This window comes from Mustela lutreola, chromosome 15, assembly GCF_030435805.1.
Source record: "Mustela lutreola isolate mMusLut2 chromosome 15, mMusLut2.pri, whole genome shotgun sequence".
Lineage (NCBI taxonomy): Eukaryota > Metazoa > Chordata > Mammalia > Carnivora > Mustelidae > Mustela > Mustela lutreola.
In genome coordinates, this window is record NC_081304.1 from 18897583 (window position 1) to 18962871 (window position 65289).

The following is a 65289-nucleotide window of genomic DNA, read 5'->3' on the forward strand; positions in this document are numbered from 1 at the left end:
CGTTAGTACATATGTCTGCAAGCAGCAGTGAGCATCTTGGCCGAGAAGCCCCTGTCACCGTGCACGGAAGCCCCAAGATCTCCTTCTCGGGTTCCATCACCAGTGCCCGCTGATTTGCTCATCCTGGACTTGTAACCAGAATCCCACCTCCTCGCGCAAGCAGATGCCCTCCCCTCCTCGTGGCTTTCCAGTTTTCTCTCTTGCCTTCCAGAGGGTTGCCAACAAGGGACTTTCTTAGTCAGGATAATCAATGCTGAGCCTCGTGGAATTGGGACCAGTGAGATATCTTTAAAAGCCTTTTCTGCCTCTGCCATGGTCTGTGTGGGCCAAAGATAGAGACCTTGGGCCATTTGTTGTTGGGGTAACAAATGAACTTGGCCTGAGAAAGGGACTTGGTGGGGCTCAGCCCTTTGAGGGCTCAGAGCCATCGTTTTCTTTGTGATGCTGGTCCACAGTTTGTTTTTGAGAAAGCCCAAGAGGCCCAAGGAGGTAAAGATTACGAGCTGGAGCTCATTGTGATATCTGAAAACCGCAGCTGCCAGCACGTGGGAGGTGCTGGAGGGCAGGCTCGCCTTACACACCCCTCTCTCTAGGTCACCTGGGAGCACCAGAGCAATGTGGGAGTTTGCTGTGCCTGGGAAGTCTTTGGGGAGGGGTTGCAGTGAGCACACCCTGTTCCCTCCCCCTGGGCTGAGAGAAACGTGGGACCAGCCCTGCCCCAGTCTGTCCTCATTGGTTGGCATCAGGCAGAGGGGGCTTTAAAAAGGCAAACGTGTCCCAGGCTAGGGACCGGAGCCTGTGCTACTGCAAGGCAGGCTGCCCTCCTCCGGCTGGCACCATGCAGCTCTCTCTCGCTGTGTATCTCGTCTGCCTGCTGGTGCATGCGGCCTTCCGGGTGGTGGAGGGCCAGGGCTGGCGGGCCTTCAAAAACGATGCCACAGAGATCATCCCTGAGCTTGGCGAGTACCCCGAGCCCCCACCAGAGCTGGAGAACAACAAGACCATGAACCGGGCGGAGAACGGAGGGAGGCCCCCTCACCATCCCTTTGAGACCAAAGGTATGCATGGGGGTAGAGGAGAGCTTTTTTCCCACGAGGGGTGGCTCTCTGGAAGGTTCTAAAGCCTGGGGTAGACCTTCTGCCCCGTTGTCAGCACTAATGGAGGGACAGCCTTGCCTGGAGGCAGGGGGAGGGTGGCAAGCCAGCATAGCCTTGGTGTTCTAGCTCAGGAGGCATGAGGCTGGGGTGGGGGCGGCTGGCCACAGGAGCCTGGTGCAGGAAGGATGCTGAGGTGGTGAGAATATAACTCTGGGACTCAGAGCCTCCGAAGGCCGACAGTTTCCAAGATCCCCTCCTGAGAAGACAGGAGACGGGTCTGGCCGCTGGCATCCTTGGACGGGGAACCAGGCAAGGGAGCCCTCCCATCCGTGAGCACCTGCGGGAGGCAGATGCTCTACCCAGGTTGTACTTAAACCCTACCCTGGGGATCCACCGCAGGGGAGTCCCCGGAGGTGAGCCCCCAATTGGAAAGTGAAGAAACAAAAGCTCCAGATGTGAAGTAACTTGGTAGGGAGTAGAAGAGCTGAGATTTGACCCCAGTCTGATCCCATGCCAAGATAGCCCTGGTGGGAGACGTGGGGTGGGGTTGGGTGGGGGGAGTGCTGGGGACAGAGAGCCAGAACAAGTCCCCACAAAGCAATGGGAAGAGGACATTCCCGCCACCCCGAGTCTTCCCAGTGAGCTGGCCCTTGAAGGAACGGGAAGCTGTAGGCAGAGTCTGACCTGGGTAGCAGCTTGTCCAGGCCCTGGAGGGGAAGTAGCATCCTCTGTGAGGGCAGTGGATGCAGGTAACCCCATCTGTCCCCAGGTCCAAGCCTTGCCTCGTTACTAGGGAGGGGGCCTGACCCTTGTGACAAGGCAAGGGCTCTCGTGGAGGGCACATCTGGGCTTCTGGTCAGGTCTGCATGCAAAGCCTAGGGGGCCGTGTGCACAGCTGGCTGGAACCGCTGGGGGTGGGGCCGGAATGACACTTCTTGGGGAGGGCCTTACTGCCCTCCAGTCATTGTCTGGGTGGGAGAGGAGTCCACTGCCCAGGCCCCCTCATCTCATCTCTCCCTGCCCCACAGCCAGCTGGGAATGTGGGGCTCTGCCAAGGGGGCAGCCCCACCGGGGGCCTGAAGACTTGAAGGCCTCAAGACTCCAAAAGGGAGGGCAGGAGCATATCACCCCGCCACTCCCTCCCCCCACCACCACCCAGGCAAGGTTGATTAAGCTTAAGGGACTGCTTCCTGGGCTCTATGGGGTCCAAATACAAAATACCCACCTCCCTGGGCTCCCAGGAGAAGCCACAGGCCCCCAAGGAAGCTCAAAACAAAGTCACCTTCTATAGAAGTGCCTGATGTGGGGTACTATTCTTGGAAAGCCCAAAAGCTTCCTTCCCTTGGCAAACAGGCCACCCCCACACACTCCCCCTGCAGCCTGGGAGCAAGAGTGAGGGTGGAAAGCCAGCCCAGAAACCAGAAGGTCAGCCACTGAAGGAAGGCAGACCCACCTCTCCCCTGCTCCGCTGGTTCTCCGGGGCCTGGGGAGTGGAGGCCTGGCTTCTTGGCCTTCTCTCTGCTTTTGGTCCCAGGACTGTTTTTCATCCCCTTGGGTGTCAGACAGATGTTCATATGAGGACCAGCTGTTTAAAAAGCTCCCATCTGTCTAAGCCCACAGTAGGAGAGTTGATTAAGGTGACTTCGGGGGACCAAGCCAGACCTTAGAGCACAATCTTCCCCATCCCCCGTCCCCACCCCAACCCAGGAGCAAGGCTGGGCCACCATCAGAGATCCATTAAAATGGCACACAAAAAAGAGATGTGCCCAGCAGTATGCCTAGTACACAGCAGGTGCTTAATAAGTGTTTGCAGCAGCTGAACCTATAGGTTTTCAGACAGGGCTCCATCCCCTCTGATAGAGAAGTAACTGCAGTGAGAGGCAGCCCTGTGCCCCGCCCCCACCCCAACCTCCCACGTGGGTGCTCAGACACACAGCTTCCACCCTTATAGGAACCCAGAGGGGCTGGGGCCCCAAGAAAGCACAGTGAGGACACCCAACTCTGCCTTTCGGGCAAGGGCCTTTCCCTCTCTAGGCTTCCCGGTCCTCTGTGATGATGAGGGGGCTGGACAAACAGCCTTTGGCTCTTTTCAAGTCTAATGACTCCTCCCCACCTCCTCTTCCATCTCTCGCCTCCTCCGCAGCTGCCCTGATTTATTCCCTTCAATTAACCCCTACTCCTTTCTCCATCCCCTCACCAACTCTCCCAAGTGGCTGGAAAAAGAATTTAGGAGAAGCCAAGGCCATCATACAGAGGGTGTGGCTAGCACCTGCTCTGCCTAGACCAGGCACTCGGCGACACGATGTGACTTATAGAGGGAGAAAAAGACCCCCTTGGAGAAGAACACATAATAAAAGCCAGTACTTCCAGCTCTTACCGCATACTCACCGCGGCCCCTGCGTTATATACGCCATGGATTCACTCCCTAACTGCTCAGGACAAACCAATTTTACAGATAGGAAGCGCAGAGAGGTTAAATGACTTGCCCAAGATCACACAGCGTTGGAGCTGGTATTTGAACCCCAACAGACACTTGGCTCCAAAGTTTTAGGGGGAAAGGGTGGGCCAGAGGTCTTTGCACCAGCCCCAGAATACCTGGGCAAATGCAGCTGGAAAGTGGCAGGTTTGGAAAAGGCGGGTTGGACGGGGTGGGTGGCGTGCAGGAGGCCGCCTGGCCTGACGCAACCTCTCTCCGCAGACGCGTCCGAGTACAGCTGCCGCGAGCTGCATTTCACCCGCTTCGTGACGGACGGACCCTGCCGCAGCGCCAAGCCGGTCACCGAGCTGGTGTGCTCCGGCCAGTGCGGCCCCGCGCGCCTGCTGCCCAACGCCATCGGCCGCGGCAAGTGGTGGCGCCCGAGCGGGCCCGACTTCCGCTGCATCCCCGACCGCTACCGTGCGCAACGGGTGCAGCTGCTGTGCCCGGGGGATGCGGCGCCGCGCGCGCGCAAAGTGCGCCTGGTGGCCTCCTGCAAGTGCAAGCGCCTCACCCGCTTCCACAACCAGTCCGAGCTCAAGGACTTCGGGCCCGAGGCCGCGCGGCCGCAGAAGGGCCGAAAGCCGCGGCCCCGCGCCCGGGGCGCCAAAGCCAACCAGGCTGAGCTGGAGAACGCCTATTAGAGGCCGCCCGCCGCGCCGCGCTCCCCGACCCGCGCCCTAAGTCGGGCGCGGGAGTTTCTGCCCTCTGCGCGCGGTCTGTTTGCGTCTCCTTGTAAATGTCTGCAGCCCGGGGCAGGGGGCGGAGACCTTCCGGGCTCCGGCAGGAGGGAGCCCGGCCCTGCGGATCTCGGGGAGGGGGGCCAGCAGAGCCTCCCCACCCCCACTCCCCAGCGTCCCAGGGGGGTCCCGCAGGGCAGGGACAGCGCTGAGAGTCACACACACTGAGCCACGCAGCCCCGCCCACCGGGGCCGCCCACCTTTGCTGGTTCCACTTCAGAGGACGGCAGAAGAGCAGGGTTTCTATGGGAGCGGTGGGGAATGAGAGTCCGGGGACTGGTTAAGAAAGTTCGCTAAGATTCCTCCTCCACTCCTCTGCCCCTTCCTAAAGCCTTTAGTGCCTTGTTGTGCCAAGAACCCAGCACTGGGATCCGTAGATAGGATTTCCAGTCTGGACTCCGCCACTAACTCGCCGGATGACCTTGGACCGCACTCTTCCCTTTCTGTCCAGAGTCTGTCCTCAATTTCCTCTTTGGAAAATGAAGGTGGGCCTGGGATTTGTATCTCGAGGAATCTACTGTCACATGATTCCAAGGCCTTGGGTGCCGTTTGAATGGGCAAAGGAGAAAGAGGGGGGTTGGATTGGATTACTGCCGTGGTCATGGTCATGGCTGGAATTCAGAACTGTAATCCTCTGATCTGACAGCCAAACAAGGGTGGTGGGGGGAGTCTTTTTTAGGGCTGACAAGCTCCTGGAAGAAGCTCGTTCTTTCCAGCCTGGGCTCCCCAGATGTTTGCCTACCTCCAGCACTCCACCCCAAAGGATGCAGAAAAGATACCAGCAATTGGGGTAGAGAAGGAGAAGGTCCCAAGACTGGGGAGGGCTGGGGGAGACCGGCCAGGAATCAATCCCCTATTCCATCCCCCACCATGGCCATGTTTTAAAGTCACCTTCTGCAGAGAAGCTTGAAGTCCCAGGACCCTGGGCTTGCCAGGCCCAAGGAACAGCCAGCCCCCCCATTAAGACCAGCAGATCCCTTTGGAGGTGTCTCCTCCCGCCTAGCACTCACAGACGTGATTCTGTCTAGCAAGTAGCTTCTTACTACTGTTACCGGTGGTGGCGCATCTTACATTAAAATAATATTACTTGGGGAAAAATTACAAGTGCTGTACATATGCTGAAAAAACCCGCAAAGCCCGTTCGCTGTCATCCAAAAATCTTTCGGAAAGTCATTTCCAGACACCTCTTACTTTCTGTGTAGTTTTTCATTGTTTAAAAAAAATTTTTTTTTTTTTTAAAAACAGAAGCACAGACCATGTGAGAGCCTGCTGGGCTGGTTGCTTTTTGCAATCCTTTCATGTGGGATTTGTCCACAAGAATGAGAGTCGTGGTTCTTAAAGAGTTAAGTTACGTATTTATTTTCGCACTTAAGTTATTTATGCAAAAGTTTTTCTTGTAGAGAAATGACCATGTTAATATTGCTTTATGAAATACCAGTCTGTTCTCTCCGAATCCAGAGGCATTGTTAATAAAGACAATGAATCATTTCAGAGAGGATGTGGTCTCATTTTGTCAGCCACACACAGTCATTTCGTCAAAGTTAACATCCTTATCCTTCTGGTCACTAGGACTTCAACCTTGGAGGCACCTTTGACCGTGCCACGGGGGCCCTTGTGGCAATTATGTCCTCCCTTTGAAAAGTCATGTCTGTCCCTTCCTTTCCAAACCTAGACCTCATTCCTTCACCGCAACCATTGTCATAACTTCAGGTTGGTCTCCCTCAAGCAGCCTGCCCTCCACAGTCTTCCAGAAACACCGTTCTCATTGCGCCACACTCCTACTCACAATCCTTCCCTAGCTCCTCCTTGCCCAGGATTGAGTTCCGGCTTCTCAGCCTGACTCGAGAGGCTTTTCCCTGCTTGAGTCCCCTACCCCACCCCCGCCCAGCTCTACCAAACTTCCTTCTGACTCCCAAGTGGCCACACACCGCTGCTACACTCATCTCTGCTTTAGTTTACCCCCACGTCTGAAGGCCACCACAATGACTCCTTCTCGTTTTAGTTTTAGGGTCCATATTCCTTGCCACCTTTGAACCTGAACCTTCCAGGGATGTTGCAAACCCGGCTGAGCTCTCCTCAGATGCCCCAGGCCCTTTGTCCCTGCCATGACTTCGGTTTCTCATTCTATGATACTGGTTCACCGATCATGTGGCTCACCTAGCCAAGCCCTGCTTAGTGCTGAGAATGACACAAGCCACATACGACTCAGTTCCAGCTCCGTCAAGTGTTTTCCCAAGCACGAACTGTATGCCTCCCTGGTGAGAATGGAAGATCACAAGCAGGGACAACGGCTTGTCCTTCCCTCGGTCTTATGTCACCAAGGTGTCTCACAGTGCTGGACACTGCCTTACACACAAGAGCTACTCTTCAGTCACCACAGGGAGAGATGAATCAAAGCTTTGAATCCAGTCCAGCCCCTCTTGGGGTAACCCCACCCCAAAGCACCCCCCCCCCAGCCCCAAGGACTTTTCACTTTAACTCCCAATGATCCCTCCTCAATTCCTTATCATCACCAGCAAGTTTCTGATAGTGGGCAGTGGGTGTCTTTTCTCTAGACCCCGAGGACGCCCCAGCGAGAGCCTGCAGGGAATCCACGCACTGAGAGGAGTGTCTCAGAGCTGGGAGTGAGAATAGGTAAGAAATGGATACATGGTCCAGCCCCCAGATGCCCTGTGGTCCAGTGGATGGGGACACGGGCTCTGGAGCCAGGCTTGTGCTTGGGTCTAAGGCAACTGGGGCATCAAGGGGTTAAGCATTCGTCCACAGCCTGATGTGGGTTTCATTCCTGCTCAGACGCTCACTCAAGCCTCCCCAACCTGGTGGGCACATGGGCAAGTCATCAGGCCACATTGTACAGAGTGTTACGGGATCAAGCATAGGAGTAATCCACTTTGTGGTAGGAATGAGGGGAAACACTTCAGGAAGTTTTCACAGAGGTGGGTGCTGCTTAGAGGTTTGGCTGGTGGAGAAGGTGGCACAGGGTTCTGAGTGCGGGGTGTGGCCCGAGCAAAGGCACTGGGGCTGAAGATGCATGGCTGCGTTCGTGAGGGCATGAGACTTGATCCGCCACATTCCTCAACATGCACTGAGTCCTCACAGTGGGCCAGGCAGCATGGGGGGAAACTGGGAATCCCAAGCAATGCCCAATCCCAGGTACACCTAGGGTCTGCTTTCTGGGACCCCGAGACCCAGGAGGGATCAGCCCAGCCTATAATCCCATTACCACGAGGGGAAAAAAAAAAAACCCAAAGCCTAAATTGTAGGTCGGGCTAGGGGTTATTTATGGAAAGTTATATTCTACCTACATGGGGTCTATGAGCCTGGCGCCGATCAGAAACGGAACAGACAACAGGCTCAGCCGGGAGGGGTGGCGTTCTGCTGTGGGGAGCTCATGTTCTCGTGGCTCAGCCAGACGTGGGGTTTGTATTAATAGTCTTGAGAGTCAGACAGACGGAGGGGCAGAGGGAAACAGGTCTCTGTCTCTCTTACACACACACACACACACACACACACACACACACACTGCATCAGGCTCTCCCTATATACCAAGTACCAACCAGGCCACTTTTGCTTAAGGAGGTAGAGCAGAAGAAATTCGAAGAAACCACAGGGACCCAAATGTCCATGCCTGTCCTAAAGCGGGCAGGACTTGGGCCACCAGGGAGTGGGGGGAGCCCACACACCAAGCTCAGAGTCAATGCTGCTAGAAACTGGTGCCACCCGCCCACCTCCCACCTGTTCCCTGGCAGGGGCCTGCCCTCATTCCTGATCACTGGCTCTAGCTCTGGGACCTGCGTAAACTTTCCTGGTTCCCCCTCCCCTCCACCTCCACGTTCCTGGAGTGCATTCTCCCTTGTCCCAGGACAGGCGAAAACTCAGGCTTCCGGAAGCTCTGACCAGGGGTTGAAGTTCCTTTCATCACTAGAGTGGCAGGAAGCAGGGGGAATGTCACTCTTAATACACGCAACCAGGCACCCGATTTGTCCGGACACGGACACCTATTGGCCCATCGAAGTTATTAATAGCTCCCGCTTTTACTCTCAAAAATACCCTGTTCGATCAGTCAGTTACATGACTTTTCCAGCTGCAGATGTAAGAGATACAGCTCTCTGTGGAATGGCTGGGACTCAGGTGCTGGCCCTTTTGGGATGTCCCCTGCATGCCTCCTCCAGGGCTATTGTTCATCCTCCAGGTCTCAGCCAAGTATCCACTTCCCCTGACCAGCCAAACCATGCTTCATCTTTCCTGAGCAAGGCTCTGTTGCTCCAGAGAGCTCACCTTCATAGGGACGCAGGGATAGACTCATTCTTGTAAGTGTTCGATAAATCTTTCCCCTCACCCCGACTCTGAGACCCGGAGAAGCAGGGACTCTGGGTCTGTGGCCGCTCACCAGGGCACCCCCAGTACCCAGCATACAGTACGTGTCTAAGGCGCATTGTGGTTGCATCTGTGTTCAATGTATTCCGGATTTCTTCTGCTCTGGGGATTAGGTGGATGGAACCGACTTGGACACGTGGACGATGGTGGGAAGAGGAGGGGACTATCCGGCTTCTAGCAAAAGCAGTGGTTCGCCTGGGTCCTTGTAGGTTGGGTCTCTGAGGGTAAGACACAGCTCCTCCCCTCAGCAGTTTGTAATCTTGCTGGGGAGTCAGGTGGAAAATACCGCTGTGGAGTACGTGGTCATTTGGCACCAGAGAGGTAGAGACCTGAGGGGGAAGCGGGGCTTCTGGGGAGCCAGGTAGTGGTAGGGGTGGGGTCCGGCTGAGCTGAGCTTTGCAGACTGCCCGGGTGAGGAGGGGCAGGGAGGAGAGGCAGTGGAGGAAAAGAAGCAAGGGGGGTGCACACTTGGTGGGCTGGGGCGAGGCTGGCCTGGGACCCGGCACAGAGCTGGCTCTCCCGCTCCAAGTTTATTGCACAAAGAAGCAGAAGCCTGGAAGGAGAGAGAGGCGGGGGGGGGGGGGGGGGGGGCTGGGGTGGGGTCAGACACTGTCAATCGGGGCAGGGGGGAGGAGGCTTCCGGTAGCTCGAGGAGGGGGCTGAATCCCTACTAGGGCAGTGCTGACTCCTATGGAAAAAGCAAGAAGCTGGGTGCTGGGTGCTAAAGGATGACCCGAATGACCTTCTACCCTGTGACCTGGCAGCCCTGCCTTTGGTACAATCTCCCTTCCCCCTTCCCCCACTCTCCAGTTTCCCTACCATCTTCTGAGGTGCCCGAGCCTGGTGGTGGCAGTTGCAGGTGGGAGAGAGATACTCACAAGGGAGGGTAGGCCACAGACAGGAGGAGAGAATCCAGCGGATCTCACCAGCCCTACAGCTTCCTGAGGGCTGATCCTGCCAGCAGGCTTAAGATGGAGGCAGGAGAGATGGGGCCAGGAGAGGAAATTGGGGAAAGGAGAAGGTAGGCATGGAGAGGAAAAGAGGGGGTGCTCATTCATCCGTCCATCTGTATGGACAGAATGCCCGCTATGCGCCAGGCACCGCCCTAGGCTCTGGGCATATGGCTGTGATGAATGGGACTCGTGAAGTTCATGGTCTAGGACCGGCAGGGAGACATATGCTGAATAACAAAGAAAGGCACAGCGTAATCCCAAGAGTGAAAAGTTCTGGGGAAAAAAAAAAAATACAGCTGGTAAGCAGAGAGAGAGCGCTTTGGAGGTGGCCAGGCCAGGCCTCCATGAGGAGGCAGGACTTGAGCTGAGACCAAAATTCAGGGAGAGAGTGAGCCACAGAGGGACCTGGGGATGCATGGGCTAGAAAGCAGACAGCGAGTGCAAGGGCTCTGACAGTCTGTAGGGGGTGAAGAAGGGACACCGCTAATTGCCTTGGGTGCCTTTCAGGCGTCTCCAGGCTAAGGCTATTAACCCCTGATCTGGAAACCAGCATGATAATTATAATTATAGTGGGGGGGGGGGGTATGTGGCGTGTGTGTGTGTGTGTGTGTGTGTGTGTACAAAAGAGTGAGTCTCTCTTTGTATGTTCTCCTGGCTCTGTATATTAAAGATGAAGGGATGGTTCCCAGAGAAGAATGATTTGCATATTGTTCATTATGTAGCTATGGATGTCTTTGTTCTTCAAAAGCATGATAGGGGCACCTGGGTGGCTCAGCAGGTTAAGCCTCTGCCTTTGGCTCAGGTCATGATCTCAGGGTCCTGGGATGGAGCAGGGAGCCTGCTTCCCCTTCTCTTTCTCTGCTTGCCTCTCTGCCTACTTGTGATTTCTGTCAAATAAATTAATTAAAAAAAAAAAAGCATGATAGATTCGTTTAAGTGAGGCTGTGGGCATCCGGCAGATGTATTCCTTCTAGGAGACACCTAAGTCATGAAGTTTATACGTAACTGCAGAAAAGTCACAGTTTACTTTACTGGATGCCCACAAAATCCAGGCTGGGGAGGAAGCAAGGATTAGCTTGGCCCAGGAAAGTAGGAACATAAATGTATCGATTCTTCTTTCCTGGAAGGCACAGCTCTAGCCCAGACACATAAATGTATGTGGATACATAGACGTGTTTGTTGTATTCCCACTAGGTCAGGGGATGGAGATCTGAATGGTAAGTAGTTGCCTAAAAATGAATTCCTTCTGGAAAGATTCATTCTTACTTCTCTGAACTGTAAAAGAACATTCCCATCAAGTCCCAGAATGCACTGCAAACCCCTTTCTAGAAGGTTTGCTTTCATCCTGCTCCTCGGTTTTGCATATGCAGTCACATGTGTATACGTGCACACACACACGCATGTACACACACACTATCTCTACTCTGAGCATACGATGTCAAACGTTCCCAGGTATTCTAAGCGCCTCCTGTTTCTGCCCCCTTGGTTAGCAGGTGTCCAAGAACCAGTACTGGCATCCGGGGACTGTGAACCGTGCTTCACATCAGATCAGAATGATGGCCAGGTCTGGACAAGACCGAGCCCCACGTCTTCCAGAGACACCAGACAAGAGGCCAGAACTGCACATCAGCTCTGCCCGGAGGCTAGAAGTGGCCAGGGGTGGGGTGGAAATGTTTCCTTGTGCATTGTTCTTGGGGGTTCCTGGGATCTGACACCCAACTCTCCTCCAATCAGGAGAGCTGGCTGGAGGCAACAAGACTGGCTTAGGTCCCTTCTCAGTCACTCCCCTGTCCTCCACAGCACCACCAGATGGATCTTTGGTTTTTTAAAAAACAAAGTTCAAGTTTTTTTTAAATGCAGGGAATTCACTGTTTTAGCATTTTTGCTCCATTATTTCTTTTCTCGTAAAAAGCAAATAGATAAATTTCTCTTTGTGTTTCTCCCCTTCCTCATGCCTTTCCCTCACTCTTCAGAAGCAACAATCCATTTTTCTATACTTTTCTATACATATATTATTTATAACAATATATAGACATGTGGTTTTAAATTTTATACACATTTTACCATACCATACATATTCTAAAATTCACCGTTTTTTACTACCCAAAATCATGCTTTTAAAAAAGGATTTTATTTTTACTTATTTGAGAGAGAGCAAGAGGGAGAGATATCACAGAGGGAGAGGGAGAAGCAGACTCCCTGATGAACAGGGAGCCAGATTCGGAGCTTGATCCCAGGACCCTGGGATCATGACCTGTGCTGAAGGTAGGTACTTAACGGACTGAGCCCCCAGGCATCCCTCAAAATTATGCTTTTAAGATCTGGCCATGCTGGATCATTTTAAATATTGAGTCCTATTACATTGTATGATTACACCATGATTTGTTTATCCATTTTTCTACCTCTGGATGTTTATTATGTTTTCTGCTTTTTCACTGTCACCAACAATGCTGTAAAGAAGTTGCTTGCGTTAGTTTCCTAATATGATGTATGGTAGAGTTTTTTCAGAACAGAAAAGAGTGAGTGTTCTAATACAAAAATCTAATCATATCACTTCCCTGCTCAAGATTCCTCTTTGGCTCCCTATTACCTAAAGGATAAACTCTGAACACCATAGCTCACAGAGGTGTGATCTAGTTCCTGCCTACCTGTCCAGTCACACCGTCGACCACTGGCCTGTATAGCACTTCATTCCCTGCAATAGTGTATTTCTTTTAATTTCCAAAGAGCCCAAGGAGTTTTGAAGCCTCTGTGCTTTTGCACCTGCTGTTCATTCCATCTAGGACACCCTCCTTCCACTTCTCTGGCCTGGAAAGTCCTCTTCATTTTCAGGCCAAGTCAAATGCTGCTGTGCCAAGGGAATACTGCCTCATAGTGGCTGCCACACGGGCTGAACTTGGCTGCCTTCCCTCTGGATTGAGTCTTTTGAGTCTTTTGAGGGCAGGGCCCCAGCTTTTGCACATCTGTAGCCCCAGTGCCTTTGCACAGGCCACAGCAGTCAGTGCTCGGTAAATATCTGTTGAATTAACGGGCATTTGGTCGGTGAAGCATGCTTTGAGCAGCAGGAAGGAAAAGTCCAGCTTCCTTGGAGCTCGACAGCAAGCAAGAGCTCTGGAACAACTTTTCCAAAAGCTTTCCTTCCATCTGAGTCCCTCTGAGCTTTGTCTCATTGTTGCGGGGAACAGGGCCCCTCCCAAGAAACCAAGTCCCTGGCTGTTTACCTAGGTTGTTACCAAATGCCCAAATTACAGATATCTCTATCACTTGGCCAACAATTTGGTGTTGCGGTGTTAAGTTATTTCTACGTTTGAAGAAAACAGCTCAGCTCTGACTAAAGAAATAAATGATATCATTTTTCATTCAGGCAACCAGATTCCTTGGTACAAAAGGCTCCCTGGGGAGGAGTGCCGGGACAGTGTGGCTCCTCTGAGGCTATTTACATCTGTCAGCTTCTCTAATCTCTGGCCTTCCTTCCTCTGCCTGCTTCCTTCCCTTTACACAGGGGCCCGTGTTGAGCCCCGGACTTGCAAGGAGGGCGGTGAGCCACTGTCCTCACGTATGTGCTGGGGGTGGGTGGGGGTGAGGTTTTGGCCAGTGGCATTTGGGTTTTTTCTTTTTTCTTAGAAACCAGCCTCCATTTAAGATAATGACTCTCCCTTATTTGTAGGGACTTATTTTTCCCTGGTCAGCTTGGTGAAGAGAAGTTGAATTTAAAAGGGGGAACTTTTCTAAAACAGTTGCTAGACGGTGTGCAGGGCACCGAGGGGCGTCCTCTGGGTCACCTGTTGTAGGAGTCCGAGTGCCCCCTCTTCTCAGTGGACTCCAGAGCTTGCTATGACAGCGGGGTAGGGGGGATCAGGAGCAATGTCCTTGAAACCTGGGGTGACAAGGACCCCGAGGTACCATTTGGTCCTGACTTTGCTAAAACATCCCAAGCCCTGCACAGTGAGCCCCCACCTCCTCTTCAGCGGGTCTCCCACTGTCGGAGTCCCCAGCCCCCACCCAGCCCTAGCCCCCCTCCTCCCACACTGCCTCTTTTGCCATTCCTCGAAAGCACCATCCGAGACTCTTCCCACCACCTGGGACGCTCTGCCTGAATTCTCTGCCTTCCAACCTTGGCTCAGACGTTGCCTCTGACCTCTCCCCCTCGGAAACAGGACCCCGCTATTCTCTTTCCCAACGCTTCTCGTGATTTGTCACTTTGTATTAGTGTCACATCGCGTCTGCTTCTGCCGCCCCATCGAAAGCTCTGTCATCAAAAGAAGGCGGGGGCTGAGGGCCTTCTCCCCACGGTGTGCCCAGTGCTGAGGCCACGGAGCCCTGCACACAGCAAGTGCTCCATAAATGTTCACCAAGTTTGTGAACCAGCAAGGGGAAGCGGCCACCAGCCCTGCTACACGGTTAAGCCACCGGGGCAGGTGTCACTGAAATATCACGTCTGTTGGCCTACGTGGCTCCTTTCCTGGAGCAGGAGTGAGAGACCCGAGACCTGGAAAATTCTTTTGAACTTTTCAATCTCTTGTTCTTAGTCTCTTGGTGCATGAGATGCTTCCCTTCCCTCAATCACCGTATTCTCCCTTTTTTCTGATGATCATGCCTTCCCTAAAGACTTGATTCTACTAACGATACTGTTCACGCTGAAGCTTCTCTCTCAGGGCTGACCAGTTGGGCACCTGCAATCCTTCAGGGACTCTAGCCAGATGCCTGGGGTCCCCCATGACTCCTCCTGCCCCCCACAACCCCTGCATCCAATCCACCGACCACCATGTACGTACGTGATTTCTCCCTCCTACCAGCTGCCTAATGTTCCTCTAATCTCCTCATTTCTCTCCAGTGCGGCTCCCTGCTTCAGCCACATTGCCCTTGTCCTGGCTTCTGAGGTTTTCTGGCCTCTGGTCTCACCTCCTCCAAGCCAGTCTTCCCAAAGGAGCAGAATCTGATTCTGCTCCTCTGCTGCTTAACACTGTGGTCCCAGAATGGTGAGCCCTCACCTTGGCCAGGCCCTGGGGTAGACCTGATCAGACCTCCGGGCTTTCCTGCTCCTTCTCTTCCCGCTGCCTGGACACTTCCCAGGTGCCTCCCTGGGCCCCATTCAGTTCCCCGAAGCCCCAGCTGTCTCCTACCTCCCGTTCTTATGCCGCTCGCCCCTCACCTGAAAGTCTCTCCTGCCTCACCTGCTGCTCTCACCTCTGTTATGTCACTTCCTCCTGGAAGTGCCCTCTGAGCATCCCGCTCCCCGCAACAACCCCCCCCCCCCAGGGCTGCTAAATCCCAAGGATGGGGGCTGGCTGTCACAAACCCATAAAGCAGCCCCCATTGCCTGCTGTGTCTTCTGCTTTGAGTTTAGAGGCCCCTGGGGGGTCCCCAGATCTCAGAGTCTCTTGGGGACAAGGACGTGCCAGCTGGTTCAGGGTGTGGGGCCCTGACCAGGGAGCCTGGTCCAGAAGCCACTCAGCTTCTGTCCTCCAGTATGACCCGGGGAACTTTGTTAAAAATTCAGGTTCCCAGTCCTGGCCTCCCTGAGATTCTGGTTTGGTGGCTCTGGTGCGGAGCCCAGGAATCTGCATTTTTCTAACCAACCGCCTCGAGTGATTCTGACGCAGGCAGTCCACCATACCAGGTTGACTCTGACCAGCCCGAATCTGTTTTTTATAGTTTAAATTGGATTCTTTAATAGGAGAAACATCTGTTTCTTCTAACAGAAAAATCAGTGACATTTGCATCATTATTAACAATAATTACTGTCAAAATATCTGTAAGTCCCTATAGGTCATATGTTACTTTCACTTAAAGCCCTCAAGAGCTAGGGGATTTAAATGTTCCCACATTCCCTGAAGGGCTGAAGGCAGACCACCAGGGAGGAGGCCATGGGCATAAATGTAGAGGTGAGGTGTGGAGCCCTGCCAGGATCCTGGCCTGGGCACGGAGGCCCAGCAATGCCGTGACCCCGAGAAAGTCTCCTTGCCTTCCCAGGAATGCTGAGAAGAGCTAAGTGGGTGGTGGGTGGGCTCAGGCCCACGCATGGGGTGGCGTAGCAGCCCGTGCTCTGAGGACCTTCTGTGCGGGTCTCCAGAGCTGCTAGAGCAAGAAGCAGATTCCTTCCCCAGCACAGCAGTGAGGAAGACACTTTCCTGGAGGCCCTTTGGGCCTGACTGGCTGGGAAACTGGGCACGTGTGGGGTGGGCGTGACCCTCTTCAAGGCTGCTTCAGATGGACCTCGAAGGTACTGGAACTGGGACAGGAGCCAGAGCGAGCTGGCGTGCACACAGGCGGGCCTTGCCAGCTTCAACATCTGCCCCTAATCCCTGCCTGGTCCCCCACAGAAGGTGGCTCAGGGCCCCAGGAGAGGAAGAGAGAGAGAGAGAGAGAGAGAGAGACCCTGAGCCCTCCCAGGCCTTCTCAGCCATGTTGTGGATATTTGGCACGCCCTGGGCTTCTCCCAACGGGTCCGAGCGCTGCTGGATGAGATCGGGACTCAGTGATCCTTGATTTGTGCCATTATTTTATTTTAAAATACTGAGCACATAAACACAGCCACAATTCCACCCCTCCCAGTCAACACAAGCATGGCTTGCACTTAGGTGTAACTCTAGTCTTGCTTCCTCCGTGCGCATGTGTTGGAAATCCACAAAGTGATGCCTTATGCATAATAACAAAAGCATTTTTCTTTTTCTTTAATGTTTTATTTTATTTTTTTGACAGAGATCACAAGTAGGCAGAGAGGCAGAGAGAGAGGGGGGAAGCAGGCTCCCCACCGAGCAGAGAGCCCGACGCAGGGCTCGATCCCAGGACCCTGAGATCATGACCTGAGCTGAAGGCAGAGGCTTTAACCCACTGAGCCAACCAGGTGCTCCCAAAAGCATTTTTCATGTTGCTGCGGGGGCTTCCAAACCATTATTCCTAACAGCTTCCTGGGCCATTGAGCTGATGGGCCATGATTTACTTAAGGTTTGGCTGTGGTCTTCAGCCCATCTCCCCTTAGTGTGTTGTGTCCTATCCTAGGGCCAGGCCCCCACTCAGTGTACCCAGTCCTGTTCAAGCCCCAAGTCCTGGTGCTCTCAATCCTGTCCCTTCCTCCCTGACCTCTTCCTGAGTCCTCATGGCTGCAGACCTTGTGCTTTGTCTTCCGGTCTGAGGATCACACTCACCCCTCAGATCTCACAACTTAGAAGATGCCTTCTCAAAGACTGGAAAAACCTAATTTACCTACCATTTTTGAGACTCCTAAAATATCGTGCAATGAAGAGATGCCAAAAGAGGCTATAGAGATCACCAGATGTTTTAATATTTACATTGAACAGCCGGATGCTCTCATTAGACAATAGTGTGGCAAAATGAAACTCACAAGGAAAGGACCAATTCCTAAGACAGCTATCCAGGGGTACTAACACGATCAAGGCCAAGGGACAAATGTCCTCTTTGGGTCTTATCAGACTTACTGTCTAGCACGAAGCATGCAAAGAGAATGGTAGAAGGCTAAACGGGAGACCCATGAGAATATTAGATCTGGACCCCTGGCCCTCCAGACAACCCCTACCACCCACCCTACCCAATTAAAAAAAACAAAAACAAACAACGTAATCCAGAGTGCTTCTCTAGTACTGGCCCTTGGCCTTGGCCTGCCATCCTCAGATCTGATGCCTTGCTGCTTAGAGTACCTCCCTACCCCATCCCCGGCCCCTGGGATCCTACTCTGGTCATAGCCTTGACTGCACAAGAGGGCCTTTGAAACATCGGACGGTTTGAAATATTTTCATTATAAATGAATCATTATCATAAATATGGCTATCATAGTTGATCATGAACATGGTAGACGGGACTCTTTGGTCTCATCAGCTTCCTTCCCCTCTCTGTCCTCATCCTCACTGGACAGGGAGCCTTGGAACATCATAAATCATCAGGGCGGCACGTTGCAGATCCACCCTGACTAAGAAGCTGGCTACCATCCTGCGTCCCCCACGGAGAGGCTGGGGAGAATGCAAGGCATGTGGTTGTGCCAACGCGGATGTTGAGCATCTCTGCCCCAATTGATTTTTCTGTACTTACTATTATCTATTTTCCCAGGAGGAGGACAGTTCTGGGGTTCCCAACGGATATTGCCTGATTGCTTTCCAGAAGGTAGGTACCACTTTATAACCCCATGACCCCCACAGGCTGGGAGAGGGTGCCTTTCTGACGTATATTAATATGCAATAACTAAATATTTAATAGCAAGCAGAACGGAAAATCTCTCAGGCTGTGGGACAGCATACCGCTGCTGGAGAGAGAACCACCAGATGTTTAACCCCTGGGGCCACTTTGAATACATTTGCACAGGATTTAAGGGTCATTAGTAGATGTGGCTGCACTGAATCGATAAGTGAATACCACACAGGCTGTCTGCAGGTCTTAGAGCCGGGCCAGATGGGGTGTGGTTCTCAGAAACCCCCAAGGCCTTGACATTGTAGTGTGATGCTCCTGGCAGGAATCTCTGCTCTTCCCCATTCATGACTCCCTCCAGATCCAAATGCCAGGGGGACAAGCCTGATGGCTCTAGCTGGGTCAGCGGTGGGAGGGCAGGGCACCAGTGCCCCACCATGACCAGTAGCATCAGGATTGCATGGAACAGGAGAGAGGTTATTGCTCAAAGAACAACTAGGATGGAGGCAAGCTGCTAAAATGTTGGAGGTCATCCCATCGTAGGTGGGGTTGGCAAAGCATGGCCGCTTATTGGAACAATAGATTCTTGGGGCATAGGAATTGGGGTACCGAAAAAGTATTTTTTAAAAAGCTTCTACAGTGTTTTTTTTTTTTTTTAAAGCTTTTATGCTGGGTGGCTCAGTGCATTAACGACTCTGCCTTCAGCTCAGGTCATGATCCCAGGGTCCTGGGATCAAGCCCTGCATCAGGCTCTCTGCTCAGCAGGGAGCCTGCTTCCTCCTCTCTCTCTGTCTGCCTCTCTGCCTATTTGTGATCTCTGTCTGTCAAATAAATAAATAAAATCTTAAAAAATATAAAGAAAAATAAAAAGCTTCTACAAACCCATATATGTATGGTCAATTGATTTAGAAAAATTTTTAATTGTTGTAAGGCACACATCCCATATTATTCAACATCTTCACTATTTTTAAATGTACAGTTCAGTGGTATTAAGTGCATTCACAATGCTGTGCCATCAGACTCACTGTCCGTCTCCAGAACTCTTTTCATCTTGCAGACCAGAAACTCTTGATCTCTTAAACAATAACGTCCCATAACCCCATGCCTCTGGCCCCATCATTCTATTTCTGTCTCTGTAAATCAACTAGTCTAGGGAACTCACGTGAGTAGAATCCTACAGTATTTGTCCTTTTGTGGCTGGTTTATTTCACTTAATGCAATGTCCTCCAGGTACATGCATATCGCAGCTTGTGTGAGACTGCCCTTCCTTTTCAAGGCTGTGTAATAGTCCGTTATATACCACATTTTGTTCACCCATTCATCAGTCATTCATTTTGTTTATCTATTTATTTTGTTACCTATTCTGCAGATTGTCTTTTTAACTCTGTTCATTTGTTCATGTATCCAATGACTCGCTTAAGTTTTTAATCGTGATGTCATCCCATCTACCGATTTTCCTCTTTTTGTGTGTGTTTTGGGGTCGTACCCAAAAAAGTCATTGTCAAAGCCAGTCATGAAGCTTTTTCTCTGTGTTTTCTTCTATGAATTTTATCGTGGTACTTCTTACTAAACTATAGTTTAAGTCTTTGATCCATTTGGACTTCATCTTTGCATAAGGTTTAATGGAAGGGTTGAACTCCATTCTTTTGCATGTGGGTGTCCAGTTTTCCCAACACCATTTGTTGAAAGGACTGTTCTCTCATCATTGAATGGACCTGCTCCCTCATCAAAAATTGTTTGACCATATATATGAGATTTTATTTCTGGGTTCTCTATTCCATTGGTCTATATGTCTGACTTAAGCCAGTACGACATTGTTGGATTACTCACTTTATAGTAAGTTTGGAAATCAGAAAGAGTGAAACCTCCAACTTTGTTCTTCTTTCTCAAAATGATTTTGGCTATTCAAAATCTTTGGGGTGGTCCCTATGAATTTTAAGATGGATTGTTCTTTTTGGCACACACAAACACAGAACAGCTTTGGAGTTTTGATAGGGATTGCATTGAACTCGTAGATTTGCTTTGGGTAATATTACATCTTAATGATAGTAAGTCTTGTGATCGCTGAATACAGGATGTCTTTTTATTGGTGTCTTTAATTCCTTTCAGGGGTGTTTTGTAGTTTTCAGTGTATAGGTCTTTCACCTCCTTGGTTAAGTTTATTCCTAAGTATTCTATTCTTTTTTGAAAAGGGGTTCCAAGACCATTTCATGGGAAAAGAATAGTTTTTGCAACAATTGATGCTGGGACAACTAGAGAGCCACACGCAAAAGGATGAATTTGGAGCCTTCCTCATACCATATACAAAAATTAACTAGAAAATGGATCAAAGACCCAAATGTAAGAGTTAAAAGTACAGGGGCACATGGGTGATGCAGCTGGTTAAGCATCTGACTTCAGCTCAGGTCCTGATCTCAGGGTCCTGGGATCAAGCCCCCCCCATTGGGTCTCTTAGGCCCCGAACTCAGTGGGGAGTCTGCTTGTCCCTCTGCCCCTCCCCTTGCCCCCTCTGTGCTCTCTCTCTCAAATAAATAAATAAAATCTTTTTAAAAAAACAAAGAGTTGGACACCTGGGTGGCTCAGTGGTTAAGCGACTGCCTTCAGCTAAGTTCATGATCCTGGAGTCCCAGGATTGAGTCCTGCATCAGGCTCCCTGCTCAGTGGGGGTTCTGTTTCTCCCTCTGACCCTCCCCCTCCATGCTCTCTCTCTCTCATATAAATAAATAAAATCTTTTTAAAAATTTTTTAATTTTAAAAAGAGTTAAAAGTATAAAATTCTTAGAAGAAAGCATAGTTATATATCTCAACAACCTTGGATTACACAATGGTTTCTTAGATATGACACCAAAACACAAGCAAGAAAAGAAAAAATAGGTAAATTGTACTTCATCAAGTTAAAAAACTTCTGTGCATCGAAGAATGCTATCAGAGCACCTGGGTGGCTCAGTGGGTTAAGCCGCTGCCTTCGGCTCAAGTCATCATCTCAGGGTCCTGGGATCGAGTCCCGCATCGGGCTCTCTGCTCAGCAGGGAGCCTGCTTCTTCCTCTCTCTCTGCCTGCCTCTCTGCCTACTTGTGATTCTCTCTGTCAAATAAATAAATAAAATCTTAAAAAAAAAAAAAAAGAAGAATGCTATCAAGAAAGTGAAGAGAAAAACCACAAGGAAAATATTTGCAAATCATGTATTTTATAGGTTATCAAGAATATATAATAAACTTTGAAAATTCAACATTGAAAAGACAAATAACCCAGTATTAAGACGAGCGAAGAGTCTGAACAGATATTTTTCCAAAGAAGAGAAACAAATGGCCAGTAAGCACAAAAAAGGATGCCCGAAATCATGAAACATTATGGAAACACAAATCAAAACCACAGTGAGATACCATTTCACACATACTAGGATGGCTATCATCCAAAATTTAAACAAAGGAAAATAATAAGTGTTGTCAAGGCTATGGAGAAATCAGAACCCTCATACGTGGCTGGTGGGTATGCCAAATAGTGGGGCCACTGTGGAAAGTAGTTTGACAGCTCCTCAGATAGTTAGATACAGAGTCACTAGAGGACCCAGCAAGCCCATCCCTCCATATCCACCCAAGAGAACTGAAAAGATACGTTCATATAAAAACCTGTACACAAGTATTCATAGCAGCATTATTGATAGCCAAAAAGTAGAAACAACCCAGTGTCCATTTATTGAGAAATGGATGTCCAGAATATGGACTAATTCCATGCAATGGAACATTCTTCACTCATAACGTGAAAGGAAGTAAGAGACTCCTACAACATAGACAAACCTTGAAAACACGATGCTGAGTGAAAAAAGCCAGACTCAAAAGACCACGTACTGCAGGATTCCATTTATATGAAATGCCCAGACGAGGCAAATCCTTAGAGACAGAAGGTCGATCAGTTGTTGCCAGGGAATGTGGGACAGGGAATATACTAAAACCACTGAACTGTACACTTTAAAATGGTGAGTTTTGTGGTCTAGGAGTTATATCTTTGAGGGAGGGGGGCAGAGGGAGAGGGAGAGAAGCAGGCTCTGCTTTGAGCACCAGCTTATCTCAAGGCTCAATCTGATAACCCCAAGATCACGATCTGAGCTGAAATAAGAGTTGGTCACTTAACCAACTGAGCCAAGAGAGTGCCAAGAGAGGTGCCAAGAGAGACAGAGAGAGAGAGAGAATCATAAGCAGGCTCCATGCCCAACACACAGCCAAAAGCGGGGTTTGATCTCATAACCCTGAGATCATGACCCGAGCCGAAATCGTGAGTCAGACAACAGCCAACTGAGTTGAGTGCCTTGTAGATGAGTTATATCTTAATAAAATAAATTAAAAAATACAGAACCCACAATATCTTACATAATCTGGAACTTGGTCTCAGAATTACTCTGACTTGATGTATCCTCTGCATTGTATGTCGGAGATAATGGAGTGTCTGTTATCTGACATGGTTAGGATAATGGGTTCTCTAATACAGCAATCAGCCTATTGGATATGATAATGGTATAATTAATGACTAGACTTATGCACTAAGATGGGCATAGTGCTTCTGTAGAAGTCTATGGAAAGTTTCCTATGGGTTTTATACTTTACTTTTTTTTTTTAAGATTTTATTTATTTATTTATTTGACAGAGAGAAATCACAGTAGACAGAGAGGCAGGCAGAGAGAGAGAGAGAGAGAGAGGGAAGCAGGATTCCCGCTGAGCAGAGACCCGGATGAGTGATTCAATCCCAGGACCCTGAGATCATGACCTGAGCTGAAGGCAGAGGCTTAACCCACTGAGCCACCCAGGCGCCCCTATACTTTACTTTTGAGTCAAGTTCGGCCCTTGTATCAGTGTATATTAAATGTCAGTTAAGTTGGGGCACCTGGGTGGCTCAGTCAGTTGAGTGTCTGCCTTCAGCTGGGGACAGACATGATCTGCCTTCAAGATCCCAGGGTCCCAGGATCGAGCCCCAGGTTGGGCTCTCTGATTGGCAGCGAGTCTGCTTCTCCCTCTCTCTCTGTCTGCCGCTCCCCCTGCTTGGGCTCTCTCCCTCTCTCTCTGTCAAATAAATAAATAAAATCTGAGCCTGCTTCCTCCTCTCTCTCTGCCTGCCTCTCTGCCTACTTGTGATCTCTGTCAAATAAATAAATGAAATCTTTAAAATAAAAAAAAAACATACTGGCAACAGGTCTTTGGGGGAAAAAACGATATCTCTTTTCTTTTCCCAAAAGCGCCTGTTGTTAGTTAGATGAGACCTTTGAATGTGCTTATTTAACTATAAACTTTACCCTCCTTTTTGTTTGTCCACAAGACATGTGATTGTTTGACCTTCTGTTTGCTCTTCTGTTGGTTATTGTTTCTATCTAATAAAAGTGAGACTGTGGAGTTGCTCAGGGCAGCAGTCTTTTGGACTGTTGTCCCCTGCTTCCTTTCTCTTGCAGCTGACTTGTTTGTGCCTAATTCTTCTCCCGTTCACCGACTGGAAGTGGCTTTCTTTCTTTCTTTCTTTCTTTTTTTTAAGATTTTATTTATTTATTTGACAGACAGGAATCACAAATAGGCAGAGAGGCAGGCAGAGAGAGAGGGGGAAGCAGGCTCCCCGCTGAGCAGAGAGCCCGACGCGACGCGGGGCTTGATCCCAGGACCCTGAGATCATGACCTGAGCCAAAGGCAGAGGCTTTAACCCACGAAGCCACTTAGGCCCCCCAAGATTCTGCATTTTCAACAGGATCCCAGGTGATCCCTCTGCTGCTTGCTGGGACCAAAGGCAAAATCTTAGAGAGATAATCCCAGGGAAGTTCAAGCATGTACATGTGGGTAGAAAAAAGAGGAAAGCAAGCCAAAACGTTAACATCAGTTATCTCTAGGCCATGAAATTATGGGTGCTTTTCCTCCACCTCTTTATATGCCCATATTTTTCGAGTTTTCTCTGCTGACCATTATTTAATACAGAGATTAAATAAAAATGCAAAAAACCTGCTGCTTCTGTGAGTGCAATTAAACTTCCTGACTAGCATCTCTCTGAAAATTTTTCTTCTCATCAAATTCGATGAGAAAATAGAGTTCGTGGAAAAAAAAACAGCTGTAAGCCATTAAGGCCTAACACCGTCAGTAAATCAAGGACACCTCGATGGGGCTCTTGGGATCAATGACAGACCTGGACGGGCTATTTGGACTGGCTGAGTTATCAAGAAATGAAGGATGCCAGAAACAATGAAATACCGCATGGAGATGAATTTATAGCACCTTTTGTGTTTGTGGTCGGAATGACCGCGGATGTGGTGAAGTCGGAATGTGTACTGGCAGCCACAAAATAGATTTAGGTTTTTGTCTTGCAAAATCCAACTGAACTTCGTGGCTCCACTCAGTGGGCCCAGAGATTAAGTCATCTCCTTGGGTAGGGCTGCAGTGAAGATTGAATCAGATCCAGGGGCGGGGTGAGGCGGGGCGGGGGTGGGGGGGCGAGCAGGAGGCACGATGCCCAGCTTGCCGTGGACATTCAAGAAATGTCGGAATATAATTTCCCAGCGCTTGGCTGTCGTTGGAAAGAAGCAGGTTGGAGAGCACAGGAAGCTTCAGAAAAGGGACTCTGGGTTTCCCAAATACCTGAGGGGAAGCTGTACCCTGATTTCTTGCTGCTACACCCCTTGTGTGTGGGCTTTTTTCTTTTTTTAAGATTTAAAAATTTATTTTTGCACACACCTGTGCATGAGAGAGAGAGAGAGAGCAGGAGCATGGGGAGGGGCAGAGGGAGAAGCAGACTCCTTGCTTGACAAGGAGCCTGACGTGGGGCTCCATCCCAGGACCCCGGGATCAGGACCTGAGCTGAAGGCAGATGCTTAAACTGAATCACCCAGGCACCTTGACACCCCTTGTTTTAAAGAGAAGGCTTGGGCTCGGTCTGCATCCAGGACTCTTTCATGGCCTTTGATGTCTGCAGAACGTGAACCAGGAAGAAGCCATTGCCCCTCTGTTCCCAGAACTGAGAATTTTCTGCAGCTTCTTGGCTGGCCTACCCCGAGGGGCTCCAACGCTCCCAGTGCATGTGGGCTGCTTTGTAGCAGCTCCTTGTTTTTGGAAAGGAAGCATCATGGGTAACCAGCACTTGCCCGCCTGTGTTGAGCCTGCATGACCAAGGCTGCTTGGGGCTCAAGGAGAACTCTGGCCAGCCTCGGTCTCTGCTGGATTATACTTCCAAAATCCCAGTTACTAATCCTGGCAATAACCTTTTCATAAGCCTGTGACTCCCAGCCACTAAGCAAATAAAGTCCTGCTCTCGAATCAGGCACTCACGAATCTAGTATTATGATACACAATGCAATTCAGCACGACCCGGAAGGAGTGTTAGATTCTGGGGGTTAAGGGCCCCGAGAAGACTGCCCTCCCTTCGGACAGCAGCCTCAAGTTTGGGGGTCTCCGGGCCACTTGAACTTCTGAGTCCCTGGCTATAAATTTGAAGTTTCCCATAACCCCTTTGTATTTGAAAATTTGCTAGAATGGCTCACAGAAGTCAGGAAAGCAGTTTACTTACCATCACAGTTTTATTTTATAAAGGATGCAAATCAGGACAAGACAAATGAAGTGATTCAGGAGGGTCCTGCACGCAGAGCTTCCCTGTCCTGTCTCCGTGGGATCAGAATGTGTCCCTCTCCCCCTACACAGCAATGTGTTCATCAGCTGGAAACCCTCAACCAAACTTGTTTTTAATCACTAGAGTTTTTACTGGAGGTGCATTATATAGGCATCCGTGATTGGATCATGGGCCACAGGACAGAACCCAATCTGCGGCCCCTGTTCCCTCCCCGGAGGTCAAGCTGGTATCACATGGCTCAGAACCTCAACCCTTTCAGATGACCAGCCCCTAACCTGAAACTATCAGGGGTCCCCATGAGTCACGTTGTTCACAGAAACTCAGGGTGATCTCAGGGACCTACCAAGACTCCCATCATTGGGGAGATTTCAAGGGTTTAGAAGCTCTCTCCCATAAACCCACGAAGACCAGGCAAATTTTTATTATATAAGTGCCAAGCTCCCCTCACCAGTGTGTGCATCCCTTGATCCCTCTCTCTGTGCTCTTGGCTCGGGTTAGAGAGCTTCTGGTTAGAGACCTGGGTTGTATCTCCACCAGACTCTTATGTTAAGACCCAGGGTAGCTGTGGGGCCTTGGACACCCCATTCAACCTCTCTGGGCCTATTTCCTCGTCTGGGAAATGAAAACATAAAGAGTCCCTCCTTCGTGGGGCTGTGGTTTGTGAGCATGGGGAACCGTGCTTAGTGCCCCATGATGTTACCATTCCCCGCTGCTCCTGTGATTATCGGGCCCAGAGCCTGCTCTCCTTGGGAGTGGGTCTTCTGCTTTACAATCAGCCTTTTCTTTCTTTTTTTTTTTTTAAGATTTTATTTATTTATTTGACAGAGAGGCAGGCAGAGAGAGAGGAGGAAGTAGTCTCCCTGCTGAGCAGAGAGCCTGATGCAGGGCTCGATCCCAGGACCCTGGGATCATGACCTGAGCCGAAGGGAGAGGCTTTAACCCACTGAGCCACCCAGGCGCCCCTACAATCAGCCTTCTTAAAGGGTGCCTCCTTCTTCTGGACTTTGAACAGTTCAAAGGCATCCAGCAACTTGGAACAGCTTTAAAACAACTTCAGTAACCAAGAGTTTCTACAAGCGACTACCTGCCTCTGAATCCCTCGGGGTGCTTTTAAAAACACATCAGATTCTCTCGCACAAAGAAGTTTGAGAATCCTAGTGTGAAACTCCAGGATAGGAACTTATTATCTGCAGCCAGAACAAGGAGGGAGATTGTGTGAGGCTGCCCCGTACCATTGTCCCCCGTAAGGACAGCACGCCCCGCTGGGCCAGGAATGGAATTCCTCCTGGAGGATGTTTAGCAAGGCCAGGGCCTTCCTTGGGGTCCTATCATCGAGTGCCAGAGGTCTTGTCTCAAGAACAGGGCTTGAGGCAGGGAGTGGGTGGGACACAGGAAGACACTGACCATATGGCCAATAGCATCTTTTCCTCAGGGGTCCCCCGAGTCCTCTGAGAACCAGACGAATGTCACAGGTCTTTCACACAGTGGGGCAACCTACAAGCAGAGTCCTGTGATCGTTTCCAGAAAGAAGAGAGGAAGCCGGACCATGGCCAGACCATGGTCCAGCATGTCCCTCAGTGGCCTCAGAATGAGCAGAGAATGAAAAAGTCAGGGAGCCCAACTACCAGAGTTCCGGGCCATGAGAAGGACAGCTTGGTTTGAGCTCAGCCTCCATCCTGAGACCCTCGGTGGTGTCTGGGAAGCTTCCAAGTCCTAGATCCTGCAAAGACCCCAGGCCCTGCTTTTTAACAAATGTGAAGATTATCCTTCCCACCCTCTGAGACATTCCAGTCCTTTCTAGAGCCCACCCGGAACTGAAAAAAGCTCCCCGTGGGGATGGTGAGACTCCAGAACTAAAATAAACTTAAATAATATCCCAGAAAATTGTAAATTGTGTATTCAGGAATTGGAATGTACAAGGCAAGGTTTTCTCTTCCTCTATTATAGCTTTCATGAAAGGGAAACAAGTAACAAAGCTACCCCGGGCTAAAGTTAGAGTCGACATATAGTTTACACCAAAAAATATACAGTTAGGTATCAATTTGGAATGCATGTACTTCCAGTGTGAAATCCTGCCGGCGACCACAAGCTCCTCAAAGCCAAAGCCAAGAGCAGGGGAGGCCTCTGTGTGGTCCGAATGCTCAGGAAGGGAGGGAAGTCAAATTTATTGAATATTTACCATCTACCTGGCACGTAACTCACACCACTTTACAAAGTCCCTTGGGCAACCCTGTGAGTAGGTTTCATCAGCTTCATTTTACGGGTGGGGAAACTGAGGTATGGAATGGACAAGTAAGTTGTCCAGTGTCACGGGAATCGAACGATTAGCCTGCAGCCAATTTACCTAATGAATTATTTGCTTAATCGCCTGTCTGCCTCTTCTAGTGTCCTAGCTTTCTCTCCCCTTTCGGTTATTCTAAAGACTGCATAAAAAGGATAAAACATAAAAATATATATGTTTTAGAATACCCTGCTGGCTCTTTACCCAAACTGCTGGGTCCCACTGCTAGAGAGTAGCAGAGCTGGGCATCAGATCCAGCCAGTCTGATTCCCCTGGCCATGACTTTGAGCTCCCCACTTCAATGAGAAGAGGAAGACAGGATTTCCCTTGGTATCTGAAACAGCTGGAGGTGGGGGTCTGAGGCGGAGGCTGAGTGTCTCCATCAGACCCCCCTCCCATTGGCCCAGGGCTGAGTGCTCTGACGGAGGTGAGGGCGCTCTTCACAGTCCCCTGACTTAATTACCCCTTCTGTCCGCTGAGGGCATTGGAGAGCGTGCTCTAAGACAGCGGTACCCAAATGCTGGGGTGTGAACCCTGTGTGTCAGAACTCCCAGGGGAACTCAAGAATAGAGGTGTCCAGGCCTTCCCTCCAGATGGACAGACAGACTGAATCCAAAGCTCTCTAGGTGGGAGCTGAGCATTTTGACCTATTCTGCAGGTTCTCCTTCCACACCCCAAGGTCTGAAACCCACTCCCCTGCAGCACCTCGAGGCAGTCTGGGCTTCCCACCTCAGCCCCGGATGCCGCACCCCTGGCCCCTGGGACTCAAAATCAAGGCCTGGGTTGGGCGTCCCAGCTGTTCCTGCCCCCATTTAACAGGTGACCAATCAGTGTGATGGCCCAGGGACTTGCAGAGGACTTAGAAGTCCCATCAGCCCCTCCCAGGAGAGGGCCGCCTCCTCTTGGGAAGATGGGGTGGCCTAGCCGGCTTAGCAAGTGCCTGTGGCTTCCAGGGGACTCATGCTGTTCCTGATCCTGGGACTCACGTGGCCAGTCTGAGCGTGCTGGCCCAGCTGTCGCTCCCAGAGCCAGCCCAGTTGGTCATTTGTGCCTGGGCTTTTCTGGGGACACTGGAGGGTCCTGCTTGGGCTTCTTTTCCATCTGATGTCTCCCCTGCTGGGTGACTTGGGGAAGCTCACTTACCCTCTCTGAGCCTCAGGGTCCCTTTCCAAAAAAGAAATGATAATGCTCACCTCAGGAGGATGTCACAAGAAGAAGCAAGTCCCTCCTACCGCCCGACACTCAGGATAGCCTACCTCATTCAAGGCACGTGCATTAAAGAATCATCTAATGTTTGTCTCTGGCTGGACGGGTCTGTGTCCACGTCCCAGAGTCTAAGTGACAGGGCCTGGCCCTTCGTCCATGCTCCAAGAGCCCTCGTTGAATAAATGAAAGGAGGATGGCTGGGGCTGGGAACGGAGGGTGTTGCCGGTCAGTCTCACTTCCCTTCCTTTACTCCCCTGGGATGCTGCCAGGGCCCCGCTCCAGAATCCATATCCTTTTCTCACCAGCCACACACGGCAAGGGCTTCATTCACCCAAGTCCCCAAAAGCAAGGGTCACACCTTCACTGGCCGGCAGATACGGCTTAAGCAGTGGGTTGACGGAAGCACAGATACCAGACGATCCGAGTAGGCCCAGATGGCACTCCATTTCAGTTATCTGTGGCCGAGGGAGAAAATCGCCCCAAACCTGGTGGCATAAGTCAACAACCATTGTGTTAGGCTCACAGATTCAGAGGGTTAGGAATCTGACCGGAGCTCAATGGGGTGGCTCGGCTCAGCTCCGCAATGTCTGCGGCATCAGCTGGGAAGACTCAGGTGGCTGGAGGTGGCTCGAAGGGCTGAGAGCTGAAAGCACTGGAGGCTTCTTCTCTCAAATGTCCCGAGCCCGGGCTGGGATGGCCAGCAGGGACTGTCGACCACAGGGCCTTTGCATGTGGTTTGGGCTTCCGCACAGCATAGCAGCCTTGGTGTAATTGGACTTTTTACCCAGAAGCTCACGCTCTCAAGGTAAGAGTTTCAGGTAACAAAGCAGGAACCAGGGGCCTGGGATGGCCTAGACTTGGAAGTCCCAAGGTGCCACTTTGCTATTCTTTACTCACTGAAGCCGTGGCACAATGTGCAACGGAAGTAGACATAGACCCCCCGATCTCAAGAGGAAGAGTGTCCGAGAATTTTGAGCCATGATTTAAAACAGTGACACATACCCTGCTTGTTGCAGCAGAACATGCTAGAACCTGGGGTAGGGCCTGGTTCAGGAGGAGGGCTCAGGGCTCTTGGCCTGATGCTCTGTGGCCTGGTGTGAGTCCTTCCTGCTTTCTTGACCTCCAGGATGATGTTCAGGGGACCAAATGCTGCCAGATCACCTGGGTTCCCTCCTCTGCATGTCCTTGTGGCTGGTGACCCTCCCTTCATGGACATCCACAGCTCAGGCTGAACACAGTAGTCAAGTGGGGTAGGAGCACCAGATTCTAGCTGTGGCGTCTGCCGCAGGTCTGACTCCAGGCCTTTCTGACCTTGTCACTGCCCCCACAGCGGCTGATGCCACCGCAGCTCAAGGCGCTGCCAAAGGACACCCAGGTCAGACCTCAGTGAGGCTCCGAAGGACCAGCTCGGGAATGCGGTTCACCCCCGGGGGCGTTCGGTCAACAGCTACTGTTAAGAAACCACTGCGTGCCGGCCCTGGGCTGGGCATTCTGCCTGGTTCTGAGGACAGTCAGTTGAATAAGACATTGGCCTCATCCTTATCACATCTACCATCTTGTGGCAACAGTTAGAAACCGCTGGTTCAAGGGCCTCAATCAGGAATTGCTCCTTATTGCCGCTTTGCAGAATTCACGTCTGCACATCTCCAGCTGATCAGTCAACAAATATTTATTGAACACCTACTAGACGCCAGGCTCCGTTTTAGGTGCTCGGGATGCGTCAGTGAACAAACGGTTCTAGTATAAAGAAAAGGACCTTGAACCTCTGTTTTTATCTGTCCCTATCTTGGTCCTGCAGAAGCAGGTGTTGGTGCTTCAAGCTAAAAGATCACATGTGAAATTCTGTTATAAGGCACTTCCCACCCCTGCCCTCACGCCCTGAACTCCCATCCCCCTTTTGATCCACAGTCAAGGCCAACTTTAAAAATCCCTTGGTAATCAGCTGGGAGCTTGTAGAGCCCAGACAGTTCTTCAGCAGCCTGTGGGAATCCCCAAGAGGAACACTTTCTGTCAACAGAATGCCAGGAGTTTAATTACTGTGTGGCCTGTATGGGTGATTTTCATTTGACAGGTCTGAGCCCAGACAGTTCCTAGGAAGGCCCTTTGTGCGAGGCCGCTGGGGCCTGCTCTAGCTAGGGCAGGAAGGAGACTGGGGCCTGTGCCCCAGGCAGGGGGGCAGCGGGAATGCTTTGAATATATCCTCTGCTTGTGGCCGTGGGTTTTAGCGCTGGCTACTGGGGGCACTTTAATTAGTCACGTCCACTACTTGTCATTTATCATTAGCAAACCAGGAGGGGTTTGGGGTCGGGACAGCTGAGAGGGTAGGGGAGGCTCTCTCAAAGCAAAGTGCCAAGATAAATTAAAGTTTTACCCATTCATCTCATGGGGTGGCCACTGTTGGGCAGCTGCACGTTGTTTCCTCCTGTTCGGCGGCCAGTCTGGTTTTTCTGTCAGGCCTTTGCAGCAGCTTGTAGGGGGGTCATCAATGACTGTGTTTTTCCCTGTCAGTTCCCAGCAAAAAGGCTGTGTTTTGTGATGCATGTGGGAAGGAGAGAGAGTAAAACATGTCCTGGGGATTTGTTGCCCCTGGAGCTGCAAACCAGAACTCTAGGGTTGATCCAGTCTAAGGTTAGATTTTGTTTGGCCTTGACAGTGTTCAATAAATTAGAAAATTCTACATGATACCCTGGGTGTCTGGCTTTTCTTGAAAAAGCAGAATGTAGCAAAACCAAGCTCTCTTCTTCAGCAAGGCAATATGCAGCTGATGGCCAGCTTAGATAGTCAGGGCAGCCATGTTTGGTTGTGTGGGTTGTGCACTGCACAAAGGCACTGGGCAGATGGGTCAAATGGAAGTTGATTCCAAACAAGGCTGTCTGCACAGCAGAGAGGCCCTGTAGGTGAATGTGCGCCTTCTAGTTCACCACCTCCAACAATCCCTGCTGCCTTAATCCTGCCTACCCATTACTTATGCTACCTATCTGAGCTTGGTAAGCACTTGACATTTTTCATGTTTGTTTATGTTTTTCTTTTTAATATTTTATTTATTTGTCAGAGAGAGGGAGAGAAGGAGAGAGAGTGCATGCACAAGCAGGGAGAAAGGCAGGTGGAAGGAGAAGCAGGTTCCCTGCTGAGCAGGGCATCTGTAGGACTGAATCTCAGTACTCTGGGATCATGAACTGAGCCAGAGGCCGTTGCTTAATGACTGAGCCCCCCAGGCATCCCTGCACTTGACGTTTTGACTCCTAGTGTATTCGAGACACTGTTCCATCTTCTCTGTGTGAGAAACTCCTCTTCAACCTTCAAGGCTCAGCTCAACTCAAACTTTGTCCCGAGCTTCCCATAAGAAGTGGTGGTTCCTTGCTTTGTATTTTCTCAGCCAGCCACGCATATGGCTACTGTGGCACTTAGCACGCTGTTGTGCTCTAATTTGCTTCTAGGTCCTTCCTTCCCGTGGACTTTGAGCCCCTTGAAGACAGACCTTACACATTTCTGCTTTCCCACTGCCTGGCACACAGCACTTAATCAATGAGGTCTGAATGGATACCTTTGGGGCAAAGTTGACTTCAGATGAGGGAAGTCCCCTGGATGCTGCCAAAGTCTCAGGTCATGAAAGTTAGGAAGTGGTAAAAGAGCTTTGGGGTGTTAAAATAAACTTGAACTCCTAGTACCCTCTCTTGGATGTTCTCTGGGGCACTTGAAATCTCTTTCAATTAATTAGGTAATTAATTGATTGATTAATTTTTTAAAATTTATTTGTTTTAGAGAGAGAGAGAGTGCACAAGCGGGAGGGGCAGAGGGAGAAGGAGAGAGACTCTCAAGCTGACTCCACACTGAGCACAGAGCCCGACACAGGGCTCGATCTCGAAACCTTGGGATCACAACCTGAGCCTAAAACAAGAGTTGGAAGCTTAACTCACTGAGCCAGTCAGGTGCCCCCAAATCTTTTTCTGAAAATATACAACCAATCTTTTTTTTTCCAGGTTTATTGAGATACAATTGACAAATAACATTGTGTAAGTTTAAGGTATCTAACCCAATGATTTGATACACGTGTATGTTGCAAAATGATCCTACTATCAAGTTAGCTCCCACCTCCATCACCTCCCATGATTAGCTTTCCCTGTGATGTGAAGACCCACTCTCCTGGTCACTTTCAAGTATACGAAACAGTGTTGTTAACTCTAGTCATGCAGTTGGGTAGATGTGCCCTAGAATGTACTCATTTTATAACTGGTAGTCCATACTCTTTGATCAACATCGGCCCACTTCTCCAGCCCCCGGCAATCACATTCTACTCCCTGTTTCTATGAGCTCAGCTTTTTCGGATTCCACATATAAGTGAGGTCATCCAGTATTCACCTTTCTCTGGCTGACTTATCTCACTTAGCCTAGTGCCCTCAAGGCCCACTCCTGTCGTTCGAGACATCAGGGCCTCTTTCTTCTTGTAATTGAATAATATTTCACATTTTCTTTATCTGTTGATGGATACAAGTGGTTTCCATGTCTTGGTTAATGTGAATAATTCTTCAATGAACACAGGAATGAAGGTATCTCTTCAAGATAGTGATTTCATTTCCATCGGCTAGAGATCCAGAAGTGGGATTATTGGGTCTTAGGGTAGTTCTATTTTTAATTTTTTGAGGAACCTCCTGTTTTCCACAGTGGCTGCACCAGTTTACATTCCCACCAACAGTACATGAGGGTTCCCTTTTCTCCACATCCTCGCCAACATTTGTGATCCTGTCTCTTTGAGAAGCACTTGAATCTTGAGCCATGCTGACTTTAGGGTTTCTTCTGAACAGAAAACTGAGTGAGAATTTTCACATTTTTCTTGTTCTGTTGTAAGGAGCTGGCAAGAACCCAGCCTTGCCTCTGCCTCTCAGAGCACCTGTCAAGGAACAGCAGAGATGGTGTGGCCAGCAGAGCCTCTGGAGAGAGGGACTGCTGCCTCTCTCTGTAGAGCAATGTCAGGGTCATATCATATTTCCTCCCCAGCCTAACTTCAGACTAAAATTTCTTTAAGAGTAAAATGTCAACCTTCCTTCTGTGAATCAGAGAGGGGACTGAGCATGTAACTGCTCTGGGAGAGGAGACACACAGATCTAAACTATTTTGCACTAAGGTGTAAATGACTGATAAAGGATTCTTTCCTGTACCCTCACTGCCATAGCAAGATGGTAAAAAGAACTGTAAGAGAGAACCAAATGCTGGAAGGGGACTCCACAAGGAGGAAAAAGGCACAGAAAGGAATGCCTGGAGTTTAGGGAAGACCAGAGTTAGCTCAGGGCTTCACCTGGATCCTGGACAGGTGGGGTTATATAGAGAAAAAGGAGCATCAGGCCATTTGGCCTGGAGCTGACGCTGAGACCCTGGGCTTCAGAAGAGCAGGGAACACCCACTGGGGGTGTCAGAAACAGCTAAATTGTGTGAATGAATGGTCTAGGGACGGAGCAACAAAAGGGTGGAGGAAGAGGAGTGTATTCATCCCACATACAGTAGCTGTGGATTCACCACAACAGTGCCATCCCTGGGTACAGACTTGCTACAGAGTTTCATCAGCGCCCAAGGGAGGGGCCCGATTTTCAGAAGTCATGTCAATTTCACTTAATGTATAGAACCCTGGGTCCAAAGCTGCTCACTGTGGGGTAATTAAGTCCCACTATCTTTTTCTAGAATCTGATAATGAATCTTTCCATGCCTTTTCTTTAAAGGGGCTTCCAAAAGGCTTATGAGCTGGGGGTGCAGTTGAAGGTGTGTTTTTGTGGGGGTCTGGTTGCACTCTCCCTTCTGGGGATGGTTTCCCCGGAGCCCCTTGTCTTACATTGCAACACCCCACACTCCAGATCCCCTTGCCCTGATTTTTCTCAGCACCTCTTGCCACCTTCTGAGACATGTTTTATTTATCTATGTATTTACTTTGTTTTTCCCAGTAGAATGGTTCTACATAAGAGCAAAGATTTTTTAGAACCAACTTAATTGAGGTATCATTACATATTATAAACATACATTCCAAAAGTACATTTCTGAGTCTTGTTGGATGGATATACCTGTGAAAGTAACCTGCTACCAAGATACTGAACACTTTCCGTCACCCCCCCAAAGTTGCAGCCATCCTGCACTCCCCCGCTTCCCAACCCCCACCCCCATCCCAGGCAACCACTGATCGCAGAGATTTCTACCTGCTCTATTTATTTCTGTGTCCCCAGCCCATAAGATGGTGCCCAGCACATAGTAGGGACTTGGTAAATCTCTGTGGAGTTACTGAATGAATGAGGCATCAGGGATGATGAAGATCTCCCTCGCTGTCACGCCGCTCTAAGCCCAGGGGAAGAGACAGGTGTCCCCCATAGTTACAGCCTCCGTCTTGCCCTCCACAGGTCCTCCTTGGGAAGTGCTGGTGGAGTGAGAACACGCACCATTGAATGGCAGAAAGTCCCAGATCTCTGGTATCAGACAGATTTGAGCTCAAAACCCACACCCCCTCTCTTGATTTAAAGAGCTCAGGCAAGTCCCTAACATTCCTCTGAGCCCCTTTCTCTTTTGCAAGCTCTCTGTGAGAGTAACCACCACACAGCGCTGTTGAAAGGATACTGTGCCTGGCAAGAGGGATCACACAATGGACACTCAACAAACCTTAGCTATGAATGTTATCAGTCGTTCGAAGAACCTGGGCTGAGAGCTCCACCCTGTAATCTAAGTCAGACGGGATTCTTGATTTGGTGATGATAAAGCCTGGGAAGAGAGGAGAGGTTGTAGAAGTCAAGATTAGGTGGTTTGTGCGGCAGGAACGGATGATTCCGCGTCAAGCACCATGGTCAAGTTCATTTCTCTCTCACCCTTCATGGGTGTCACGTGTCAGCTCCTGCTGCACTCTAAACTCGCTTTGCCCCATGCCACCCTAGCAACAAGGTTTCTGGCTGGGGCAGGGCCATCCTCACAGCAGAGGGAAAGAGCACGGTGAACCATGCTTGCCCTTCAAAGCTTCCATTCCCCACTGACTCACCCGTCCCACTCACTGGCAAGCACAAGTCACGTGGCTAAGCCTGAGTGAGGCCAATGGACCAGGGAACTAGAATTCTCCTCCAGCGAGGAGGAGAGCATATTCGTGAACAACGAGGCAGTATGTCACTGGAACCTAAGCAAGTAATTGTAGGACAGGAGAAGTACCATATACTTCTGCACAGTGCTGGGAAGGGAACAGGTCTGCCTTTGCCTGGAGGACGAGGACAGCTTCATGGTGGAGGGGACATGTGAGCTGGGTCTTTTTTTTTTTTTTTTTAAGATTTTATTTATTTGACAGAGAGAGAGAGATCACAAGTAGGCAGAGAGTCAGGCAGAGAGGGGTAAGTAGGCTCCCTGCTGAGCAGATAGCCCAATGCTGGATGCCGGGGCTGGATCCCAGGACCCTGAGATCATGACCTGAGCCGTAGGCAGGGGCTTAATCCACTGAGCCACCCAGGTGCCCTGTGAGCTGGGTCTTGGAAGAATGTATGAGAGCTCACCAGGAAGAGAAAACTGGAAAGATTTAGGCAAAGTGAAAAGGCAAATGCTAAGCCACGACATTGGGAACAGGTCTGGCATGTTCTCAGCGCCTTGAACACGAGGGGTGTGGGGGCTCACTCTGAGACAGCGAACCGGCCCGGAAGCCCGGTGCTCTGACTGCCCGGCTAAGGATTCAGGGCCTTTCTCTAAAGGGTGATGGAAAGGCAGGAGCTTTCCGAGCAAGGAGATAGGATTTTGAGGGCTGCAGTGGCTGCAGGGAGGGACGGTTTTCATCCTGGATGTAGAGAAGCAGCCCTAAGTCAGGAAGAACCCCCAGAAGGTCAAGGTTTTCTGCACTGCGGCTCAGAGAGGACCCATCTCCCTGTAGTCCCCCTTTCAGCAACGGGGGAGCAGGCGTTGCTCATGGGGGTTGGGGGCGAGGGTGGGGGCGAGGGTTGGGGCAGGGCCAAGCCGGCAGGGCCGCAGCAGGAAGGGTGCTCCCGGCCCCAGGGGCTGAGCCCCGCGGACCCGCCTGACCCCACGCGGCCACCCGCACTGGGAGAGAGGCCCCTCCCCAGCCTCCGGAGGCCTGGCGTGGCGGATATTTGTGTGCGATACGATTGTAATTTGGGCGCCTTTTGGCCGCAGTAAATTGTCCTGTTTGCACAGCGCCAGGCTGAAATAGCCCGGCGCGCGCGCCCCAGGAAATGAGCTCAGGGCCGGGCCGCCGCGGAGAGCGCGCTGCAGTCGCCCCGGCGCTCCCCGCGCCCCCGCAGGCCCACGTGCGGGCGGAGCTGCTATTTTTTCATCGACCGGCTTCAACAGCTAATTTGAATTAGGATCATGAAAAAAGCACCCCAAGTCTCTGCCTGCCGCCGAGAGCTCCGAGCAAAATGGGAGCCGCGGCCGTGCGGACTTGGGGGAGCAGCGGCACCTTCCTTCGGGGGCGCCAAACCCAAGGCTTGGTGGGAGACGGGCGGCTGAGGGTGGGGGGGCAGCAGGCGAGGAAGAAAGCCAAAACCCGCGGTGGCCAAGTATGATCTCACACACATGATTTCTCAGTAAGGGCTCTGCAGCCATGGAGGAGGACATTTGAAGCTTTGTGACACCCACCTTCCCATCCCCCTGCAGGGGATTTCAGTTTTCTTAGCTTCGGGCCTATCCTCACCCCTGCCTTGCACAGATCAGTCTGCGTTGTAGTAATCGTGGCACAGGTACAATACCGTGCTCCTTTTTTTTTTTTTTTAAAGATTTTATTTATTTATTTGTCAGAGAGAGTGAATGAGAGCGAGCACAGGCAGACAGAGTGGAAGGAAGAGTCAGAGGGAGAAGCAGGCTCCCTGCGGAGCAAGGAGCCCGATGTGGGACTCGATCCCAGGACGCTGGGATCATGACCTGAGCCGAAGGCAGCCGCTTAACCAACTGAGCCACCCAGGTGTCCCTTTTTTTTTTTTTTTTTTTTTTTTTTTTTTAACTACCCCCCTCCCCTCTCCGCATCCCTTTAACTTCTAAATACTGGGTTTGGTTGTTAGAGAATTTTCCACTTTCCCGTGAGATACCCGCGGCCCAGTGTTACACTGAACAGCTGCACCATCACTTACAAGACCATCCCCCTGTGTTGGCTGGAGAAGGTGTCTTCGGTTTCTCCCTATCATAAATAACATCGCGGTAAATGTCTTTGTAGATATGGAATGGTTCTCTCTTCCTGATGAATTATTTCCTTAGGATTAATTCCCAGGAGGAAGATTACGGGGCCAAAGGCTATGAACATTTTTATGTCACTTGGTATTATTGCTAAATTGCTTTCCAAAAGGGCTGTGTCTGATAATTTACAGTTTTAAAGGAGGAGTTAACCAAAAGTGTACAAGCACTTTGCTAGCCACATGCAAGGCGTATAACCTTGGGGATCAGCAGAGTGGGTCCTTGGGAGCAGCTCCAAGTGGGCGTAGATGAAGGGTGACCCAGAGCAGTGGGTGCTAGGAGAGCCCCCCACCCCCGTGTCGGCACTTTCTGGAAGGGCAAACTTCCAGGATTTTGGACTCCCTCTCCCGCCCCGTCTGTTCCCTCCATCAGATGTTCAGACCTGTCACCCCCAAACCCTCATTTCGCCATCCAGCCCTCAGAATTCCCTTTAGCAGATTTGCTGAGCCAGCTTATCATGGAAAGGGAGAGATTCTCATCTTTGGCTTCTTGTCATCTTTGTTCCCTGCAGTGGAGCTGAGCCCTCAGTGATGGGCTAAGCAGGGGCAGCCGGAGATCCCGCTGGGAGAAACCACGTCCCTCTTGGCTCTCTCGGAGCAGCCAAGTCCTCTCCAGGTTGGGCTGCAGTGGCACCTTCTGTGTTTACAAAGACGGGGACTGTAAGGTGAAACGGAAGACAGACTGTCTCCTGTCCACACTCCAAGCACCTGGTGTGATGCTTTGTCTCCCACAGAGAGGGGACAATGGGAGGGGACAGCTGGGCAAAGGGAGGGCAGACTTGGTTTCTCCTCTTCTGTAGAAACCCATGAGTTCTTTGGTTAAGCCGCTCAGGGGGCGTGAGTCCCAACTTGGCTCAGGAGATGAGGTTCTGGGTGGGTCAGCGCCATCAGTGGCTGAACAAGTCTGAGCATCTGACGGGGGAGAGAGAGAGCAGGACGGGGAGTCTGAAAGCTCCTGGGATAAATCACTATCTGCCAAGGAGAGCTGGGCTTGAGGTACCACAGTGCTTTCTGATGACCCCAAAGGCCCCACTCTTGTGTCCAGAGTCTGCTGCCCAAGGGACGTCCCACCACACCATCCCCAGAGGGCATCACACGCGGACTCGCCAACCAGGCTCTGGGATCCAGCTGCGCCTCTGACTCTCCATCCCCCTGGGTGAAGTTCATGACCCCTTGGCTACCCTGCTGGAGAGGACAGAGGGAAGACCACACCCAGGGGAACTACCTGGACTGGTCATGGTTATACTTTGACTCCCCCTTGGGAGGAAATGGGTATAAACTGGGGGATTTGGCTGCTCACTCAAGGCTGGCTCTTCCCTGCTTTGAGCCATGTTTTCCCACAAGCGCTGCCCACTAGCAGGCAATCCTCTCCCGCTGCCCCATTCAGCTCTGTTTAGTCCCTTCAGCCCCAGTCCCTAATCTGGAATATTGTCCAGTGCCTCCAGTTCTAGCGGCATAATCTATTTTATACTTTGTGTTGGGCCCCCACCAATACACGTGCTACATCATCGTCCCCAAGTGCCTGCCAGGCCCATTAGCCCAACCTCACGCCGTGTTCTTGTTCACAGGCTCACACAACGTCTGGCTCCCCAGAGCGTCAGGACCCCCTCGTGGCACTGACGGGGCATTTGAACACCACCGTGTCCAGCCCAGCTCTGAAATGCATATCGGTCAATTTCAGCTGTTCCTCCCACTCCTTCTGCCCCGATCAGGGTCTTGGCTGCAAGTGACAGGAAGAGACGCTGGCTGAGAAGTGGCAGAGGAGTTAACTGGAAGGTGATTAGTGAGCACAGGGGGTCTGCAGGAAGGCTGGGCACCGGGATGGCATGGGCAAGGGAGGCTGGGGGACAGGAAACCAGCCAGTGTCACACTTCAGGAAGTCGGGTTAGGAGGCTGCCCAGGCACCACCCCTGCTGGCCGCCACCGCTCTGCTGTGAGGTCACTGCCATGTGTGGATTCTGGGCAAGATGGGGAAGCATCTGGCAGGCCCAGCCTGGGTTACATGTCCAAACCCAGACAGGGGCAGAGGATGCGGACTCCTGGACTAGTGTGGTAGGATCTCTTCCCTCCAGGCCTACTCCAGGCCTGTACCACACCCCAAGTGGGATGCGGACTGCCCCCCAGCCCCAAAAGACAAATGTCTAATAGTTACTGAGAGTGTCCCAGGCATCACTCTTGTGCTGGAATGCAGACATGAGGAAGCCAGGCCCTGGCCAGGCAGAGACGTGGATGGGAAAACAACCTCAGCTCTGGTTATCATTTACGGCCACCTACTCCCTGCCGGCCGCTGTCCGTGGGCTTTCTCAGATGTCATCCATCTCATCCTCACAGTGGTCAGGGTTGAACTAAAGGGGCTAAAGTTCAGGGCGCCTGGGTGGCTCAGTGGGTTAGGCATCTGCCTGCCACTCAGGTCATGATCCCAGGGTCTGGGGATCCAGTCCTGCATTGGGCTCCCTGCCCCTCGGAGAGTCTGTTTCTCCCCTTCCCTCTGTCTGCCACTCCCTTGGCTTGTGCGCGCACGTGCTCGCTCTCTCTTTCTCTCTCTCTCTGTCAAATGACTAAATAAAATCTTTAAAAAGGGGAGGGGGGCTAATGGTCAAGGGAGCAGCAGGCCTGCCCAGGAGTTAGGACAACATCACACAGAAGCTACTGTCTAGCTGGGTCTGAGGGACAAGGAGATGGACTCGAGCAGGTAGAAGAAAAAGGGAAAGGCATTCCAGGTGGAAGGCACAGCATGTGTAAAGGCATAGAGGCATGACAGAATCAGAGGCTGCTCAGGCCATGGTGACTGCTTGGTATGACTGGACTGTGGAGAGTGATGGTGGGCTTGAGGCTCTGGTAGCAGTCTGTGCCAGAGATGAGGAAGCCTCGAATCCTACGATAAAAACAGCTAATATATCCTAAACACTTAATAAATGTCAAGTCTTATACGGGGCCCTTTACATTCATCATCTATCATCTCCCTGTATCTTCACAATAGCCCCCCACAATACCCCATAAGACCCCGAGGATCAGAGAAGTCAAGTGACTTGTTCAAGGTCACACAGCTACTAGCTAAATTGGTAGAGAACCAGGACTTGAGCCAAAGCCATGTGTCAACCACTGATGGTGCTAGAAGGAACCATCCGTATCCTGCCTGTGATCCTTATCTTCCTCAAAGACTATATCCTTTTGCAAGATTCCTTATCTCCTCTCCACTCCGCCCCCCATGGAGGGTGATCTCCTTAGTTCATGTGGTGTGGTTCATCCTACCCTTGCTCCACCAGGTCATGGCAAGGAGACCATGGCAAAACTAGCTCCTTTGCATCGTGAAATTAAAAAGCCAGTTTCCTATTACCACTTCTTGGTTCTGTATTCAGAGGAAAGGAACTGTCCATAGAATCTTTTGTGAGTGAGGGGAATTCTTGAAATAGAAAATACATAGAAAATACTCCTGCACTGGCTGGGTCCTTTCAAAGCACTGTCAGACAGAGGGAGAGATGCAGAGGGCACCTGTCATGGAGGTTTTGGGTTTGGGCCATGGTGCTCTGAGGCCCGGGTTTGCATCCCAGCTGCCCTGCTTAAGAAGTCATGTGACTATGGGCAAGTTATCTAACTTCTCTGTGGTCCCAGTTTTCTCATTTATAAAGCAGAGAATTACCCTTCATAGGGATGGGGAGGAATACAGAGTATGGGTTTATAAAGGATCTGGCATGAAGCGAATATTGAAAAGAGAAAAAGCACTTTGGGAGGGCAGTTTTGTTTCATTTAACACACCCCCTGTGATTGTTCCCTGGATCCAACACTGTGCGATGGGCAGGGATGGGGGCACCTCTCAGAGTTGCTGCCTGGGTGACAAATCTAAGAACAAAATCCCAACCACGCAGAACCTGGCCAGGACCATGAAAGCAAGCCCTAATAGGGCCAGAGGAAGGAGAGGTCTGTCTTGGTTAAGAAATCTGGAAAACTTCTTCCATAAAATGGAATTTGGATCCAGCTTTCAAGAGTGGGTAGGATTGTAAAATCTGGATGGGGAGACATCATTCTGGGTAGAAGACACAGCAGAAGCCAAGGTGAGAGAGGGAGAAGGTCTTTCACACACTGAAACAATTCCAAGCAACAAGCCCTGTTTATAACCCTTCAATGTCATGACCACCAGGCTTCCCTCCCGACTGGTCCTGACAGCTGTGTGTGTCGCACACAGAAAGATCAGAAAGAGGTTCTTGGGGCGGGGGGGTCTGCTTGTGATGCCCTCGAGCCATACACTCCCTCATGGGCCTAGGGCTCCTGCTGTGCTGCTGTCACCAAGTGTCACCTATCAGCCAAGGCACACTGCCTTCCAGAATGCTTACTACAGCTCAGCAAAGCAGGGCAAGATCCAAGAACATCACTCCGGGGGGGGGGGGGCGTCCAAGCCTTCCACGTGAGTATCCTGCAGCCCAGGGGCTTGTCCGTGCTGTCTCAGGTGAAATTTTGGAAACCTCAACCCCTAATTACCGCCTGGCACAGGGCACCCAGCGGTTTCCGGGTGGCTTGTGTTGACTCGCGCAGTCTTCATAGGACATGGGTCTGGGCTAAATTTAAGCACCGTCACAGACAATTTAACAGTTTTCTGTGGGGGGGTAATTTAATGGTAAACCATAATTACCGATACAACTGATACCTTAATTCCCAAAACAATCTGTGGAGGTGTGTGGAATTCAAATCAGTCCAATTAGAATTCCATCTTCTCATAATAAAATACAGCATAATTGCTAATTGCCCCCCTGACTCACAATATTTTAAGGCAGAAAGTTGGGTTTGTTTTTTAATATGGCTTTTATTTTAAAGTGTTTGTTTTCAATTTTGGACCCTTGCCCATGAGAGGAAAAGGATCCAGGGCTCTGTACTCGGGGCTCCTGTGGAGCCTCAGTGCTTCTCCCCTTGGCAAGAGCAAGAAGCCGAGAAGGTTGGACGTGCTTGGGACTCCACTGAGGTCCGAAGTGTGGCTCATAACAAGGCCAGGAGATGCTCTGTTGACATAGACCACTTGAGTGTTAGGGCACCTTGAGTCGACAAAGCATTCTGATGGGCACTGGGCTCACATGTGCAGAGGTTCAAAGCTAGACCGTAGGATGTGGGGCAAGTTGTTCAACCTCCCCAGGACTCCATTTCCCTAGTTGTACAATGGGTACAGTAATTGACCTCCCTTGGAGCCGTGGATGGGGGTGAAGATTGACACAGGGCCTGGCACACAGTAAACACTCCAGAAATGGTAGCTGTGTCATTTCATGAATCAAGTCATTTGTTCATACGGTGCATGGACAAAACACCAAACCACAGATACATACTGAGCACTGTGTTTCCCAAGCATGGTTTTAGGGGCTGGGGCTAAAAGGGCAGGAGTACCAGGTAAAACCCTTACCTTTGTACAGCTTTCATTCTAGTGGGGGAAACAGGTGATGAGAGACAAATGAAGATGTAAAATAATATGATCCCACGAGGGTGATGAGTTCACATGATGTGGTCAGGGAAGACTTCCCTGAGGAAGTGACATCTGAGATTATCAACCCCAGGAAGCTGAATTTACAGAAAAGGAAAGTGAAATTCTAAGGTCAAACCTTGAGCAGTTTGTGCACACATAAAAAAGTTTGGGTACCTACAGAATGGGAAAAAATATTGGCAAAACACATAATCTGATATCTGAAATATAGAGAGAACTCATACAGCCCTATAGCAACAGGAAAAGAAAAAAAAAGAAAGAAAAGAAAACAACTACCCACCAAAGAACCCAATTTAAAAATGTGGACAAAGGAACTGAGTAGAAATTTCTCCAAGGAGATATACAAAAGGCTAAAAGTCCATGAAAAGATATTTGACATCATTAGTCAGTAGGAAAATGCAAATTAAAACCACAATGGCAGAATAAATAAGAAAGTAAATAAAACCGCAGTGGCATATCACCGCACACCTGTTAGAATGACCATCACTGGAAAGACAAGAGGTGACAAATGCTGGCCAGGATGTGCAGACAAGAGAGAGTCCATGTGTTGGTGGGAACATAAATCAGTGCACCTGCTATGGAAAACAGTATGGGGCCCCTGGGGGGCTCAGTTGGTTAAGCAACTGCCTTCAGCTAAGGTCATGATCCTGGAGTTCTGGGATCAAGTCCTGCATTGGGCTCCCTGCTTGGTAGGGAGTGCACTTCACCCTCTGACCCTTCCTGCTCTCACGTGTGCGCTCTCTCTCTCTCTCTCTCTCTCATTCTCTCTCAAATAAATAAAATCTTAAAAAAAAAAAAAAAGGAAAACAGTATGGAGGTTCCTCAAAAAATTAAAAGTAGGACTACCATCTATCCGGAAGTAATGAAACCATTAACCCGAAGATGCCTGCAGCCCCATGGTCAGAGCGGTATTATTTACAATAGCCAAGACATGGAAACATGTGCCCACGGATGGATGAATGGATAAAGAAGACGTGGTGTATATATACAATGGAAAGTTATTCAGCGTTCCACGCCCCCCGCCCCCGCAAAAAGAGGAAACCCTACCATTGGGACAACATGGACAGACCTTGAGGGCATTATGCTAAGTGAAATGAACCAGACACAGAGAGGCACTTATGAAATCCGAAAAAGTAAAGAAAACCCTCAAAGAAAAAGAGATCAGAATTTCAATTACCAGAGGTAGAGGGTCGCGGGAGGGGGAAATAGAGGAACATGGTCAAAAGGTGCAGACTTTCAGTTATAAGATAAAGAAGAACCAGGGACGGGGCAGACTGCGTGAGGAATGCAGCCAGCACCTGCTGTCGGATACCCAGGAAATTTGTGTGGAGAGTAGATCCTAGGAATTCTCATCACAGAAAAAAAATTTACTTTTCCTTTTTTCTTTTCTTTTTATCGTATCTCTATGAGAAGGTGGACGTTAGCTGGATCTATGGAAGTAATCATTTTACAATCTATGTAAATCAAGCCATCACACCTTAATTTAAATGGGGAAAGAGGAGACAGGAGAACTAATCTCAATGGAAAGATGCTTGGTGGCCGGGCAGCGAATGCCATGGAGAAGGCATGAGAGCCTGGGGGCTGAAATCTCAGCTCCCTACCTTTAGTCTGGAAGGTTCGCTTGGAGATCCCAGTGAAGGAGAAGTTGCTTAGGCAGTGAGTAGGAGAGACGTGGCTTCAGATGCTGGCCTTGCTGTGAGGCCTGAGACAACTGGTTGCCCTCTCCCTGGTGGTGTCTTCTTCCCCGTAACCTGAGGGCAAGAAGACTTGGGTCACAGGACCATGGGTCATGGATTACGGGCATAAAAAACCTGGTAACTAGGGGGGCCTGGATGGTTCAGTCAGTTAAGCGTCCAACTCTTGATTTCAGCTCAGGTCATGATCTCGGGGTCATGTGAGGATCCACATGGGGATTGATGTGGGGATCCACACTGGGTGTGGAACCTGCTTGGGATTCTCTCTCTCTCCCTCTGCCCCTCCCCACTTTGCACACATGCATGCTCTCAAATAAATAACTAAAATATTAAAAAACAAAACAAAACATGGTACCTCAAGAAGTTCCAAGTCTGTCTGCCAACTGAAACTGAGGCCCAGATTAGGAGAAGTGACTTGCCCAAGGTCACACATCCATCTGTAGCAGAGAGTAAGGCCGGTTTGGATTCTAGGCTCTTTTCACCCTTCCTGACAGCCAGAGCTTCTTTGGTGACTGCGTAGAAGGTCTCTGTGTAGCTGACAGACAGCAAGCCAGAGAAGAAATTTCAAAGGAGAGAGGACGAGGGTCAAGCAAAGAGGCATCCCAATTTGATACCCCCCTGTGTTTACTAGCAACACAAGCCATCCCAATTTCATATTCAGGCATTCATTTACATTTAGCTGCTGGCCCATTGGAGACAGGCCCTCCCCTCCCCAATTGACAAATCCCACTTCCCAGCTGAGATCCAAGGGGCCTCTAAGATTAAAAACCTGGTCACCCACTGGTTATGGGGCAAATGGCTCCTATTATGAGAGGGCTCCAGGGGCCTGGGAACCCAGCAAGGGGTGGGCAGGCGCCTGCTGGCACCATCTCTTCCAGGGCCATTCACTGGCCACATGGAGGTGGGGGTCTGGGGGGCCCACCTGAGCTCCCTGTACCTCGAAATAATTACCCCATTTTTGGCTGGCTGCTGCCCAGACCACCCCTCAGATGGGAATCTGGGTCCAGGTCCAAAAGGACTTGGCTTGGCTCTTGGGGTCTCCCCTTCCCACGACTGGGGCTGGAGAAGGGGGGTTGGGAGGAAGCTTTCAGACTTCTAGCAGCCTATGGGGGAAACAGCAAGACTCAAGGACAGAGTCCCTAGAAATGGGGGCTGACAGGCCAAGAAGGCTCTTGGGGTTTAATTCCCATTTTTAACCAAAGAACCCCCTGTTCCCGTGCCCTCAGAGGCCTTTTGGATATAATTTTAGACCGCTGGGTTCCCTAACTCATGACTTCTGTGGTGGCAGGTATAACTGGTAGGCCGAACAAGCACAGTTAGTATCATCAAAACGCAACTTTATTTTTGTCTCCCACCTTCCTTTAAATTTTCCTCGGTAAGAGTGATCTCCCGTTTCTGAAGAACAACTCCCACAAGCCCATGACTTTTCTGCCCACTCTGAGGTAGAAGAGAGTCCCAAAGCCACTTTGTGTCATGAACGCTGGCTCCGTTCAGACCCTGGAATTTCTGGGTTCTGGGCACTATTACCGTGGCCAGAACGATCCTTTTGAGTTAACAGTCACTAAAGCAAGACAATATCTACGTTTGCATTCCGGCACAATCCCCATCTACTCACTCGTTCTGCAAACTGATGGCAGCTCCTTATGTGGCCCGTGCTGGCTGGGAAAGCCCCCACTGGTACAGAACCAGCCACACCTGGATGCTCAAAGACCCGAGCTCAGTCCCCCACCTCACGGTGACCAGAAGCTCAATGAGGAGGAACTCACTTCTGTCTCCGTCAGGAAGCAGGGTGCCCTACAGTCCAGGGAACGCTTCTAAAGCCCTCATCTCCTTGAGCCTTCAGCAGTACCCATTTTACTGATGGGGGAAACTGAGCCTCGGGGAGATTAACGAACATGCCTGATGACACTTGGTTAAGAACTGGCAAAGCTTAGCTTCCAACCAAAGTCTTCTTGCCCCCACTTTGGCGCGCGCTCTGCTTCACCACCAACCTCTCTACACTGAGGGCCACCACCATCTGACTTCGTTCATTGCCTGTGCGGAAAAGAGTGATCCAGGGCACCGGCGCTCTGAGAACTAACCGGGAAGGAAGGGCAGGCCGGCTAAAGCCATCCCCGTGATCAGCAGCGAGCAGCCAGGACTCAGACCCTCACTGTGGCCAGCGAAGCCACAAGGCCAAAAGCAGTTTTTAACTCCAAAACTCTGAGAAACCACATAAACCCTGGAGTGCTGTGGTAGTATTGGTGGGAGGAAGAATGTAGGGGAAACCAAAGATTTGGAATTATTAGGAGTGATAACTTGGAAGTTGAGGGAACAGCATGCCGGTTGGCAAACCGCTCCTGATGCGCCTTCGCTCTCTGCCACCCCAGCACTAGGCGAGATTTTCTCTCCACAGGAGTTCAGAGAGAAGTCCCAGGAGAGATCCTCACTGGCTCTGGTGGGTCACTTGTCTCTCCCTAATCCAATCAGAGGGAGGGGGTGGGGCTTCGGTGACCTGAATGGGCAAGCCCGGGTCACGTGACTGGTCTGAAGCCTGGCTAGGTGGGGTGGGCTCCTCCTGAGCTAGGTGCATTGCAGGCAGGAAACGGGTTATTACGGGAACAAAGGGGGATGGGAGGTGGGAAATTAGGTAGGAAAGAGAACTGTACACAGATTGGGGATTTCCGCTTGAGAAATTGGCAGCAAGAGCTCATGGATGCTTTTACAGAAAGAAAAGATATTATTCACATGGGGTTCAAGGATGTTACTCAGGGAGCAGTGAAATCCTTGCTGATGTTGGTTTTAATTCTTAGATGTCAGTTAAACATATTAGCCCTTAGATGTCAGATAAACATATAATATCTATTAGTATAAATTACATAGTAAGATGGCACAATTTAGAGTAAAATCTGGTTCTGTTACCAGTGACTTTGAGAAGGTTACTTCTCTGTGCCTCACTTTCTCATCTGCAAAATGGGTATAATAACAATAGCTCTTCCTAAATTTTTAAAATGAATTTATATAGATAAGGCACTTAAAGCAGGGCTAGCCAGAGTGTTTGCTTGTTTCCAGGAGTTGGGACCTCAGGTTCTTGAGGAGCCTCTAGGTCTGGCTGCACAAGATGGGACCAGGCTGGCCTGGCAGCAGCAGCCTGCCTGAGCAGTGACCCCCTTGCCCGCTGCCCTCTGCAGCCTGGCTTGGCTGACAAACAGGAAGGTGGCCGGGCTGCCTGGGTGCCCCTGCCGCCCCCACAGCCCTGTGTCTGGCCCTAAGCCTCGTCTCTGCTCACGGCTGCGGTGAACTTGGATGGTCCTACTCTCACCACAAGCCACAGTCCGTCACAAATTGCCCTGCGGTGAGTAGCGAGCACATTTATAATTGATGAAATCAGGGGGTGAGAGCTTATTGTTTAGTAAACAAAACCCTGGGCCTTTGGGTGGGGGCAGGGATTCTTGAGAGGAAATGAGGGGACAGAGAAAGGGGGGGGGCATCTCCCTTAGATGGTGCTTAAAAGGCCCTACCTGTCAGCTTTTGGTTTTATTTTTAAACTTATTTAGAAAATTTTCAGTCCCACAGAAAAGTCACAAGAATCTTTTAAACTCTATCTCTACCTAGATATGTACCTGTCATCTAGTTCCACTCATTCTTAACATTATGCCTCATCTGCTTCAAGCTCTTTCTCTGTATACATATGTATACCTAACATAATAACATACACATTATTTTTCTTAGCCTTTTGTTTTGCTGAGCCATTAGAGGAAGTTGCAGAGATCATGACATTCCTCCCTAAGTATTTAAAAAACGTGGTTTTATATACCTACAGGGGAATGATCGACATCAGGAAATGGAATATCAACACAATACTATGATCTAACATACAGTCCACTTCTGAATCCCAGTGATGGCCTAAGCACCTTTTTTTTTTTTTTTTCCCAATCCTGCCTGACCAACTATTCAAGAGTAGGGTCCCCAGGGAACCAACCTCCTTCCCCTCCCCACTCCCTAGCCCCCCATTGGCCAGGACTCTGAAGTTAACTTCAGGTAGGAAGCTGTGTTCAGGTCAGAAGACAAGTCCAAGCTTGGGACAACAAGAGGGGCTGGATGTAGGAGCTGGCTGAGCTTGAGAAGCCCTGGAAGCTTCTTCCAGAGGGTCCTGGGGGATGGAAGTCTAGGTGAGCAGGGAGAGGGGTGAGCCACTCCCTAGGACCTCACTAAGGACCACTAGGACCTCAGCGCAGACAAGAGGCTCCCATGTCCTCTTACAGCAGCAAGACCTTCTGCTGGATGGGCAGGGGCAGGTGAGCTGGGTTAGGGAGATGGGGGTACAACTAACTTTGCAGGCACAGAATGTGAGAAGAGAGGGACAGCCTTGTCATCTGAGTGCTGAGTGGTTGCTCTGTATATTCGTTTAGCAAGTACTTACTGCACCCCTGCTATGAAAGGGGAACTATTCTAGGTTCTGGGGATAAAGGTGGATATAGCCGCAGTCCCAGCCCCATGGTGTTTCTGTTTTATGGGGATGTGATAGTTTGGATCGCTACCTGCCCCATATTCCCCCACCCACACATTTACACACCTGTTGTAGAAGGATTATACTTCCCATTCTCCTGACATGACACATCTCCATGATGTTTCTTTGGCCAGTAGAATGTTAGCAGCATGTTATGAGCACCTTTAAACGTGCTGTGCCTTTGGGGTGCCTGGGCAGCTCTGTTGGGTTGAGCATCTGACTCTTGGTTTTGGCTCAGGTTGAGATCTCTTGGGTTGTAGGATCAAGCCCCACGTAGGACTGTGCACTCTGCAGGGAATCTGCTTGAAAATTCTCTCCCTCTGTGTCCCTCCCCCATGTACCCTCTCTCATTCTCCCTCTAAAATAAATTTATTTTTTAAAATGTGCTGTGGCTTTATGTTCCTGCCGGTCTCCATAAGAATATTATGCCCTGGTCCAAAGAGACTGAAGAGCAGATCTGACCCTGAGACGCAGCCTGGAGCTTTCCTAACCTAGCTCACTAACAGACTCATAAATAAGACAAATTCTTGTTGTTTAAGCCCCCTGGTATTGGGGTGGTTTGTTCCACAGCAGTATTTCAGCAAGAGCTAACTAAGATGGGCAGAAACAAAAAATAAACCAGCCAGCTAGAAAAGGTATGGTATCAGATAGTGACAGGGACAGGCATGCAAAGGAAGCTGGAGAAGGGGAAGAGAATGGCAGTGTGTAGCTGGGCAGCCAGGAAAGGTAAGCAGAGAGCTGGAGGAAGCTGGGGAATGAATCATGTCGTTAATTAGAGCAGAGAATTTCAGGCAGAGGTAACAGCAAGTACAAAGGTCCTGAAGCAGGTATGAGCTTTGTATAGGAGTGAGCCTTTGCGGCTGGAGCAGGAGGCATCAAGGGCGGGGGGAAGAGGGGGTGACAGGAGATGGCTCAGATTGTGGGAAGGACATGGAATTTTATCAACATCACCTGGTATAATTTGTTTCTAGCTGTCTGATGAAAGCCTGAGAATATGTGAAAAGACAAAGTGGGACTGCAGGAGGGGGTGGTCACTGGCTGAGTCCCCTGGTTTGAGATCTGTGAGAACCGGACTAGTGTAAGCCAGATTCCAGCCAGTGTGCAGAAGCCTCTTCCCAGCCCTCATTCTCCTGCTTTTCTTTGAGGTTCTCCCCACCTTGTCTTGATGACCCTTCCCTACCCTTGCTCCCCTTCCAACTCTCCAGCTGTCCCTGCTGCCTTCTCTGCTCCCCACTGCTCCTAACTGGACTTTCCCCAGTGCCCAGCCCTTTGCTTCACATTCTTCCCAGCCAGCCCCAGCTGAGCCCTTGAGGTGGGGGACAACTCCCAGCTCTCTAGTTCCACCCTGTCTCTGGGACCCTGGGCATTCTGTCACTGGTTCCCTGCTTAGACATGTCCCTGAGGTGACCTGTGGTCCTCTCACCCTGGACGTGGCTTAAACTGAGCCCATCAGCAGGTGAGGAGCTCTCCAAGGACTGTCTGAAACCTGGGAGCTTCATAGACCCCTCCCAGAGTCCATTTAAGTTCACAGGTCAGTGCTGACCAGCTGAGCCACCAGCTTTTTTCCTAAAATGCTGATTTCAAAATGTTACTCCTCAGGGGCTGACATTTTGACTTCCTAGGCGCTGCACTGAAGGGCTTCTCCAGTTGGGTCTCAGCTCTCCTTTGCTCCCTGGGTAAACCCTTCCCTCCAGCCTAGCTGGGTCCCCCACTCCCTCTCCCCTGGCCTCAGGGCGCTTGGTCTCAGGTGTTTGCCTTGCCTTGTAATTAATAGATCTTTATGGAGAGCCTACTGTGTGCAAGGCGCTGTCCAGGGTGCTGAGGGACAAAGAGGCTCCCAGCAGGCCTCTGTCTTCATGGAGTATACAGTCTCTAGGGCCCGCTAGTGTGCCTCCACTATCTTCCCTGCTCTCTCCCCTCCTGCCCCTCCCTCAAGGCTGGGCCACTCACGGCCTCAGTGACCAGTGCCTCGTATGCCCCTTGGCCATTTGGCACTTAAGCATATCTTGCCTTTTTTATTCTCTAAGATGATGGTTTACTTTTTTTTTTTTAATTGTAGGAGTAATACATGCTTCTTATGGAAATATGGAAAATACAGAGAAGAAAAAAAAAAAACCCTGCATAATCTAAGAACATTTATGGCTTCCTTTTTTTAAAAAAAAGGCATCTTCCTTAGCCCTTCCTTAGAGAGGAGGGTAAACCAGCCTTGATTTCTCAGTGGGAGATGAGGCCAGCACTAGGGACCCCTCCGTAATTTGGGTGTGGGCTGTGACCAAATCAAAGCTTATTCTGGAGTGGGAAGGGTTTTCCGGGGTTAGAGAAGAGAGAAGAACAGGAGAATTGAGTTCTTCATGGAAAGTGGAGGTGTGTTGCCACAGAAGGGAGACCCAGAGTCCAGGAAGTCCAAGAGAGCAGGTTAAAATAAAGAACAGAGCCCTGAAAAGGTACCAGGAGGCCCGAGCTCCTTCACTTATGGACCTTGTGACCCTGAGCAAGTCTCTTAGCCTCATCGAGTGTCCAGCCTTCCCCCAGGTGAATGGGCATCACCATACTTTGTAGGGAACAGCAAGTACCCCCAAGAACCCTCTGTAAACTGTAAAGCCCAGCACTAATGGGGAGGGTGTGCTGCTCTCCTGGGCGAGGCCCTGCTCTGTGTCCCACATCTGGTCTGGGGACCGAACCTCTCAAGGACAAGGACCACATGTATTCGCATTTCTTGTGTGCTCCAGTGCCCAGCACAGGGCAGGACAGCAATACAAACACATTTATTATGCACCTACTGGGTGTTAGCCCCCCTGAAGGGTCTCACACTTATGGCCCCAAGGAAGCATGGAGCTCAGATCTGCCGTCTACAGGGCAGGGAACATGGAGGCTCAGGTGACTTGACACTCTCAGGGAGTGACGGGCTGTACTTGGACCCTAAGGAGTGAGTGGATGAGGGGGTACATGAGGTGGAACAGACCAGCAATCAGCATGATCAGGAGCTGGTCTCTGGTGAGTCTTCACCTCAGTTCTGCTCCGTGGTCAGAGCAGCGCTGCATTCTCTCTCCCGGGCTCTTGGGAACCTCCTTGGAGCCCCCTGATATGCAGGGCATAGAGGGCAGACCCCGGGGCCCAGGTGTGTATGTTGGGGGGGTGCCCTGCTTTGCCACCCTGCTTCAGGAGCTCCAGCCTCTCCCCGGGGCACAGGACACTGCTCCTGGCCACCCTGGACCAGTTTCTTACAAGCTGCTCTGGGATGGCAGCATCCCAGCACCGCTATAAATAGCGTCTCTCCTGGGCCCCAGACGGCCAGTTGGCAAACACTGTAATTTGCTGAAAAGTTTGGAATGTGTCTAAAAATGAAGAAGGCAAATGAGACCAGCCTTGAGGGGGTGTGACCGGTGTATCCATTTCAGAGGGGGGCTGAGCCACTCTCCCGCTCCACGCCAACATCTTTACGAAGGCACTGCAGGCCAGGCTACAGGGAGAGGGAACAAACGCAGTCTAGGAAATAAATATTATCATTTTCACCGCCAGCGGCCAGGTCCCATACTGGCCTCACCCCGACCTTCCTGTCTGAAGGAGGAGAGGGGCTGCCACCTCTGGGGAGGGGCTGCGGGCTGCTTAGCCCTTTCTGGGACTCTGCTAGCTAAATCAAAGAGCTTGTGGGGGCCATGAAAGAATGGTGAGAGCCAGGAGGAAACTCCCCAATACTTTTATCCAACTCCCCAAGTTTGCAAATGAGGAGGTAATTGACAAAGGCCCAACAGCAAATTGCAGTGGAACCAGATTTAGGCCTGAGTTCCTGGGCTCCCAGTTTGGTGCTAAGTCTTGGTTGGGAACTCACTGTGCCCCTGGAGGCTCAGCCACTGGTCTCCTCGTGGCCCCCAGGGATACAGGCTCATCCTCACCCACAGCCACTCTGTCTCCAAGCCAGAATCAGGGCTTCGCCAGACTTCGAGTGGAACTTACTGCCTCAAAAGCCATCTTTTACTATTCTTTGTGCTGTCTTCTGAGGTTTTGACATTTCCCTAAAGGGAGAGTCAGAACACTGAAAATGCGAGTGGCCCAGGAATGAGGAGCTCTGAGATGGATTCCCAGGTCCAGCTTGACCTAACTAAGTGACCTTGGGTCAGTCATCTCCCTTCACAGAGCCTCAGTTTACCCATATGTGAAGCTATAAAAACAACAAAAGCTGTCATATATGGAGGACATAAGCATGTGTTTTACCTGCATTTGTTGTCTTTAGCCGCCTAATGACTGGCCATATAAGATACATTCTTACACCATTTTACAGACAAAGAAATTGAGGCAGAGAGTAGACAACTTGTCCAAAACCACACCATGTTCTTAAAACTTTGCAGTCTTCTGCACAGGATGTTCTGGGGTCCCTTTTGCCTTTGGTGGTTCCAAACACAATAGGAACCAGTCGTAGCCCTGTTGGTACCTTTCAGCTCATGTCGGCAGAGGGGCTTGGTTTGAGACAGGGGCCAGCAGGGAGCCAGGACAGTTCACAACTGTGGAGAGGCTGTACATCTAGAAGGCACCAGGATGCCTTGGATTTGACCCATCCGCCGAGGCCTATCTGGGAAGGCCGAAACACCTGCATCCAAGCTGCCCACTGGCCACCGGGCCGGGAATTATGGATGAAGAGCGGCATCTCGTGGCCAATTTCAGAACTGCATCCCAGCGAGACTCGGGGCTTAATTTCTATCCTGGCTCAGGACAACAATGAATGGGAGGAAATATTATATTACAAATGGACTTGGATGGTCCTCTAAATTATTTGTAGAGTTTCTAAAACGCACAGACACCCAGGCCTCACCCCAGACCTAGAGAACCAGAACCTCAAAGACAGGAAGGGAGGAATATGTTTTTCAACCCCCTAGGACCTAGCTAAGCATCCCAAATATAGATGGCTTTTAAGGGGATCCAGAGTGCTGGTCAGAACTCAGCTGCGGCGCCACTGACTGGTGTTTCACTTCTGTCTGAGCTACCAGAACTTTCTAGGCAGCCCACAAAACTAAATCCTTTAGGCATTATTCACAAAATCTAGCTGTACCTTCAGTTTGAGTGGTGCTGTATTAGGAAATAAAAGGCTGCTGGTTTTAAAAAAAATGTTAATATGAACATGGAATTGGTGAGTTTAGATCAATGTCAATGAAGTCAATGAAATTAAGTCCACGAGAACACAGGATACAGAAGTCTCAACTGGGTATGCGTTGGCCCTTGGGGGACACTTGACTATATCTGAAGACATTTTTTGATGGTGTTCCTGGGATCCCATGGACAGAGGCCAGGGATGCTGTTGACCATCCTACAATGCACGGGATAGCCCCCCACGATAAAGAATGATCTGGTCCAAAATATCCGTATTGCCGAGGCTCAGAGTTCTGCTTTAGTGAGCACAAAATTCTCCTGGCTTCAGGCCTCTGAAGGTAGGGATTCCAACTCCTTCATTCTCCCTACCAGGGCCTGGCAAGGGGAGGCTGTCAGTACACACTGGAGGGGAAGGACATTGCTTTGAGAAATAATATTTGATGTGGACACATTTGAAAAACCTCCTTAACGTGCAGACAATCCCGGGTGCATTTCTACGGGACAGAGACTTCCTACAGCTGAAAAATCTCATTCCCCTGCGAGGGGGAGGGGGAATTCAGTGCCCAGCTAGACCAAACATTACCTGGGAGATGGAGTAGAGTAGAGTGATAAGGAAAGTTCTGGCCCAGGATAAAACAGGTTTAATCTTGGGCTCTCTAAGCTGTGTGGCCTTAGGCGAGTCACACAACTTCTCCGGGTCTCCCTCTGAGGTAACGCGAGGCGAACACGCCTCCTCACAGGTTGGCCTGAGAATTCAATGGCATCATGTCCGTAAAATGCTTAGCCTAGAGCCTGACCCTGTGAGTGCTCATGAAAAGTGAGCTGGTGTTACCATTATTCATGTCTGGACTTGGTTGTGGATGGCTACTGCCAGACACAAGCTATCACCCACGTTGTGTTTGAACCTGAGTAATAGGGAAGCGTTAGTTAGCCAATGCAACAGACAGAAGCAATAGGTCCCTGATCCCACTGATTGAGAACCTCTGCCTGGGAATCTACATTTGTAATAACCTCCCAGAAGATTCTTACAGCTGGCAAATTTGGGCAATCTGGCTTTAGAAGGACTTTGGAATGAGTCTGCCTGGCTTCACATCCAGGCTCTGCTACTTACTCGTTGGGTGGTCTAAGGCAAATTACTTAACCTCTCTGTGCCTCAGTTTCCCCAGCACTATTATAGCATCCGGCGGGACTCAGTAGATGGCAGCTGCACCCCTCCCCCTTCTCTGGCTCCCGCAATTGCTGATTTCCACCTTTATCATCTATACAAGATGAATGTCCTGGTCCCAGTGTCTCCCTTGGATTTATTTGTCCTTCCTCTCAGCCCCCACTGGTCCAAGGTGGGGGTATTTATAATCTTCCAGCCTCCTCCTCAGGGACCTCCTCATGCCTCCTTGAGTTCTTCGGGCAGTAGCATCATCAGAACCCGCACCGAGGTTTATAGCTTTTGAATCACTTTTCACCTACTTGGCCTAGCATCTGTGACCTGAAGCCTCTTGCTTCCTCCCTTAACCCCTGGCTGGATTCTCATCACGCCCTTCTGCTATGCTGGCTGCCCAGTGCTCAAGTGCAAGTGCATAGGCCTGGTTTCAAGGCCCCCATAGCCTGAAAGCACCTTCCCCCTCCACCTGGGTTTCCTGGCCTTTCCCTTCGCCCTGCTGGGCTCCTCTCCCTCCAGCTCATCCTGCCAGCTTGTAGTCAAGCTGTTTGCCTACAGAGCGCCCCCTCCCCGCGCCCTCCGGAGAGAAAAGGTAATGTTGGGAGAAATGCAGGCAGAGGACTGGTGGTAGACGCCCTCACAGCGCCCTCCAACTCCCACATGAGGCTTCCCTCCTTCAGCCTCTCCTAGCCCCTCCTCCTCCAGGAAGCCTCCCTGTCTTGGTTGAATATCCCCACTGCTAGGCAGGGCAGTCACAGCCTCTCTGGACCTCTGTCTGCCCCCACACACCTCACACATACACCTGTCATTCGCCCTTCCTACCCAGTGCCTTAATTTTTTCTGAGCTTTTACAATTTTCCCATCTGTCAAACAAGGGAGTGGGTGGAGAGTGAGTGCCCCATCCCTCCATGCTGGAACCTACTGGGAGCCCATGAACAGAATGGGGGTGATGGACAGAGGGCTACCCTCCTGCCGCCCTTCCCTCCAGGCATTGGCTGCCCTCACTGCTCGCTGCTGTGACCTCTAGGGGCACTTGTCAGCACTACAGAGTGCCCGAGGATCTGGGCTTTCTGGGTCTTCCTTGTAGCCAGGGGTTTCCCCAGGGCAAACTGTGAATCCTCGAGCCGGCCCCTTCGGATCTTGCCCCAGCCCCGTGGGGTGCTCAGAGGTATACACACCGGTAAATACTGGGGGTGGGAGGTGGCTTCCCTGTGCTCCAGGGTGGGGGCCCCAGACTCGATGTGATTCAGGAGCATGAGAGCTCTGCTTCCCCAGAGACAGCCGGATCTGGCAGCATCGAAGGTCTCCAGTCTGTGTCTCCCTCTGCCACGTGGGAGCTCCGGGATCTCTGAGCAAGTGGCCTCCAAGCTGTGGAGTGGGTGTGGAATCATCAGAGCCACTGTGGGGCAGGGGGGCAGGGAGTGGGCTGAGACTGGGAGTGAGGAGCTGGGGGAGAAGGCGCCCAGGAGCCTGGAACATGGCCCCTGTGGCCCACGCACCGTGCTCACAACACAGGGGCAAATATTCGTGCCCACATCCTACAGGCGAGAAAACAGGTTGGGGGTTGCGGCGCAGAGGCAGTGCTAGAACTCACAGGCGGCTCTCCCTGCCTTTACTGCCTGGGCTGGGCCCTGAGGCCAGGGGTTCTCAGCACAACAGGATTACCTGGGGGTGTGTGGGGGGGTGCGTGGAGAGCTTGAAACCCCCACGTCCTGGGCAGGGGAGAGGGGGGAGATGGGGACCCGGGTGACAATATTTTTAAGGTCCCCAGGAGCCTCTGGTGTGCAGCCACAGAGAAGAACGGACACTGAGGCTGAGAGGGCATTTTGCAAACCATCCCTACGGGTCACTCATCACCGTGTAGCTTCTTATCTGCCTTGAGCCTCTTTGCTCATCGGTGAAGGGGGGGGAGTCACATTGCCCCGAGTCGAGCATTGCAGCCCACGCCACGCCGCATCCTAGCCCCCCTCACCCTGCCTTTTCCGCCAAAACCCTTTTCCCCTCATTTGCAGTGCCCTCGCTTTCCTGCCTCTGCTAGACATCATCCGCGAGCGGGCCGGGATCTTGGTCTTTGCTCCATTTTGGGTTTTTGTGCTGTATCCCCACCGGCAAGCAACACGCACCACGCTTGGCACAGAGTAAGTACTCAATAAATACTCATTGAACTGATGAGTGTGTGAATCACCATGCCCGGCCCCCTAGCAGGTGTCTACAAGATGTCCCTGTCATCACTGCGGCCACCGTGGCCGGGGTCTGCCACCGTCGATCCGGAACCGCTCACCTCCCAAGCTGCTCACAACCCTCAGGCCACCCGAAAGCAAGCTGAAGTTTCCTTCCCCCCTGGAAACACACCTCTGGTCCTGCTCCCCACCCACTCCCCTTGGCCCTACGGTGCCCAGGCACCATCCAGGAGAAGCCGCAAAGTTTCAAGATACCGTTTATAATTCTTTGCAGATGAAATGTCAGAAATATTGGAAAGGCAGAGTCATAAATCTGATCCTAATATAGCATAGAGCTTATTAATGAAGAATAAATCACAGAGGGAAACCTCCCCGGAGTGCTTCGCCAGGCCTGCGGGGAGGATGGCATATTTATGTGCGAGTCTATGGGGTCCTTTCCTTTCTCGGATAGATGGCCAAGGAGGATTTGTCAGGCCAGTAGCCTTCACATCAACCAATCATATTTTTTTTCTAGTAAAAATTAATCTATTCTAGAGAAATCTCCTAAGCATTTATTGGATTAGGACCCTTTCCAAATGTAGAGGATTAAACATACACACACACGTCCCAGCGCACACACAGCGGGGAGACTTGCCAGGCCCTGAACCGGAATGACTATACACTCTCCATGAACAACTCAGGGCGAAGGAGCTGGAGGGGCTGACCTTCATCACACAAGTGGGGGGAAGCAAGACCCACCCACGCCCAAAGATGTCCACATCCTCATCCCCTAAAAAGCGCAGCCTGGCTGACACCTGGAGTTTAGAACTGCTTCCCTCCAGAGCCATAAGATACTAAATCTGTGTTGTTTTCAGGCACCAAATGAGCGCTACTTTGTTATAGCAGCAAAAGGAAATTAACAGGGTTAGAGAGAAACATTGTCACAGCAACTTTACCTGACAATGTCTGCAGACTCCCTACCCCAAAGGTCCCTCCACATCACCCCTGGAGAAGGTGGCACTCCTGGGGTCACTGTGCATATCACTGCCTCCCACACCTGCTGCCCCCTAGTCTGTGATGCCACTCTTCCGCGCTGGGCTGCAGTGGGCGCTTTTCTCCCATTTTTCTGGGTTATTTGAGGCTTTTCTGCAGCCTGATGCACCCACTTCTTGGGAGAAGAAGCCACTCCACCCGAGGGTTATCACTACGCCCTAAACTCTCCCCCTTCTTCCTAAGGACTTCTCTTACTCCAGAGAGGTTGCAGAAACAGCAGCCTTGCCCAGGGACACTTCCCTTGCACTCTTCCCTTCTCAGCCCCGTCCCCACCACCCCTCATGACCTTGGGAGCCAGAGAGGGCCCCTACTCAGTTCAGCTGTGTGGGTCTGGATTCCTCTCTCCCTCCCTAGGCCCTCAGGGGCAGAGGTGTGGCTCAGAGGGCGCCCAGAGGGAGCCCCCAGAAAAAGACCCAAATGGAAGGGAGGAGGGAAGGTGGAAACTTGGGACAAAGAGGCCAGTTGTGGCTGTGGTCTAGTCGGTTCTCAAAGTCTGGCTGGTGGCCCTACCTGTCCTGGCTGGCAGCTCATTAAAGTGCATATTCTGGACACCCCTCTTACCCCACACTCTGCCTTGCCAGAGCAGAGTCGGGGGTGTGGGGGTGGGACATGCCACTTAACACGCATCCCAGGTGTGTCTTACCATGAAGAACTTATCGGGCACAAAGGTCAGAAATCATGGAGCACCCTCCTACTTGAGCTGAACCCTCCTAATGACTAGCAGGGAAGTCAAAACCTCCCTCAGCCCCAGTGTCCCTTCCACAAAGCATGAGCTCTGATATGCATGTGACGGGAGTTACAAGGATTCACACAAATCCATTCTGCACAGAGGCCAAGGCTGTAGGTGTTTGGCCCAGATCCCCAGGACTCCATCTTGTTGGAGCCCACAGGACTAAACGTCTGAGTCCCTAGGGGCCTAGAATTGCCAGAGGATGAATGTCCCCACCCCCACCCCCCAACCCCCCAGTGACAGTGGAGTTGGTGTATAAATACCCCAGCTCCCTTCCCCTTCAGGTGGGATAACTCAGGAGGTGAGGCTCCCACACTGGCTGCCTAAGCTTCATGGATGAAGCCATCATCACGCACTGGGGTGACTTGCCTCATGCCAGGCCTTTGGAAGACGCCTTCCCTTCCCTGCCTCACTCCCTGCTCTCTTACTGGAGTTTACTGGGAGCACCTCTCAGATAAACAGCTTGCCCTTAAATATGTGTCTCAGGTAATAAGCTTCTGGTGGGGGACCCCGGGCTAAGACGAGCCTACACACAGGGTCTGACAGCCAGGAAGTGAATCCTCTCAGGCTCTCAGTGTGGAGATCAGGTTAGCCCAGACCAGGGAGTGACCACAGAACCTTGGCTAGTGCTATGGTACCATGAGACGGGTGTGTGGTCCCTGCTGTCCAAGGATCAGCAAGGCTGGGCTCCCACCTGCCTGGAAGATGGTCCTCGTGGTCCCAGGGAAGCCAGCTGGCCCTTTTCTCTCCCAGATGCCCAATACCTGCTAGATAGGGGGGCAGAGCTCTCTTCCAGCTCTAATAATCCCATCTGCCCTCATCCTGAATGCAGTCACCCCAACCGCTACCATGGCTCACCCCATCTCCCCTTCTCCGTTCCTCTAACAAAGCAAACACCCCTTAGAGACCCCTCGCCTCTAAATCTTGAAGCTGCCACGCGAGCTCCAGCTGCCCGGGCCCTCAGCCACATGAATTCAAGCCCCCAGGGGGCACTGAGGTCACCTCCCCGAGAAATCCCTATGATTTCATCTTCTATTTAATCTTTATTTCTTCTCATACTTTTTAGAACTTCAAATAATTTCTCATTTGTAGTAACTAGGAAGCCATAAATCGCCCCTTTATGTCTGAGGAAAATCAATTGTTATTTGACATTTTACCTTAATATTCCCAACTTCCTTCAACTGTAATAAAGCTTCCATCTGCCTTTTATTTTACAGGCAATTAGTAAGTCACCTTTTAAAAATTTCTCCACATTTTCTATCAAATGAATGCCAGGATCGAAAGGGGAGAGCTGTTTTATGGGATTGAACTCACTGAGTAGAAGGGGTTTATCTGTAGCCTTCGAGGTACCAACACTCATTAATGGGTTTTATTGATTCAGGGGCTTTTTAACCCTTAGCAATAATACAGGTGTCGCCCGCCTGTGGCACTTGGGAGGGGGCGGGGATGTGGGCGGGGCAGGGAGAAGCCCAAGGTTCTGAGCTCCAGGCCCAAGCTGGAAAACTGGAGAAATGAGTTCTAACCCTTTGAAGGGTGATCAACCACACTCTCAGAGGTAAATCACAGTACAGATACCCTCTTTTTTTCCCCAGGAGAAAGGGTTTGTGGGGGAGAAAGGGTAGGGGTTGGGTTTGCAGGGGGGTTGTTTTGGTTTTTTGTTTGCTTTTTGGTTTGGTGTGGTTTGGTTTTTCTCAAATTACCAGGGGAATGTGACACTGTTGCCTTTCTCTCATGGGATCAAAAGAAAGCGGGGGGCAGGGGGGAGGTCCAAGGACCTATACATTGTTCCTAGATCTGCCTCTTTGAGCCCTGGGACTTTGAGCCGGTCGTCGCTGAAGGAACCTGTGAGGTTCAGTTTCCCTCACTGCAAAGCAAGGAGAAACATTGCTTCCCTGCCCCCCTCACAAGGCTTCGGGGGGCTCTGGGACAAATGCTTGGAGCCCCATGTGGGGCATCAGAAAGCACATAAGGAACTAATGGGAACTGTGGTCACAAGCAGGAATCTCAGTCCACAATCTCCAGAATGACATCTTTCTTGGCATTCTAGAACTCTCCTAATCTGTTCTGAACCTCCACCCCACAGGACTGGTGGAACTTTGATCCCCCCACCTTTCCCCGGCGGGTATTCCAGAACCTCTTCCTCCTCCTTCCTCCTTCCTCCTGCCACCCATCTGAGCCTGGAGCCCAGGAGTCTTCCTTGGGCCAGACAGCAGGGCCGGAAGCTCCCAGCTCGCCCGGAAGCAGAGACGAGAGCCCAGTATTTGACAGCTACCCAGAGTGAGCGTCGATAAGGTGGCAAAAGCCTCACCATAGATATGCAATGAAGCAGGTACAGGAAGTGTTCATGGCAGGTTCATGGGGTACACGGTGTGGACTCTAAAATTCTTCCAGTGTTGGTATATGCTTGAACTTTTTAATTAAATTGTTGGTTTGGGGGGCAGGAAAAGGCTGGGGCAAATCCACGAGGGGCGCCCACCTGTGATGACGTGAGCAGAGGAGGAGAGAGGCAAGGGGCCTCTCCGCTGGGTGGGGAGTCTTCCCAACTCCCCCTGCCCAACCCCCACTTGAATGCAGTCTCTTTCTCTTTCAAATAAATAAATCTTTTTTTTTAAATTAGAAGAATATTGAGATGGCAACAGCAGAGGAAGAAACTAAATGTGAGGCCTTCTAAGGCGGGGCCGGTGTCACCATACAGGTCCCCCCACCCATGGCGCCAGCCCTGCTGTCTTAGATGAGAGGTCAGTTTTGACTAGCTCTTTCTGTACCATCTTAAAAGAACAGTGCTCTGAACCTGGCATCTGACGCAAGTGAACAGTAAGTGGGTAGGGTGGGGCCTTTTCTAATAAGAATCAGAGCTAATGAACTCAGGTAGCCCAGCCACGGGCCTGGCTCTGATTCAACACTCGACCTTGTATTAAGTCATTTAATCCTCCCAAAGATCCTGTGTGATAGGACTCGTAGAACTCCCAGCAGGGTGCCAGTGAATATCATCACAGATGTATCAGGGCCGTAGAAGCGAGAACTGCAGGTCTAACCACATTAATATGGGGTTAGACCAGCCCTGATTACCGCCCAGTGCCCCCAAGCGATAATTTCGGTTTCAGTGTCTCCCCCGCGCCCCCCCCCGCCCGCCTTGGGGAGACCACTGACACCTGGTGGCTATCTGTGAAATTGCAGACCCAGTGTCTGGGAGGTGTCAGGGAGGGGCTTCCTCCATCTCCCAGCCCGGAAATGGAACTCTAACCCCAACTCCAATAAACCCATCTCCCCTAACCCCAAATCTCTCAGTCTGAAATTGCCCCTAACCACTACCTTCTCTATCTCCATCTCCCTTCCCTAGCTCCTCAAACAGAAAACAAACCCAACCATTTTCATTCATCAGTCACCTTGCCTCTAAATCTTAAAGCCACCATACCAAATGCCATCATGGAAAGAATCAGGAGCTCAACTGTACTTGGGTGAATCAGGAAAATCCCCTCCCCACCCCCGATGGAGGAGGCCCTTTCGGATGGGTAGGACTTGGCCAAGGAGACAATAGGGGAAGGACATACAGGAAAAGGGGACAGAACTTAAGCCAGGGTTTGTAAGAAAAGGACACAAGGCATGTTTTGCAGCTGGATGCACTCTACGATTATTTCATTTCATCCTCACAAGCAACCCTGCCCGGGAGCTATTTGCTGCGCATGCTCCAATACGAAGAAATTAAAATTCAGGAAGAGAAGCTTACCCGCCAGAAGTGATTGGACATCCAAGTGGCAGGGCCCGCTTGTCCGATGTGAGCTGTGGAGGATTTGAGCTGGAACAGATCCGGAAGACTTCTAGATCACCCAGGAAAAAATGGTGCATGTGCAGAATGGCTTTTGGGAGCCCTAGAATCCTTGCCACTGAAGGCAGCCCCAGAGGCACTGCCAGGCTGGGTAAGGGTCCTCCCAAAGCAGCGGGCATTGGCTGGGCTGCGTTTCCAGGCAGGACAGAGAGGGCTGCGGGACCGAGATTTACGATGGCCATGGCCTTCATGACTTAATGGTCAGGAGTTGAGCTATTTTATCTCATCATACAGTTCTGCCTAGAAGTAGCTGCAAACCCTCATTTCAGGATGGCTTTCAGTCATGAGACGGTGACCTCTGTCTCTCTTAAATCATTTTAATACTCAGGGCAGCAGGCTTGAGCTCCCTTCCATCTGCAGTGTCTTTCCCCATCGGCCAGCCATTTTCTTCTCTGAACGAAAGTCTCTCAGGGCCAGTTCTCTGAGGAACACGGAGGAGGGGCATGAAGGCCCATCTGGTGTGGCCCAGGCTGGGACCGTCCACCCACCCCAACAGAGCTAGAGAACGGTTGGGGAGCAGCAAATTGGCCTGGCCTCTCCACACACTCTCTGAGGATAAACACAAACACCCTCCGTCCCTCCCCCTCCACCCTCTCTCTTCCCTCCTCACCTCTCAGCCTCACCCAGCTGGCCCCCATCACCCTCTAGCCCTTCCGTGGGATGACACTGCTTTTGGAGCAGTTCAGATGAAGGCATGACCCTTCCTCCCCAAGGGACTCAGCCCTTGAGGAAGACCCTCCAGAAGACCTGTGTGTAAGAGGGTTCCCGGTGTTCCCTGGAGCCCTCGTCCCAAGTACAAGTGGGGGGAATCATCACCACACCTGTGGCTTGCTTGCTTTAAGGCTCCAGGGGTCCAGGTAATGGGTGAAGAGACAGAGCCAACTTCCCATCCTGGGCGCAGACTGGATGATCCAATGGCAGGGCTGTGGACACAGGCCGTGGGACTGTCTCAGCTATGTATACTGGCAAAAGTGATTTCACTGGTCCTTCTTGCTGTCCACTCATCAGCCTTCCTGGCTCAGGAAGGGGCCTCGGGAACCGCCTCACCACAACTGTCCCTAAATCTAGCACCCCCTTGCTTACTGATCGTCCCCTTATTCTCCCCTAAGGTCCCACCCCACACCCTCTCAGCCTCCACACTTCTGGGTCTTTCTTGGTATATCTTGATGGCCCATTAAAGGCCAAGTGCAAATCATTTGCAGCAGATAATTGCCCCTCCCCAAGCTGGGAGGGCCGGTCTTCAAACCCTCCCTGGGAGGTGAGAGGCATTTGTACCCCATCCCATCGGATTGAGGCCCTCCCCACACCTTCCATCCCCAGAATAAGCAGTAAATAAAAGGAAGAAAACAAGAACAGGCCAGTGTCCATAATAAAACAGAGGGTGACACCTGACAGCCCCCCCGGGGGGGCCCACTGCCGCAGGAAGTATTAATAACACACCGGCTGCCTCACCTCAGCATTTGCTGATTATTTGACCTTTATAAGGAGCCTTCTGGAACTAATAACTACCATTAAAAATCACCTACTGTGTGGGATGCCTGGGTGGCTCAGTGGGTTAAAGTCTCTGCCTTTGGCTCAGGTCATGATCCCGGGGTCCTGGA

General features: G+C 50.9%; 1 protein-coding gene across 1 annotated transcript; it reads left to right on the plus strand.

The window, feature by feature from the left end:
* Positions 1-513: 513 nt before the first annotated feature.
* On the plus strand, positions 514-5804 carry SOST (sclerostin). The gene is made up of 2 exons (XM_059149838.1): positions 514-1058; positions 3796-5804. Exons 1-2 carry the CDS (start codon positions 839-841, stop codon positions 4215-4217), a joined length of 642 nt encoding a protein of 213 aa, XP_059005821.1. The 5' UTR covers positions 514-838; the 3' UTR covers positions 4218-5804.
* The last annotated feature ends 59485 nt before the right edge of the window (positions 5805-65289 follow it).

Bases quoted from the DNA above. Each gene is read 5' to 3' on its own strand.
- SOST (XM_059149838.1), top strand. From the start codon at position 839: ATGCAGCTCTCTCTCGCTGTGTATCTCGTCTGCCTGCTGGTGCATGCG. The intron at 1,059-3,795 runs GTATGCATGGGG...CTCTCTCCGCAG, and splicing joins CCATCCCTTTGAGACCAAAG to ACGCGTCCGAGTACAGCTGC.